This window comes from Coenobita brevimanus, chromosome 14 (assembly GCF_032717465.1).
Source record: "Coenobita brevimanus isolate Jiangsu-jjx chromosome 14, ASM3271746v2, whole genome shotgun sequence".
Classification (NCBI taxonomy): domain Eukaryota; kingdom Metazoa; phylum Arthropoda; class Malacostraca; order Decapoda; family Coenobitidae; genus Coenobita; species Coenobita brevimanus.
Genome location: NC_136967.1, coordinates 790,288 through 858,932, shown reverse-complemented (window position 1 = coordinate 858,932; position 68,645 = coordinate 790,288). Strand labels below are relative to the sequence as shown.

At 41.2% G+C, this 68,645-nt stretch overlaps 2 protein-coding genes across 2 annotated transcripts; both read right to left on the bottom strand.

Moving 5' to 3' along the window:
* Positions 1 to 9,452: 9,452 nt before the first annotated feature.
* SMC1 (structural maintenance of chromosomes 1) lies at positions 9,453 to 24,768 on the bottom strand. Its single transcript, XM_080265357.1, has 17 exons — positions 24,536 to 24,768; positions 22,652 to 22,872; positions 22,116 to 22,264; positions 21,143 to 21,311; positions 20,591 to 20,803; positions 19,542 to 19,764; positions 18,977 to 19,263; positions 18,505 to 18,716; positions 17,178 to 18,174; positions 16,709 to 16,908; positions 16,419 to 16,554; positions 15,376 to 15,528; positions 13,835 to 14,029; positions 13,274 to 13,452; positions 12,514 to 12,691; positions 12,192 to 12,281; positions 9,453 to 11,197 (listed from the first exon to the last, which is right to left on the bottom strand). Exons 1-17 carry the CDS (start codon positions 24,645 to 24,647, stop codon positions 11,192 to 11,194), a joined length of 3,720 nt encoding a protein of 1,239 aa, XP_080121483.1. The 5' UTR covers positions 24,648 to 24,768; the 3' UTR covers positions 9,453 to 11,191.
* Positions 24,769 to 28,223: 3,455 nt separating this feature from the next.
* LOC145418445 (putative serine hydrolase) lies at positions 28,224 to 32,766 on the bottom strand. Its single transcript, XM_080286865.1, has 4 exons — positions 32,736 to 32,766; positions 31,259 to 31,431; positions 29,938 to 30,557; positions 28,224 to 28,456 (listed from the first exon to the last, which is right to left on the bottom strand). The coding sequence occupies exons 2-4, from the start codon at positions 31,425 to 31,427 to the stop codon at positions 28,244 to 28,246; spliced, it is 1,002 nt and encodes a 333-aa protein (XP_080142991.1). The 5' UTR covers positions 31,428 to 31,431; positions 32,736 to 32,766; the 3' UTR covers positions 28,224 to 28,243.
* Between the last annotated feature and the right edge of the window lie 35,879 nt (positions 32,767 to 68,645).

Genomic DNA, 68,645 nt, shown 5'->3' with positions numbered 1-68,645 from the left:
TTGGTACTGATGACAAACCCGATAAATGTTGGTACTGGTGACGAACCTGATAAACTGAGACCTTGTGTCTTCCTAGTTAGGTAATACTGTACATAGAAGTCTAGTGTTTCCCTCCTATATCAGAAGTAATACTTGACAGTCCATTACTATTAAGGATACATGGAGTACATAGATTTTTATTTATTTATTTATTTATTTTTTCATCCAAAGGGAATCGGACTCATTTGTGTTACACATGCTGCAAAAGAAATTGACTCACAGTGGCCATTTACCAAGGTGAAAAGCTGAGTTTGAACATCTCTATTGCTGAGTGGATTGGGTGAACCGGGAATTTATTATACTGTATGACACTTTTAAGATGCTCTCATAGTGATCCAGTTTCAGGTCTTGGTGATGCGTTTTCATTGCTACCATTGGTTATCCAGTATTTTTGTTTTAACTATTATCTCTTTTAAGAAATACTTTTCTCAAAGTTGGGATATTTGTGTCTTCATCAGTGATGGGATGCAGGATTTTAACTGATTTTGGTGACAGATATAATTTCCCACCCTTCCCTCCTCTGCAGGCTCCTTCTTGACCCCAATCACATGCGTGCATACACACATGCAGTAAATTGCAATTTTTCAAAATTCCATGGTTTAAAATTAAGTGCCGTATAAAACATACATCATCATCATTTTGTCACTGTTAGTGAATATCCACGTACTGTATCTCCATGATATGATAAATATATTCTATACTGTTGATCAGTACTGAACTGCATGGTATGTATGATAGTACTATAATTTTGATATATGCTTTAATCCTTAGGAAGTGTTCTTTAGAGTGAGGGATATCTGTTTTACTCTTTCTAACACAAACTCCTGTGTAGAGTGCTTGAAGAGATGAATAGGATGCATCAAGATACTGTAGCAAGATTATTTAAGATTGTAGGATGTTTTGAGATTGAATACACAAGATGCTGTGTACAGAAAGTTCATTGTAGCCTGAGGACTGATTTAGTTATACAGATTATTGGAATGCAGTGTGTAGAATATTAGTGTTGAGCATGCCAACTTTTTGACTATTAAACTAGGATTTTCTGCAGTTGAATCAAGCTGTCTGAATATAATACCTAAGTGTGTCCATGGCAACAAATGATTTATTTGCAACATTGTTCAACCCACAGACAGGAAATCATTTTGTTGAATGTTAAAGTTTGGGATTAGTGTGAATGAAATACCAAAATACATTCATAGTAGCAAAAACAGTGTGTAAATTAAGTAAAATTCCATTCCATAACTGGCTTGATAAGAATGTTCTTTGATAAGTTGCCGTTCCTTTCTGCAAACAGTCAGGCAGTGCTTCCTCTTGGACATTGATTACAGACCTCTTGAATAGGAGTTACTGAATGTATTGATGGAGATTATTTTTATTGTTTTTGGAACAAGGTGAGATTTATAGTAATGTTTTCAATGTTTTTAAATTTTTTGTAGAGTAATTCCGCTAGCATTGCACAACATAACATCGTAAAATATAATTGGTTCAACACAGCTAATTTAAGTTCTCATTTCCATTAAGAGAGCATTTACTGAGAGCATTATGAAAGGTACACAGCACATTTTTTTCCAATGAGAATGCAGTTTAGAGTATCCTTGCTGTTGGTTTTGTTGCTACACATTTTTTTTTTCTTTTTTCATATAGGACATGTCATAAACATTGGTTTGTTTTCTTTGCTAAAGTTATTTCCTACCAATGTTTGATGTTTGAGACACAAACTCAGTAACCCACTCATTGTTATTTGTAACACAGTATCATATATTGCATCAGTATAATAATTTCAGACTTGATCATTATATACTTATGACAAATATTGTTTGTTCTGTAGTTATTCAGAATTGGAAATTCAGGATTATATTTGAATGGTACTTTAGTACAGAATTGTGCGAGTAATAATTAATTACTAATTCAGCATTATCAGCTACTGATGCTACAAACACTGAGAAACTGAAAACAATGCAAGAGTGTCTTGCAGTGAGGTGATGTTATTAGTTTTTAGCCAGATATTTTCACTATCAGTCTTAACTGTTGGTATTGATCACTTCAGCCTTTGGGTATATATTTGGATATTTTACCAGCTGGTGATTTTTATCCACCTTTGATAAGTTGTTTGAGGAAGTACAGTAAAACCTCACTATAATGGACTAATTGGGGCTTAAGCCATTCCAAAAAAAGCAAAATTCCGATAAAAGCAACATCCGGATTTTCCCCCTGCTAACCTGGACTTTTTCCAATACAGTATGTCAGACATTAGTCCGGATTGCACCAATGATTTTTAAACTGTTTTCACTACCATTACAATACTGTACTGTATTACACATTCACTACAATAATCAAATAGTATATATAATATAATACAGTAATAATACTGTACTTTATACTGATAAACATGTCTTTTATTTACCTTTTTGAGGTGAACATAGCTGAAGTGGTCAGGCAGTCCAGACTGCTTCTGGTTTTATTGGACTTTTTTTGACATACTGTATAAGAATTTAGTCCAGTAGCTCTTCAATTCCGATAAAGCAAATTCCGGTCAATTGAAGTCTGTTATATTTAGGTTTTACTGTAGTTTTAGATATCTTGGAGCTGTGTCGTGCAAGCATGATAAAATGGAGCGAGATGAGAGAGATCACGTGGGTAGTGGAGTAGATGGTGAGTTTGTCAGTGTTTTGAAGAGAAGGATGGTTAGTTTGGAGCATGTGAATGTGTATTGCTCCTGATGCTCTTTGGGGGTGAAATTTGGGTAGAGAGCTTTGTAGGCTTAAGACTTAAGGTGAGTTCCACACAGCAGGTGGAGGCATATGAAGGATGAATGGGCCAAGTAATAGGGAAATTATGAGAACTTTGGTTGACAAGAAATATGGCAGAAAGGGCTTTAGGAATAAAATGTGACACTGCTGAGTAGAGAGAAATAGGTATATAAAAGATATTACCATAAAGGATTTCATTCAGCTAGTTTTTTAATTACAGCAATGGGAACACTCTTTAACTGTATTGTATTTAAGTGTAATGTTTGGTTACCAATACTGTAGTGTATTATTTGTCATACAAGCATGTCCATCTTCCTGTAATTAAATAAAAAAAGTGTATTGTGGGCTGTAGATAGGATATATAATTGCTGTGACTCAGGTTGTTGTATGAAAATTGATTGAGTATGGTGTAGGCATTGACACAGGTATAGGGGCACTGCAGGGAAGATGGACTCGAGTCACTGTCCACAATCTGTGTTTTGGGTGAAGAGTTTGCAGGTTCAAATCTATCCATTGTTACCACAAACCTGCAAAACCTCTAAGGAAGGAGGTTTTACTGACCAGTGTTTGATCCTTCTTAGTTGCCCTTTCACAATCGCCTTGATCATCACCACCCAGACAAATTTTCAGTGCTCATAAAAGATGAGGAGATTGAGAACAAAGATGAGAGATCTCTTAGGGAACACGTTATCAGAGGAGGAAGGAAGCCCCAGGGAGAAGAGTTTGCCTTCTCTTCCACTGCATCTGCTTCACACTTAATGTGTTGCATTCCTTTCCGACACCTTTCAGAGAGCATCATCTATGGGCAGAGAAACCCACTAAGCTTCTCGCATCTTAGGAGTGTTAGCTAGCAATGGGAAATGAAAAGTGAAATATTTGGAAAACATTTGTCCCTGACTTTACTGTACTCTCCCACTATCCTCCTCCCCCTTTTTCCGTCGTGTAGGGGATACAAAGGTGACTGCAACATGTGTTGGATGGTGGCTAGTGTACAGTAGTTGCCAGATCCCCACACCAGTACAAAGGTAACACGCATCCTCTCCTGTCCCTTTTATTTGCCTTGTACGACACGCAGAACGTATGTGTATTGGTGTCTCAAGGAGATTAGCAGAATTGTTGTGCTAGGTTGCACAATATTATTGTAGTGTAAGACATGTTATGCCTTTAAAGTTTATTTACTGTTATGTAAGTTTGTGTTCTGTTGGCATTTTATGGAAAAAAAAAAAAAAAAAATCTCAGATTGAACATATTGCTGCCTTCCTATGTGCTTTGAAGCTCAAATAGCAGTGCATAAGCATAAGATAATATAGTTTCCCACTTGGATAGGCCAAAAAAGAGTTGTTTGCGCTCAAAATGTGGTGCTGATTGTTAACTGTTAGGCTTGATGTGTAATCTGCAGCTCCAACTGATTGTACACATATGTGACAGATCATTTAGAATTAAAAGGAAAAAAAAAAAAAAAGTGGCAGGTGTGAAATACCCTTGCATCCAGTACATCATCTGGATCTTATGTAATACTGTATAGCTGATCTCTAGTCTACACATCTATGTATCAAGATTGAAGATTTTGGTGAGTTTATGTTATTGTGGCCTTGTTGTGTTGGTCAAACATCCTATGTGAGTGTACAGTGGCATTGTGGTGTCTTTTAAGATATTAATAGTAAACCAAGAAGTATCTGTGATCAGTGTTAAATATACTGTATATATATCTGAAGTACTGTGTATAGTACCGTATACAATTTGGTTTGCGTTTGTAAACTCTCTTCTGGTCTCTTACTGTTATTTGAACACAAAATTGGGCAGAAACAATTATTTTTTATTTTTTGAACACTAAATGGCTAGAACCAATTAATTTTTATTTTATTTTTTTTAATACAAAATTGGCCAGAAAAAATTATTTTGTAATTTTTTTTTTTTTTTTTTGTACTGATCATCTTTCTCAGTCGGAATTGATTTCCCATTGAGAAACGTGAAAAAGGCACAACTGCAGTGTATACTGGATTTAATTGAAATTATGTTTAGAATCATGTAATAATATGTTCCTTACATGTCAGCAAATGGGTTGGTGGAGGGTTAGTGTCCCTTACTTACGTAACTGATACACGATTTTAAATAGAGAAGTAAAGAGGGAGATAAGAAAAGCAAAGAGAAGTTATGAAATTAAGGTTGCTAGTGAATCAAAAGAAAACCCCAAGGGTTTTTATCAAATGTACCGAACGAAAAATAAAGATAGGATAGGACCACTCAGAACAGAATCAGGTGACATTACCAGTGAAGATAAAGAAATGTGCTCCATCCTAAATTATTTCATATCAGTATTCACCAAGGAAAATCTAAGCCTGGTCCCTCAAGCAGCAAATATTTACCATGAGAATACAGAAAATATTCTTAGTAAAATAACCATTAGTAAGGAGGACGTATTGAAAGAAATTAATAAGTTAAAACCTCAAAAATCGCCAGGTCCGGACGATATATATGCAAAAATTATAAAAGAAACCAAAGAAGAATTATGTCAGCCACTTTTAACGTTATTTAATGACTCTTTTAAGTTCAGGAGAAGTTCCAGAGGCGTGGAAAACCGCAAACGTAGTGCCCATCTTTTAAAAAGGGTGATAAATCAGCTGTGTCGAATTATCGTCCGATAAGTCTAACATCAATAGTAGGAAAAATGTTAGAGTCAATTTTGGCAAATAAGATTAGAGAACACTTAGAAAGATTTAATCTTATAAATGAAAGTCAGCACGGATTCAGGCAAGGACGATCCTGCCTCACAAATTTGTTGTCATTCTACTCGGAGGTCTATGAGGCAGTAGATAGCGATAAAGCTTACGATGTTATATAGGACTTTAGTAAAACTTTTGATAGGGTCCCACACGAAAGGTTAGTTAGAAAGGTTCGAGCACACGGTATAGACGGCGATATCTTAAAATGGATAGAATCCTGGCTGAAAGGACGAAAACAGAGAGTATTAATAAATGGAACTAAGTCGGACTGGGGATTAGTAACTAGCAGTGTACCACAGGGTTCAGTACTCGGTCCCTTATTATTTATCATATATATAAATGATCTAGACTTAGGAGTCAATAGCAGCATCAGCAAATTTGCCGACGATACAAAAATAGGGCGTATCATTAACTCAACTGAAGATTGCCATAACTTACAAAATGACCTCGATACATTGTCCAAATGGTCTAAAACTTGGCAAATGGAATTTAACGTTGAAAAATGTAAAGTACTTAACGTAGGCAAGACCATTGGAGATACTAAATACAGCTTAGATAAAGAAATAAGCAAATCGGTATGCGAGAGAGATCTAGGAGTTATGATTAGTAACGACCTTAAACCAAGGCAACAGTGTATTAATGCGAGAAATAAAGCAAATAGGGTCCTAGGATTTATTTTGAGAAGCGTGAGCAATAGATCATCTAAAGTAATACTGAAACTTTATCTAGCATTAGTAAGGCCACATTTAGACTACACAGTACAATTTTGGTGTCCTTACTATAGAATGGATATTAATTCGTTAGAAAATGTACAGAGAAGAATGACTAAAATGATACATGACGTCCGGAACCTGTCATATGAAGACAGACTGAAAAGACTAAGTCTGCATTCGCTAGAGAGGCGTAGAGTAAGGGGAGACTTGAGGTGTTTAAGTGGATGAATGGTATAAATAAGGGAGATATTAACAAGGTACTTAAAGTGAGCATACAGGATAGAACTAGAAATAATGGTTTCAAACTAGAAAAATTCCGTTTCAGTAAGGAAATAGGTAGAAATTGGTTTGGTAATAGAGTAGTAGACGAATGGAATAAGCTACCTAGTAAAGTAGTTGCTGCCTCTTCCATTGAGAGTTTCAAGCATAGGCTAGATAAGCATATGACAAATAAGGGGTGGATATAGAATAAAGAAAATCTTATAACCAATAATAATTCAAAATATTTTTCTTTTCAGGTTACACTATGATAGTCTCTATTCTCCTTTCACACTTTCCTGTTAAATATCCACACCAGTTTTTCTATGCGGCGTGGTGTTCTTTCTGACTTTTTCCTGCCAGCTTCGGCTGGAGGGTTTGGAGGGTGGGGGAGAGCCTTCTTCTTTGCTATTCTTATCTCATTCTAGTAGTTCAGTTACTCTTCTAGGAGCTGCCTAGCATGGGCCAACCGGCCTACTGCAGTTATCCTCTTTTCTTATGTTCTTATGTTCAAAGGCAAGTGGCCACCCCCATAAAGGATTGTGATGTCCGGCTAAAGGTAGATAGATAGAATTTTAATATTCTTCTGGTGGTGACTCACACACTGAGCTAAATCTGCTCTCATGCCTCAGCAAGCCACACAACCAGCTGTTCCTTTTCATGAACCTCTTGGTCAGTCATGGTTCACAATTCTCAGTATTCTCATAAGTTAAGGAGGCACCTTAGTACTGTTTCCTTACCAATTTATTGCTGAATAGGGATACATAAGTACTATCTTGGATGTCATGATGTAAACTTTGTTGATATAAAAACAATGTACAAGAAAATGGCAAAGTATTTATGCATATTCTAAACTGATAAGAATACAACACTTTATCTCATTGTATTTTAAACTTGGCCTCCATACAAGGTTAACATGTGCCGGTCTCCAGATATTGTGTCTGCTTCTTAAAATGCAGAAGTATAATCAATTTTTGCAATTGTTTGGCTGCTGTATATGTGAATTAGTGATCTGAAGTGGGAAAATACAACAGCTGTCCTTTTTGCAGTACAGGTAACTGTACTCCAAAAAATCCTTAATTTCACTATGCTATCATTTCAGTCTGTACATTTGGAGAGGATTCTAAAGATTTTTTTTTGCACTTGTAGTTGGTCACTCTTTTAGTGGGCAAACTTCATTGGACTTTGAGAAGCTTTGTGTTTAGTAATTCGTGAGGGGTAAAAGTGAATTTTTACTGACTTGCTTGATGGCCAACATTATAATGCTTCTTTATATATTTTTACTACTTGTACCCTTATTTTTTGTTTTTTATGCATCATGGTATCTGTGCTCCTTTTTATGCATATTTTACTTTACATACGTTGTTAAATATGTACAGTATATTGTATGTAATGCATGCATATGCATATTTGAATAACCACAAAATAAGGGACTAGTGTAAAATGGGCTTTTGTGTATCCTCTCTTGTAGGGCAGAAAAAAGTTCGTGTTAATATCTGTCTACATGAACATTTTTTGTGGCTTTCATTGTTTTTCAGTGTATAAGTGGACCACATAAACCCATTTTGAATAATTTGCATATGCTTGAATGTTTTATATACAGTATTAAAGATATATACAGTAGAGAACACACACCTTGATATGACTCAGTTACATAGGTAAATCTGATATGTCTCAGTTACATAGGTAAATGTATTGTCTTATTTTACCTGAACACAGCCTTGCCCGAAAGAATTTGAGTTAAAGGTCCATTAAAAAATTTAAAATGAAGCTTCCAAGGAATAGCTTAGATATATAGCATCCAGGAAGGTAAAGGTTGAAAACTGATCATTACTGTATGTTTAGACTGAAATATATTTTAACACTGAAACCTGTGGTGTGGTGTGAGGGTGTGAGGTATTGCCTGTGGAACTAGAATGAACTGCTGGTGGATGAAGAAGATACAGTTATGTGAAATGAAGTCCAAAAAATTATGAACATTTTTTGAATATTGATTCAGAATGATCACTTGTATTATGCATCTAACTGGTATTGAATTAGATACCTAAACTAAATCAATATATCATTAACAGTAGGCAAATTATTGTAGTATTTGTGCTCCATTTCATTTATTAACCTTTTTTTTTTATAGCTTGGGAAACTGGTGATCTTGTGCATGTACAGTACTTGTAGATTATGAATTAATAACTTTATGTGTTAGAGTTCTGTATTGATAGTACAGTATTGTAGATGGTATGTACAACATATATTTACTGAAATAAATAACCTTTAGCCTTTGCTCCATATTGTTTAGTCATACAGCATGTGACTACACCGATATTGAATGTGTGCTTACATGAAGGCATCGGCAGTGCCAGGCATGTGGTGAGCCGCATTTTGAAACTCATGGGCATGAATTCATATCAGGACAGCTGATTATTCCAGTTTTGTTAATTATTATTATTAGTATTATTTTTTTATTAAATGTGTTGCTGCTTCCGTTACACTTGAGGGCTTTCCCTGTAATGACACAATTCTTTTAAACATTAGGGAGATCAGATGTGGGCTTATGTGATATGTGCTGATGTACATCATTAGCCCACTTGTCCTCCTACACTTTTTAGATGCCTGGTGGTGTAATAATTTAAGGTACTGCAACTGGATGTGGTCCGATAGGATCTATTTTCTTGGGGTGGTTGGGTATATTGTTCATGCAATGATGCTGAAGGGCAATCACCCAGTCACTCACCGTAAATGTCTCAACTGGGTAGCCTAGCCCTGGACCCCTACGCTCCTGTTGGGATAATACTGGAATAGGGGATGGATTAATGTAGCCTAGCCCCAGGCCCCTGTTGCTACTCTTGGGCTAATACTGGATTTGATGATGACTGATGGCTTCTTCCTATGACTTCTGTACTCCTTTGACCATCAGAAGGATGACAAAAAACTGTAAAACTAAAAGTGGGGCACTGAAAATAGGTCATGGGTAAGAGTGTTAGCTATATTTTGCATTCAAAAACAAAATTGCAAGAGATCATGTAATTATTGTATACAAATGCTACAGTACCTCTACTGAAAGCAATGCCTGGGTGTTGAAAGGATATAAAAAGGCATGAAGTAATTTTCTACATTAATATGAAAGAAAAACTAATTACAAATATATGCCATTTATGAACATGTTTACATCACAGAAAAAAAAAAACGGTTATGTAGATACCTATACAGTACAAAATACAGTATATTCTTTTAATGGGGATCGCTAATTACTATGGTTTTTGAGTGATGACATTCTTTCAACTCTTATAATCTGGTGACATTTTTTTTTCATTCAAGTTACCCTGAGACTTGGGGGAGACTTTAAACTGTGGGGGTTAGATACAGCCTCCAATAATCCCTTCAGTACAGGAGATCTTTCCTAAATTGAATACAGTCATCTAATGGTAACAAGAGTAAATTGAAAAAAAAAAAAGTCATCAGACTGACAATGTTAACAATGGGTTGTACTGTACAAAGAAATGAAGTTTTCAAGATACAGTGGGGACAGATCTTCAAGAACCAAAACACAATAATTGTACACTGCAGAGGACCTAAAAACTACAATGCATAAAGGAAGGAAGAAATTATCAGCAAGTCTTCATTACTCAAAAACTGAATTTCAGTAAATATAATGCCTTTCCTGTACATCTTCATACTCTGAATCCTTAATGTAAATAAAAAATACATAATTCAATATATAAAAATAAATGAAAGATTGCCTGCATATTCTCGTACTCTAAATTCATAATGCAGTTAAAAAATACACAATATATAAAATTTATAAATGAAAGATTGCCTGCATATGAGCTACACAAAAGTGGGGGTAGGGGGTATGACAAAGAGTCCTAACCAGTTAAAATAATTTCTGTATTTATACCTCTTAGCCTTTTCTCTGCCAAGTACTAGACTCAAAATACATAATTTTTTGCCTACTTATGAACTCCTTCAGACCAAGTAAGTCTTTTTCATTTTACTACAACTTATTACAGTGAAATAAAGGGACTGTTAGCCTGGTGTCCTTTTATTAATTCATGGAGAATGATGTCTTTTTATTAATTCCTGGAGACATACGAGACAGAAAGTTTTTGTTCTGCTGTAATAGCTACTGTTGAACATAAAAAACAAAGTAAAAATTGTAGATACCAAACACCCAGTGGTATGCCAGGCTATGGAACATTATTACTGACCTATTTTGCAATAACACCATGAGTTGGGCATGCCAGGCATTTTCTCACCTGGGTTCAGAATGTTTCAACTGTTGGTTTCGAAGGGAGATGGTGGAGGTTGTCTACTTAGTTTTATTGACCTTTTTTTTGAGCGAAATAAAACAATCTGGCATTAGTTGCAATAAAATTCACTTCAGGGCTAACAAGAGGACAGTGAACCAACACTATGAGGGGGTTGGCTGTATGTTAATTCTTATCACAATGAGATGCTATCATGCAGGGCTATGATACAAGGCTCATTCCTTTTCTCACTTTTTCCATCCATTCAACATGAATATAATCCTCCACATCCTTTTTACACCAAAACAAACCCACTGGGGTTGGAACATTTACCTCTGTTACATATACCACTCACCATACCATATAATAGTCTTCCAATATCGATGTGTACATGTTATGCTTCACACTGGGATAGGATGGCTCTGGGGTCCCTCCCTACTCCTCCAAACATATCTGTGAGTTCTGGTTTACCGCTGGGAGGGGGAAAAAAAAAAATTATCTGTGGTTACAACAAAATTGTCAAGGCAGTTTACTGCTTAAAAAAAAAAAAAAAAAAAAAAAAAAAAAAAATGTCCACCCCTCCTGAGATTAAGGTGTCTGAGTACAGAGACCGAGACAAATAAACCTATATAGATGCCATAACCATCATCTGGACCTCCTTTTCCATTCTAGGGCAAGATGATGAGTAGCAATGTCCACACTGCCAAAGTTTGCCCAAATCAATAGGCCATGCTTCCATTCACTCATCATTCAAGCCTTCAAAATCCTGGCTCCATCAGACAGGCCACAAAAAATTTCACCATGTTCTGTAGCTTCACATATAGCTGTCCGACAGCCAATCTGAACGCTGTCATGTTAAAAATGGGTGCCAAATCCCTGGTCATACACTTCTCCACACAAAATTCATCCAGCCAGCTCGATCTCTTGTCAGTCCCTTAGCCTCACCAACTTCCATACCTCTCTTCCTCAGACAGTTATCCACCATATCCTCCATCTTCTTGGCCTACCTCGCCTCCTCCCTCCTTCAAATTTGCTCAGACATGCCTTTTTCACCACTCTATTGTCATCCTTCTCTCCACATGACCATACCATCTCAGTACACTCTCTTCATTTCTAGTGTCCACAGAGTTCCTCATCTTTCACGAACCATATTATTCTGTATCCTATCCACCCTCTGTACTCCACATACATTCCTCAGAAGTCCCATCTCCATCGCTCTTACTCTTTTCATTTTCATGCCACACCATACTCACATCCGTATGTTAAAGCTGGCACTAACACTTTCATGTAAACCTTGCACTAAATGGTTTCCTGGGTAGAGGAAACCATTGGCTTGTCACTCAGTGTAGAGACCATAAGGCAGCACTACACAGAGGGAGTGGATGATGGGTGCCCCCACCTACCACATAATAGAAAAAATAGAAAATGCTGGGGGGGGGGGGGGGAATGAAAAACAGAAAGACCAACCTGGTTAAATGGGTTGGGTTCCTCTGTTCTCTGTAGAGGGTAGGGCTCCAGGTCCAGCGTCAATACCTTGCTCACCAGACACTCCCCAGGCTGACGGCATACACAGATCAGAGTTTGATATCACAATCCATAACACCTTACTTTAGCTACAAAGGTCAGGGATTATATTTATAAAAGGTTCCTTGCCAACTTTTACAATGAACAATTTCAACAGTTATTGCAACTACAGTATTAATATAATTTAGATTTGGTTTACATATTCTTTAGTTTTAAAAACTCACACTAATCAGTCATCAGTTTGGAAAAGGTTAATGTCACTTACATCTGGGCAAATCCCCACAAGAGCATCGGCGTTTTGATAGAACTCCTCCTTGAGGGAGATAACGATGGTCTGCAAGTGTTCCTTCTTCTCACAAATATAAGATGCCACCTTCCCGATGTTGGTGTTGTCCAGCGCAGCATCGATCTCATCAAGCACAAAGAAGGGTGCTGGTTGATAACTAGGGGAAAAAAATATATTATATATATATATATATATAAATGAACAAAAAAAAATACTAGAGTAAGAGAAAGGTTGGGGGACTGAATGATGAATGATTGTGAGGTCCATTTTCATTGTGCACGCTTTAGATAGTCTGTGAGTGGGAAAATGAGGCAGGATGATGATAATTATTTCAACCTGGCCTAGAGTTTCATCCTGATGCAGCTTATTTTGTACCGTATAATTCAGTGGCAGAAATAGATAATACTACAGATGTACATTCTTCCTACATCACTGCTTTGTGACTAAACATCATACTCTAGTATTAATCTCTTGTTACAGCAATTTTGGGTCATGTTAATGTGAAAAGAATATAATTTAAAGTCATCATAATCATCATCCAGACCTCCTTTCCACCCTAGGGCAGGGTGAGGAGTAGCAATGTCCAGACAGCTCAAATTTGCCTAATCCAATGGGCCATGCCCATAATTTAAAGTCAATAATACCAAATGTTAACTAACAATAGTTACAGTAAACTCAGTAATAATGAAAAGAGTACAATTTAAGGTCAATAACATCTTCAAACCCATCCAATCATCACCTGTGAATGCCAAAGAGCAGTGCCAGGGCAGCAATGGTCTTCTCACCACCAGACAGATTAGACATGGGCTGGAACCGTTTGCCAGGCGCCACACAGTTGTAGTTGATCCCGTCGAGGTAAGGCTCCTCAGGGTTCTCTGGCCCTAAGAATGCCTGTGCTGATGGGTTCTTTGCCAGGGCCTGAGGGACGAAAGTAAAATGTACAAACAGGACTATGATTAATGATTCCTTTCAGCTTTACTAAGCCTAATAAAAAGGTCTGGCAGTATCAGAAGAAAAATTTTCAGGGTATAGAGGAGTTTGAGATTTGTTTTATCCTCTTAAGTTGAATAAACTACTCTAGCAGTAAGGGGAAAGCATAAAACCAGTCACGGGTCGATATTTGTGTACATTATCAGCCCATGAACACTAAATGGTCCAGGATTAACAAAAAGCTTTAGTTTCCAATACTGTCATACAAAAAGGGTTTACACAGATAGTCCAGTCAATGACCATTATTGAGGTGGGTGAGTACCAGGAATAGGAAAACAAATTATGTCTACCTACCCATTAAATGGCATACCTTATAGATACCATCAATTTCGTTGGACACGTGCTCAAAGAAGGCCATAAAACGGTCATAGCGCTCCTTCTTTGTCCTCTCAAAGGTCTGTTTGGCCTTCCTAGCTCGCTTTCGTGCACTGTCAAACTCAGAGTTGGTCTCCTGCAGTTTCTCACGTGCCAGGTCCAGCTTCTGCATTGCCTTCATATTTGGAGCCTGGGGGGTGCAGAGATTATCAATCTATTTGTTCTATTAGATTACCTGGCAAATAATGAAAAACAGATGCACCATGATGAGTGAATTAGGTACAAGGATAATTACAAAGAAGCTGGGTACAGGATATCTTGCTTATTTGAACCAATTATATCACCAATTGGTATAATGGTTAATATTTCTGTAATTTCAGTACCTGTATCAATCCCCACATAATGAGTGAATCGAATTATTTTGTCAACAAAGTCATTTTCTTGAGGACCAAAATATAAGCCGGAGGGTTAACTCTCATAAACTGATTACGGTACTGTATCTGATATGGTGGGGGCGCTAGTGGCAGGTGGGGACACTCACTATCCACTCACTCAATGCAGTGCTGTTCTCAGGTGGCTGCCCTTTCCTCTCTTCCTTCCTTCCTCTTGTCCTTTCTTTTCTCTTCCTTCTGTCTAGGGGTGACTTAACACTGAGTGACATGCCAAATGGTTTCTTTTACACCAGGAAACCATTATACTACGATGGATGGCAACCATATAGCCAAACTATGGCGCCTAGTGGGTAATTAAGGCACTCCAACTGGATTGAGCCTGTGTCGGTTTATATCCAAGGGATGGTTGGGGTTTATTGCTCATGTAATACCACTCAGGGATGAGGGAGGTTGGTCACTCTTATCTTCAATGTCAATACCAACTTGACTAGCCCCAGGCTACTATGCTCCTCACAGAACAACACAGGATTAGATGATGTACTGGTATGTATGTATGTATGATGATTTACTGTGGCTACTGTTATTTATCACTGAGTCTTTCTAACAGTCTTGTCAAGATAAGTTATTTATACCATTAGGGTATTGTCATTAAATAATTCTGTATCCTAACTTCTCAAATTACACAACTCTCATATTACAGCACAACAGCTCCACTAATTGGTCAGTATTTGTTTACCAAATGGTCCATGATCATACATGTTCAAGGCTATTCCATGAATAATGTAGCTATGTGATTAAGCTGAAATTCAAATGCTCGAACCTTATCATATATATACAGGTTGTCTCGCAGGGAAGCAATGATGAAATACAATAATAGGATATGACATGGTGTTAACATGCCACAAAACTCCTGAAACATCCATCTATCTATCTATCTATTGCCAGACGCCTCAATCCCGTTTGGGGTGGCCACAAACAAATCGCCTCCAAGTCGCCCTGTCTCCCGCCATTTCACTGCCCTGCTCCCAACTTACACCCCCCTCTCTCATATACCTCTCCACCCCATCCCTCCATCTCATCCTCGGCCTCCCCCTCCTGAAACATACCCAGCATTATAAAGGACAGCAATAGGTCCTGCAGTTACCTGTATGCGCTGTATGGTGTTATTGAGATCGTTGATGTGCTTCTGCATGCGCTTCTCTGCTTTATGTACATCCTCAGCATCATCCAGCTCCTTGTGTGCTTCTGATAATCCTGTGTAGTCCAGCACAATCCTTGCCTCCTTCTCGTACATCACCTACAACAACAACATAATACTTGGAGGAAAGAAAGATCAGTATCATGCAGCTCCTGTGCCTCTGACAATCCTGTATAGTCTAGTACAATCCTTGCCTCCTCCTCCCATTACATCAACAAGAACATTATCATTCTTGTGGGAATTGTTTTCATTATGATATGTGGTAGGTGGGGATGCCCACCACCCACTCACTTGATGTAGTGCTGCTTTTGTGTGACTACACTCAGCTGAGTGACAAACCAAATGATTTCCTGTAAACCAGGAAACCATTTATTTCAATGGGTGGTAACCATATACCGGGTAACCAAATGACACCTGGTGATTTATGGCATTCTAACAAAAATGGGCCTGTACAGGTTTATATCCGAGGGGCAAATGGAGTTTATTGCTCACCAAGATTAATATCAGATATGTTTAAAAACAATAAAATATGATCATCCACTATACAGTACTAAAATTAGCTGCATTCTTTACATACAGAAAAAATTTCATAATAGCAAATATACAATGGCATCACTTAAGCATTCAAAACATCTGTAAGATTTATTACAGAGACAAAATAAATCTAACTCAACAACCATCAAATTCAGTGTCATAAGGAGTACCTCCAGATGGTTTGGTCATGTGAAGAGAATGGAGAATGAAAGAGATTAGGCAAGTGTCAGTAAGGCGGAGGGACAGGATGGAGTGGTTACATGAATGAGGGTGGTGAGAGCTGGAGGGATGGCAATTTGACACCACACAACAGGGTAACATATATAGAGGAAATCTGTTCATGATCATCCTCTCTGGGATTAAGAAGTCTGGTTCTACAGACAGACAGATATATACGCAGGCAGATCAATATAAAGGAAATGGCACTTTGAGCCCCAAACGACTACCCAACTAACCTGAGTGTTCATGCCTGAGGAGTACTCCAGTGTGGACTCTGAGGTATCTCGCCCTTCGTGTTCAATGTCCTCCATGTTCCCTCGTGTCATTGGAAGCATTATGTCATCCATCTTGCACTGCTTCAAGATGGAATGTCTGCAAAGTTGAAAAAACTGGCATTATTTTTCAGACTGTATAACCATCACTAATGCATGATAACATGTCTAAAAGGTGCAAGCTTCTTCCTGACCAGCAATATATGTACAGGGAACATGCTCTACCATACAAAATGTATAAGCTAAAGTCTTACCTTTCTCCCTTCTTTTGCTCCATCTTGTGTTCAATGGAGTTCATCTGTTTCTGGATACTCTGTATGTCTTTGGCAATCGCCCCCACTTCACGCCTACATTTGCCAATGTCTTCGTCCATTTTATCCTGCTCCGTCTTCTTTGCTAATTTCTCAGAGCGCTTCTTCTCGAGGTCACGCATTGACTTGTCTATTTCCGCCATCTTTTGATAAAGTGGGGAGTTGGGAGAAAAAAATACCGGTAAATAAAGAAAAAAAAAAAAAAAAAAAATGTAGTAGCTAATATATTTGTGATTATCTATATTTAATGTAATGTCTACTAAGTTACAGGTCTCTCTCTTTCACTTACAAGTTACTCATGCAACACATATAGTAGCTTCAGTCTGAAGTCTAAAATGAGTGTTGCCTGACACACCCAGGATGCTGACAATAAAACAAGGGCTTTCTGTACGGAACTGCAAACAGAACTAACCTGTTTCTGCTCTGCCTGTTTGGCCTGCTCCAGGGCGTCCTCGTCATCCTGCACTGCACGCTCCCACCGTGCAACATTGCTCTGAGTGTCACGAGATTTCTCAAACTCCAGCTGATTCAGGATGCGATTCTTCTGCTTCTCAAACTCCAAGCGCCGGTTAGCTCGATCAGTCTGAGCTTGAAGTTCCCTCTCCTCATACTGCCGGATATTTGTGACCCCAATGCTTTTGCAGAAATCGGCAAAGACATCATCCTCCACTGTATTCATCTTCTCCTTGACATCGCTCATTAAAGCTTCACGCTCAGACATGGTTTTCTCAATATCATGGAGTTGTGGCTCAAATGTGTCCAGCTCCTTTTTAAGTTTATCAAGTTCTGACTGCAGCTGTGCAATCTGTTTCTCTGTGGTTTCCTTGTCAGTCTTGGAATACTTTAGTCTGGTCTCAATGCCTCGCAGCTGAGACTCGACTGTGTTCAGCTCCGATTCCTTACGAGACTTTTTCATAGCTTCTCTCAACTCTTCCGTCAGCTTTTCCTTGGAGGCTTTCAGGTTGGATAAGTGTTTCTCATCCCACCTCTTAGCCTTCCTAGCCAAATCCAAGCTGCCACCAGAAATGATTCCAGACTTAGAAAAGAAAGTACCATCCAGTGCCACAGCGTCATACCGGTGACCATCCTCCATCTCATATGCAACTTTTGAAGCATCTTCTGGAGTTTCGCAAACCAGGGCATTGTTAGTGGCAAAAAGGACTGCTCTCTTAATCTCTGGAGGGTCATACTGCAGGACGTCATATAATAATTTGACATTTCTCGGCTCTTTGATGTTTCTCAGTCGTTCCTTGAGTGGCTTGGCCTGAATATAATCAAGGGGAAGGAAGGTCTCAGGGTCCAACATCTGATCTTTGAGGTACTGCACACACTGCCGAGCCGTCTTCTCTGTGTCCACAACAATGGCTTCCATGTACTTTCCAAGGACCTTTGTGATGGCAACATTGTACCTGTTACCAAGAGGGAAAGAATGAGTTGATGAGTAAGGGTATTTACACAATAAACTAAATACTACATGTCTGTACAGTTGGAAGTGCTTCTAATTTTTGAGGTCAGTTTTATAAATGATTTTTTTCTAACACTCATTTTTCTATTAAGTCCAAAGTAAACTGTAGATTTAACAAAATTTTTTATAAAAGCACCCTAAAATATCCCTTAAACTAGAGTACACAGTGACAGTTTACTCATCTGTGAATTAGTGAAACCACAAAAAATGCAGGATGACTAAAGTAACCATACATAAAAAGGAATCATAAGAAAAGAGTCATCATAATGTAAACCTTTTGTGTATTGGCTGACACATGTTAATCATGCGGTCATAAACACCAGTGTAGAGCTGCTTGAAGTTCTCCACGATCTCCTGCTTCTTTTTGCGGCGGGAGTCCTCGTGCTTGTCCACCCGAGCATCTCCTAGCTGTTCTGTCACGTTCTCCAGCTGCTTCTGGAGCTGTGTGATGCGCTCCTTGCTGTACCCAACATCAGACACAAGCTCCTGTGCCAGGGCAGAAAACTGTTAGGGTCTCTTACATATGCCACTTCTATACATATACATCCTACATCCTTCCTAATAATTCTCTTATTAATACTGTATCACCATCCCTACCCTAGTTCCTACCCCCAAGAATGGATGAAACAGAAATAAAGAATGAGGAAAGCCAAGGCACTAAAGCAGGGAAACTCTTTGGAAAAGCAGAAGATGAAGAAGAAAAAAACAAGGGGGTAAGAGTGAGGTCATCTTGTGTGGCACTGTACCTGTCGGAGTCTACGCTGATCTTGTAGTGAAGTCTCAGACTGGTCAATGTGCTCCAGCAGCTTTTTCACTCTCTTCTGAGCCTCTTCCAGTTCATGTCCCTTCTGCCTCAGACGGTTTTCTATCTCAGCTGTTCGGCGCTGGGCATTGTCAAGCCGATCCTGGTCAGATTTCTGTTCACGGTTGATGGAGTCTAGTTCTTGCAGGTACTGAGCTGACTTGCGGGCAGCTGCATTCTTTAATTTGTGGTATTCCTTCACTTGCACCTCCTCAAGTTGCACACTCTTTCCTGTAAGTCAACATATTTCACAGAGGTGCAATAAGACCTGTAACAGTGTCAGAGCCTCAGCTTGAACTCTGACATTCTCCTTTTATGCCTTTTCCCTATTACAAGGGATCAGCCACTCTAATACATCATCTCTAACACTTTGTCTAAGGTATTATCCTCTTATCAAAAGGAGCTCCCTCATATTAAACATGATGAAAAATGACTGTCACGGTTACTATGAAGAGACAGACAGACAGATAGACAAGTAGATATATATACGTATATATAGATAGATTTACCTTGACTTTCTGAATCCTGTGACACCTGATCTTCAAACTCAGCCCGCTTCTTCTCCACCTCCTGCAATTCGCTCTCCAGTTCCCTGATGTCATCCATGTGGGCGTTGTGAGCTTTTATGGCCTGGGCGAGGGACTTCCTGGCTGAGTCTGCCTTCTTCTGCATGTGGGTCACGCGCTCCTTGGCCTTGATGAATGTTGGCCGCTTCTTGTTTACTTCTGATTCCTGTAAAATTAAGTGGGGGGGAGGGGAGAAGGGAAACGGGTGATGATGAATTTTCTGCACAATTAGGTGGCATAAGTTATGCTGATGAAAATAATGCCATTGATGATGACGATAATTTTTACGCCTATCATTAAATGTACCAAGCCACTATATTTTAAATTCTTCTGATCAAATCTCCTCAGCTTTATCTAATTTAGTCAGTGACAAGAAGATTCTATTTAGAAAGTACTGCAATGCAACTTTTATATCAATTTTTCTCATTTTCATTTATAAGTTAAACAATTATGAAACATCTATCAACATTCTGCAATGTTTGTTGGGTTCTGAAGACTGTGTTACTGGGTTTCAAGTCTTCACTCACCATATTTTCATTAATCATTGGGAGTTTATCAGCACATTATGTCACTCTTGTTTTACAACTGACTGTTATGCGGTCTTTTGCTTAAACAGTTTAGTAAAATCTTAATATTATAGCACCCTATTTTTTTTTTTTTTTCCACATACAATCACCAGTTCTGCTTATGACTGTTATGGTCCCTATGTTCAATCATTATCTGATCAGTTTTCCTTGAACATAACCCGACTGTATAACATGGCTGACATGCACACCTCTTCACAATTGTACAATCATCATCATCATCATCAATATCTCTGATGTCCTGCTACCTCCTGGGAATCCACAAACAGCAGATGGCCATGACTGAAATGCCTAAACATACCTCCCTCACTCTCTCAAACAGTTGTCTTCCTCTTCATTCTCTTTCACCAATATACTGCTCCACTCTCTTCCTCTATATTACACAAGGTCTATCCAAACCAAACCTACCAGCTCTCTGATGTCCTGCTCCATCTTGGCCATCTCACGGGATACTCTGGTCTGTTCCTTCTTGTGCTCCTTCAGAACTTCCTCTGCCTTCTCTTTTTTCTTCTCCACCTTCTCCATTTCAGCGTGCTTGCGTTTAATGTCCTTCTCATACTCCCCAATATCCTTTTCGTTGTGGTACAACCGGAACAGTTGCACCTCCACCTGCTTTTCCACCTGTAATGGCAGTACACTATAGGCATAAGCTTTTGATTTTAACCTATAAGACAGAATACAAATACAGTATACAGTATTCTCAATTTGATGAACTACATACAAAACCGCAGTGCTGATTACTCCCATCACTCTGATGAAGTACTGTATTTTGTTTTATTCCTGTTACCTCCAGACAATTGCATTAAACTTAGAAGAGACAAATTTATAAATGGAGGGGTTGGTTAGGGCTTTCAATGACCCCATCATAGTTAGAATACACACACACACACACACACACACACACACACACACACACACACACACACATGGGGGGGGGTTGCAGAGTGAAAAATAACTTACATATTCATCCTTAAGCCTCTGGTACCTCTCTGCCTCCTCCTTCTCCTGCTTGGCCTCCTTGCGCTCGGCTGCAATGCCCTTCTTCTTCTGGTACGTGAACTGAGTGTCTTCCTCTGCCTTCAGCATCTCGGCCTTCAGGCGATCATACTCTTCCTTTAGTGCACCAGAGCTACAGACAAGGAGTGATACAACAGGGTTAGGATCCCACAAATGATGTGATACCATATAATGTATTATAGTTACAATGCAAGTACTGTATGCTTAATTCCCTGCAGGCGACTGGAGGTTTTGTGATCTAGTATCGCCATCAAGAGAAGTAAGCTGCTCATCTACTCTTACATACTGAAAATTGCGGCTATATACGCAGGTGACTCTACTCCTAAATTCTGAAAATTGTGGCTATATAAACTGGTGACTATTCTTAAATTCTGAAAATTGTGGCTATATAAGCTGGTGACGGAAAGCTTTTTGATTATGTAATGTCATCAATGGTAGCAAGTCAGTCATCTATTCATAAATGTATTGGACTACAGTAGCCAAGCCTCAAACTGGCTGTTACACCTTATTACAAACGCTCCTTATCTGGAAATCATTATCATCATCTCAGCCTTTTTTTCCCAACTATGGATGGGGTAAGGTAGAATGCAGGAAGCAAGGAAGGGGAAAAAAACAATGATACGGTGAACTACTGTATAAACAGCATGTGCAGAGAAATGGGCCACACAGACACTCATTCGCTCACCATTCTAGCACCAGAATCCTGGCTTTCCCTCATAGGCTTAATCACCTGTACATACTTTTCATTGTACTATATTGTATGTTTAATGTCATTATACTCTACTACTGATATTCAACTGAAACTGTTCACTGATTAAATTGCTCAAAAATTAGGCTACTGGTAACTTCTATTTTTCACACTCTGATCCACAACTGCTCAGTAAAGCTATCACTCGTAGAGCCATACCAAACTTACCCACTGATTTCTTCAAATAAAACTGTCCTCTCTTTGGGGTTCTTCATAGCAATGGACTCCACAGCCCCCTGGAAGACCAAGAAGTTCTTTCCCTTGGCATTGATGCCCAACTTCTCCAGCTCCTTCAGGTAATCAGTGCCAGTCACCACCTGACGTCATCATCAAAATCAGCCTCATCTATGTCATTGTGACACAATAATGTCTTCCCAAATTCATTAACAGTTTGTCAAAATTATCTTCCCTAACTAACACCACCTCAGTTGTTTTTTTTCCTGGAGATTAAAAAATATCAAGATTATGGTGTATTCAAGCTTTCACACAGCACAGGTTTGCCAGCCACCTTACAATTTACTGGTACCTAACAATATGTACCCTTGTCTCCTCTACAGTATAGTAGTATATAGCCTACCATATGCTACTATACTTATGTCTAAATTCGGAATTTAGCTGCTTAGGTGTCAAGCACTGAAGACTACTATACTTCCAAAATGTATGACAGTAAATTGTCATTGGTGTGAGTTGCAGCGTTATCTTACTTCTCCGTTGATCCTATGGTCTGATGAAGAGCCTTGCACCAGGCGTGTGAAACGCATCTCAGAGCCACCCTGGAGCTCAAAGACGGCGGTGACATGAGCTGAACGTGAGATGGGCTGGCCTATGGAAGCACCATGGATCAGGTCACTCAGACGCTTTACTCGCAGGCTTGACGTTTTCTCACCCATTACAAATGAGATGGCGTCCATGAAGTTGGATTTGCCTGAAAAGTTAATTTCATGATCTTGGATACCCTTTAGAAAGTTAAGTAAAACCCATACTGTACATACCTCAAGCACAAGGAGTTGCAGTACATAAACTGATGAATTTATGGTGTGATTTTTACCAGTTTAATACAGTACTGATTTCTATTGCCAATCATTTGTTATTAAGATAAATCATTTTCAACTAAGAAGAGTTGATTAAAAAAACAGATAAGTAAACACAACAAACTACACACAAAAGTCCGGCTCCTGAGCACAATTCATAAGCTTTCGTATAGTAAAACATCTCAAGCTAAGGATGGCTGATTTTCTGCAAGTAGGCTACTTGCAATATGGAGAGGATGGAGGACGAGACTAACGAACAGAGTGTATTTGAATGAGTGAAATGGAATGGGGGAGGCCAAGGATAAGATGGAGAGATGGAGTGGAGAGGTATATGAGGGAGGGAGGTGTGAGCTGGGAGCAGGGCAGTGAAATGGCAGGGGACCGGGTAACATGGAGGCGATTTGTTTGAGGTGACCCCTTACAGGATTAAGGCGTCTGGAAATAGACAGATAGAGACAGACTTGTAATATTATAACCCCCATTGCTGATATTCATTAACATCTGCAACCAAAGTAGCATCAGGTCACTACTGATATACACTTTACTGGCTCCTCTCTTTTGCCCGTTTTTTTCCTCCCTTTCCATCAGTTTCTTTATTTTTGAATGAGGGTTGATTCAGTTGTCAGAAATAAGTTTTCAGATACAGTACAGTATTAAACTACCCTCATCTAATCTACCCAGGATTAAACTACCCTCATCTAATCTAACCAGGATAAACTCGTCTAATCTAACCAGGATTGAACTAACCTCGTCTACTCTAACCAGGATTAAACTAACCTCGTCTAATCTACCCAGGATCAAACTAACCTCGTCTAATCTAACCAGGATTAAACTAACCTCGTCTAATCTAACCAGGATTAAACTAACCTCGTCTAATCTAACCAGGATTAAACTAAGTGTCTAATCTAACCAGGGATTATTACGTAAACAGATTGCAATACTTTGCCATGCACAACAACAGCGTTATAATATCATGCCCTTGACCAAAGCACCTTGTCCCTTTCATAACTGACAACCGTTATATCTTATGCAGTGAAAGACTATGCCAGTGTAATTTTAAAATTTTCTGACTACCAAAAACATCAAATCAACCCACTGGGAGAGAAAACAAAAAGGCCAGTTGAGAGAGAGAGAGAGAGAGAGAGAGAGAGAGAGAGAGAGACCATTTGGTAAATACTGGCATACATGATGCATTATGGAAACAACTGCACACATCATAATTACATGGTGTGTGGTGCTGTATAACCCTGGATAATTTTCTCATTTCAGCCCATACATGACTTTACAATTATTGTTCGAGCATTAGCTGAACAATACTTAAGTCGGTGCTGCAGGATAACTGGGCAGCTCCATTGCCTGATTATATGTATGTCCGTCAATTTCCTCCCTATCCCCTGAAAAGAAGCTAGTGCTGAAAGTTCCATCTGATGTAATCTGGCCCAGGTACGGTAATGGCCAAATGGGAATGGGAGTTTGTTAACGACTGCTACTCCTGTCACCATCTTTGCTTTTAACCAACACAGGGTACCTCAGTTTATTTTTTTATTCTGAACTTACCTGAACCATTGGGGCCAATGACGGCCGTGAAAGGTTTAAGTGGACCAACATGATAAAATCCCCGGTAGGACTTGAAGTTTTCCACCTCGATGTACTTCAAGATCGCCTTCATGATGAACCTTCAGTAATGGCCTTCCTATCTACACTCAATAAAACTTCACAAGATCATATCAACATTCACGGAAGCCAAGGTCAACCATCATAACGCCTATATTTACGAAAATGGGCGACTGTTGACAGGAATGGCGCGTAAACAAAACATCAGAATCAGAACACCAGATGGTTCTTATTTCCATATTTTACAAAAAATTAGTTATTCCTAAAAAATAAGATACACGAGAATTTAATTGGTAAATTTTATTCAAACGGTACTTTACTTATAAATATTGTGTTACTTACAGACTATTAGCACAATTCGTAATGCAAATTCACCTCCTCCACAGACCCTTAAAGTACAGGTCTGCAAAGTTTGTTCACTCAGTTTTTGAATGAAGGGAAGCTAACTATTATGTATGAATTATCGAGGCCGGATTGCACACGCCTGATATGGGAGAGCAGTTATATTGCCTACAATATGTTCAAGCAGTTTTATAGGTCATGGAAGGAACTTAATTCCCAGAGCCAAGCAAACTCACTTTGTCACTTGCCTCCCCCACAGCCTGCCGTTGCATTAGAGGGCGGGGGGAGGGAGGGTGAAACCTTAGTAGTAATTATTGCTTGCTTATCCAGGAGGCTTTTGTCCCATGTATATATCATACCATCCATCTGTTTATAGCCACAAATAAATTGCCTCCACATCACTCTGTCCCCAGCCATTTGTCTAGATTCCCTCCAACTCACACCACCCTGTTTCATATATCCCTCCATCTTATACCTGATCTTCCCATCCCTCTTACTGACATACATCCTTCTGGTCAGTCTCTTATTCTCCATTCTCTCCACATAGCCAAATCCTCTTAGAGTACAGTATTTCCCCTAATGCTCTCAGTCACATCCACATTAACATCACAATGCTCCTTCACTTCCTCATATGTTTGTCTCTCCATGTAATTTCACATGCTCCTCTCAAATAAAATTTCATAAGCAGTGTTAGGGAACAAGGAAGTGAGCATGGAAAAAGAAAAAAGTCACTGCATGCCAGTACTTCTTCCCACTCTAATGTATGGAAGTGAAGCTTGGACCCTTTTGGAAGGACACAAGTCAAGAGTGAGGGCAAATACATTAAGCACGTCTCACAATTTCTGTCAGGATATAATCAGACATCACTTCAGTACTAGGTTTATTATTAAGGAGTATGGTAACACAAACGAACAAAATGGATCTGCCAGGCACATGTGAAAGTTGAAATAATGTCAGAATGTTGAAAAGGATAAACCTAGGACGAATGGAGATGTGCAAAGAACGGCAATTGGTCCAGGCAGAGTGAGAAATTTTGTGCTGAGGTGGTGTCCAACTACACAGCTTATTCCTAAACTCAAGAGCAGGGTTTCAGTGTTCATATTTTGAAGGTCACTTCTTATGGGATTAAGGCATCTGGTAATAAACAGATATAGACTGATAGAAAGATATGTGGTAATGATGACCTAGTTTGTTCCATATGACTTGTGGAACTACAGTACACTAAAATAACTGTAAATTACACAAAGATTACAACTTTCATGTACACAACTAACCCACTGTATGTTGTTACCTGGCAGTCGTCTGTGCAACCTATAATACTGTGATACATGTACTGAGATAACATGATATGGCAGAGTACTGTAATAATCTCACCTACAGTCCCCTTCAGTGCACAGTGCTAAACAGTGGATAGTATGGACTGAGGTGTTACAAGTTTAAGCAACATTGAGTTTATGCATTATCTTGGGTGCTTAGCATACACTTTAGCCAATATTATCGTCAATTAAGGAGGCTCCCCAGCAAATCTATCTCAATGACTTCTTTCTTCATGTGATACGTTAATATTTTCTTTCTCCATGTCGATATTAAAAAGATATAAATAACACAGAAGATAATACTGAGGTGTAATGATCAAGAGAAATCAGTAAAGAAGAGGTGCCAGAAAGCCTCCTAAACTCACTAGAGTACTCTTTACTAGCAAAACTGTTTACTAGTACAGTACCATCTCTACTGCTTTAACTCTTTACTAGTGCAGTTCTTTACTAGCATAACTCTCTACTTGTGCAACTCTTTACTAGCTCCCAGAGTGCAGTGCACAGTTACAAGTAACAAATATCAGATATGAGATTATAATACTGTACAGTGATGCATTATGCAATATCTTCCTCAGGTTAAAGATGGTAAATTATTTTTTTTTCTGCAAGGAAGAAGGAACCAAAGGCCAGAAGCCCTCAAGGCTGCTCCCTCCAAGAAAAAAATGAAAACAAAATAACACAGAATCAAATTCAATATTTCACCTGATTCACATGTCCTTTCAATTGGCAGGGAAGCATTTGAATAAAGTTTCAAAAGCTTGGTATGGATACAAGCAATTTGACTGTCAATAATTTGGTCTGGAAACAAATTAACTATACAAGTAGAAAATATGGTACAAAAAGTCTCTTTTAGTACAAAAGCAAGTGAATTAACTGTCTAAAACATGGTATGGAAACAAGTGAATTATCTCTAAAACCTACAGTAGGTATGGAATCAAGGGAAAAGTTACCTGACTGTAACGTTACTGAACTGCTATACCTATGACTTTTAACTAGCAAGCATATAGTTAACATTACCAGAATATGGAATACTGTATCCAAATGGCAAGCATATAGTTAATACTGTATTACCAGAATATGGAATACCTGAATGAAAAGCATATGGTTAATACTATCTGAATATGAAATACATAAAGTGTCTGTTTGCATCAATATCAGTTCATATAAGATGCATTTCAGGACCAGACCTTCTCCTCAGAGGGAGAATGGTAGCTAGAATTAACTCCATGCTGGTGAAGTATGAATCAGAATGGATGTCTGTAAAGAAGAGTGATGTTTGTGCAAGTGCAAATGGTGTCCTGGCTACATCTGTGTGTGTCAGAGTCTGTACATGTCACTGATATAACTGACAGGATGAAAATATGCGGGCATATGAAAGGACATACTAACTGCACTCACTGAAAATGTCTCCCATGGCATGGACTCAATCTCTAGACTCAGGGATCATGGGATACATGAACAAATATAAATAAAATATAAATTATAAAAACTCTAACTTTAAACTACACAGTATAACACTACAACCAATGATTTCTTACGTAAAATTAAACTTACCCTTTATAAATAAATACAACAACAGATGAATTAATCAGCTCTCCCACAACCCTCATCACTGAGAGCTTTTTTGTAGTACTGGCAAGAAGATAATTTTTTAAGTTCTCAATAAAATCTGTTAGGTTACATGATAAAAAATAATATAAATGAAGGAAATTTAAACCGTCACAATACAAGAGATTCACTGTACCTGATAATGGTGAGTAAACACATTACCGGTATATTTTGTGACATTTGTTCTGTCTACAACTATCTAGCAGGTATTTGTGATGAACTACTGGTATTTAAAAAAAAAAAAAAAAAAATGGGGGGAACAAATGATGGGTGAACAAGTTTTTCTGTGTGATAAAAGCTATATATACTAAAAAAAAAAAAAAAAAAAAAAAAAAAAAAAAAGTGTGGAAGTTTTTTGCTTGGCATGGCACCATAATGATGTTTATTACGGACTACTACCATTAGCCGCCACCGTCCCTACATCTGTGCACTCCATCAGAAAGTCGCTCAAGCACTGTGCCACAGCACTGGGGTTGGTGAGGTGTATGTGGTGTTTCCCTTCCACCTCATGATAGCGGTAGTTCTTGCTGCTGTCTGCGAAAGCTTTCAACATGGTGTCGTGTCCTTCCTTGGTCTCATAACTGTGTCCTTCTGTTGCCTGGAGAAAAGACACTGAACATTAATCTTCTGAATCTGTGACTTGTATTTGTGTCAGCTTACAATGCTTTCTATCACCTCTTCCTTCATGATTTACTTTACTTATTTAACTTTCTTACTCCCCCATTTAAGGGATGGCAACTGTTTGCTAGTTTTTCTTTTATCAATTTTTTTTTCTTACCCTCTGGGCTGTACCTCACCCAATCCTCAGGTTCCTCAGGTAGGAAAAGAAGTCCAGATGATGATGATGATTCTCCTGTATGTTACTTATAAGTTATTATCTCCTGTATGTTACTTATAAGTTATTATCTCCTGTATGTTTCTTATAAGTTATTTACTGTATATTGATAATGACTACATGAAAAACATAAATGCGAATATATATGTGCCATTTACAAAAATATAATGATAAGGAAGAGATGCTGGAGATCATCCTTAGCTGACAAGAACACGAGCCCAGGTGACATCCTTTATAATTTAGCCTAGTCTTGTTCCTCCCCAAAGATTTTGCTCAACTTAGGAAAGACTTCTTGTTTTGATGGGGTCTGTTAAGGATATACAGTATATCTATCTATCCCCTCCACTTTGAAAATTCTATGCTATGCTGAAATAACTGTCAGGACATGGCTAGAGTAAAGGACATCCCTAGGCTCTAAGGGACAAAATTAAAATCTGGAATGTGCATCCGAAGTACAAATGGCTGCACAATAATGTTACATATGCTATGACTTCCACCTGAATTATATATAATTCTCACAAAACAAGTATAACCTATCCACTTTAACATGGCTTAAAAATGCCACCCATCCACCATTAATGCTGAACTGTAACATGAGATAACACAAGAAAATGATGTAATTAATGAAAAAGTACTCTGGAAAGGACACACAGCTGTAGTACTGTTTTATTCTGACACTGGGCTGCAGGAAATGAGGTGCAAAATGATGGCCATTTTTGCCAGGTTTAGGTGTACAAACTACAGCACAGTATGTTATTACCTCTCTCTTCTCCCTTGCACAGAGGGAGCACAGAGAAGAGAAATTCTTTGGAAGAAGCTAGTACCATACACTAAGAGTCAGCTATCCATTTACATGTAAAGAAACACGTGAAGTGCACTGCTTGCTCTATTGGGATGGGTATGTGGAGGTAGTGTTATGGGAGAGGAAGGGGGCTGCAATGGAGAAAAACAGGAAGAAAGGAATCCGTACATCACAGCCCTGAAAATTAGGATATGGCATAACTCGTACTAGTAAATGAGTTCACACACTACAGGTCAAATTGCTTAATATATGACTTTGGATTCCTTGAAAATGACTGCAATGGGGAACAGGGTTGTATATAACCATAAAAAAGAAAAAAAGGAATTCCTGAACCAAAACCGTTAAAAAAATCTGACACACACATATCTGAGAGTTCAAAACTGCAGTTATAGTGAGACATTAACAACTTCAGATTCCCATTAAAAAAAAGGCAATACAGTACCATCATGAGGAGAATAGGGCAAGTGATGGCACGAGCCTCTGCTGCCCAGACGTCCAAACTTTTGAATCCAATGAAGAAGGTCTTGGCTCGAATGTCTCGCTGTAAGATGAGTCCTTTCCCACATTCACTTGGCCTGGCACCTCTTTTCAGTAATATTTTGGCTCCCCTTTCATCGAGGGATTTGCTGCCATCAATAACTTTCTGCACCAGTTGTTCCTCAGTATATACAAGGGCCGGTTGAGCAGCCATTTTTTCATTGTCAAAATACTCCATAATATACTTGTTGAGGTGTACTGCTTGTTTGTGAGCTGAATATGACCAGGTCTTGATAATGTCTATGGATATGAGGGCATGGACATCCTCTGGGAAGACTGCAGCATACATAATAGCCACCACTGCACCCATGCTGTGTCCTAACAATGTAAACCCCTGCCACCCCATCTTCACTACAGCCTTCTTCACAGCTGTCATGTAGCCACGTGGATCATAGATAAAACCTGATGGGAAGTGGTCAGAGAGGCCATGGCCAGGGAGGTCCAAGGAAATGAACCTAACTGAATTTGGTATCATGTAGGCCACCAGGTCAAAGGTGTTAGCGTTGTCCAGCCATCCATGCAGCCCTGCAGGGGGAGTTTCTAATATTACCAAAAAGCAAGAAGAGCAATTCTGAAATGATGAAAGAACAATATACTGTATCATATTTACAGTTTAGATGCATATATTATGTCAATGTGTTTGAAAGAATTCTACAACTGTAACATGCTCTGTTAGCTATACTAGAGGAAGTACTGTATAAAAATACATATATATATATATATATATATATATATATATATATATACATAAACGAAAAACCTCAACGTAAATAACAAGAGACATAGTCTCTAACTTACAGACAGTGAAAAACCTTGCCAAAAAGTTGATAATCAAGTACCAAATTACTTTCAGTATAGGCAGTTCAGTTATTAAGGTCCAGTCCTGCATCTTAGTAGCAAAGTTTTCTTGAACTTAGTACTGATCTAGTTAGTATAGTTTCAGTATCAGTCCTCATCATACATCATCTTTTACTGATATTCTCCTTTGCTATAAAGTTCACTGTATGTTGAATTATAAAGGGCTGCATATCAGAGTCCCACTGTTACCAGCAGTACTAATTTGCCAGTTTCCATCTGTTTGCAGTGACAACGGTATGAAAAATATGCAGTACAGTATTACAGAACTCCTCCCTTACTTATCATAAGGAGTGCCTGTACACAACACTATGCAGTGTGACATTCTAATTCAGTGTGGTGCAGTATAGTAAGAGACAGAAGCATGATACCTAGCATGAGGTGAGGGCCACACCCTCTGGCCTTGCCACGCAGGGTACCCCAACCAATATCAACCTCCACCTCTTCCCAGTCCTCTGGTTCAGCCATGCTGGTAGACTCTTCACTTCCACTAACATTACCTGCTCCCGGTTCATGTTTCTTGTCTGGAGAGTCCGGCATACTACTGTGACAAAAAAGATACACATAATTAAAACAGTCACTCCAGTAACAACTGTTTGTTAATGCAATATCACTTTGTACAAAGGCAGGGTTAATACAGTACAGGAAAGTGTGAGTGAGGGTACCGCTGAAAGAGACAATTTATATCACTGGGAAGACATGTGTGACATACACTGGTGAGGGAGAAGAAAGAGGAATGACTTCAAGGGAAGCATACACAGTATCACACATTGATAAAGCAGTTTATCTATCTACCTATCTAACTATTTCCAGATGCCTAAATCCTGTAAGGGGTGGCCACAAACAAATGACAGTACCTCCGTATTACCCTGTCCTCTGCAATCTGACTGACCTCATTCCAGCTCACATTCCTCTCTCTCTCTCTCTCTCTCTCTCATATATCTCTCCATCCCATCCCCCCATCTCATTCTCGGTGTCCCCCAAGTTAGAACTGACTGGTCATTGTCACAGTAGAGCAGATGAAACAATGACAGAAGAACCTCTAACGACATTCTCCAGCACAGCAATTAGAAGCAACACAATGGAGCAGTCTTGGCCAGGCCAAAAGCTCATCATTTATGTTTTTTTGGAGTTTTTGAGGTACCAATACCATACTGTCACTGACTGATAACTGAGGAATATTTATTACAATTTGTTTTTCCCAACAGATGAACATGAAGTGCAGTGGGGCTCTTCTGTAGACAATGATTATGCACGAAAAGTGGGTGCCGTGGCCCTACCAGCTGAGAATATCTGGTGAAAATCATCAGAAGGCTAATGCTCAAGCTTATCTTTGATAAGCTAGACATTTTAAATTTACTGTAGTTGCCCATGAAACTGTAACACACCACCATTACAGCTGAAAAAAAAGCCACAAAGGACTGCCTGCTTCAGAAACCACTGGCTTATATCAACCCTGTCCATAAGACTTAAAACTACTGTAGTCAAAACCCATATGACTGATTACAGCATTACTGATTACCCTTTAACCTACTACTTCCACATCCACATTGATACCGGTGTATACAGTATATCATATACATAAGGTGGAAAGCAATACAACCTTCACACATACCACAGTGACAATTACTTACACAGGGTATTATTACCCTTACTAAGTAGGTAAGGTAAATAAAAATAAGTTGGAAGGCTTACCTTGAACTACCGGTACGGCACTATAATCACATAAAATATTTCTTTAGACTTTAGATCTACCTTCCAAAGTGAATAAAACACTTGTTAAACGCAACAGCTGGTAGTCTGAGCTTCTGACTCTTTGGACAACTCAGCCCAGATAAAAAAACTAACCTTGAACCTTGGAATCTTCTCTTATTAATAAGATGACAGGTGAGGCCGGTATTACTAAACGCCGTCCGGGTATCGAATCAATTAATCAATGTTTTCTTTGCCTCTTATATATCTTATAATACTAATAAACGTTGCATAAGTACTATAAAAGAATATGATATACGAATATAGCTACAGAAACAAACTGATAAGGAATCTATCTCCTGAAACACCTCTTTCTTACTCATTTATTTCGCTTATTTTCACTATTATTCTCTTCTGTGCCTCTTATATCACTTTAATCCTGTTATAGATCGCATAGAATACGCACAAAAATATAATTACGGATTAGAAATACATTGACGAGGGGACAGGCGTATGACTCAATCGTATTATCTCTCGCCTCACCCTTGATTGTCTGTTGTGGACGTGGATGGGTGGGTGGGGGTCCGGAGACAACGACTATTGGTGTGTGGCGGAGGCCTTTCTGTCCCTATCATCTCTCTTTGGGTCCCCGTCGCTGCTTCAAAATATCTTTTCGCAGTAAGTTGGCCTAGAAATGTCATGTGCGTCAGTGAAGGAAAAAGACAACACTACTGCTGTACATTCTTACCACAGCACTTTTTCGTGGCTAGCATCATATTTCAGTGTTAATCTACTACAACGCGGCACTCAAGTCAGCTTAGAGTGAAAGCAGCATTATTTTTCAAGGTATATTTCTTTTGCTGCAGCTTCTTCATTCCCGTTGCTTCTGTCCCCTCCTTTCCATCACTCCTTGATATCCTCCTTCCCGCCCCTGATTTTATGAAGGCTTTTACCGCGTCTCTTTATTAGTTCGTTCCTTTTGCCCTACTCAAATTCATCCTCCCCTCCTATTTTACTGTTTTTTTGTTTTTTTACGTTTGTCTGCTCACTCTTATACGATTCCCGTCTATACAGTTGGGTCCGGGACAGCTAGTGAAGTACCGTAGGGTGTTATTCTTTTTCCCTTCACTTCATTTCAGTACCATTTACCATCACAGTCGTTGATGATGTTGTTGTTGATGATGATGATGATGATGATGATGATGATGCCGTTGATGATTTTTTTTTTTTTCTTTTTCACGCTTCATGGACGTAGATCCTGGAAGGGATGGGGGAGTATAGAAAGGTAAATATTAGCCTTGCTGTGTGACCTTGACGTTTGACTTATTGTTTTGAAAAAATGATAGGTTTCCTCACTGGATAACCTTCAACCATTTCACCAAGTTTGGTTAAAATCGAATGGAAACTGTTCAAGTTATTTCACGGCTGGAATTACCTTGAGAATAGTTCCGTGTGTGAGATAGCAGTAACAATTTTTATCCGAATTTAACCAAACTTGGGGAAGGGTTGAGAGTCATCCGGTGAAGAAGCCCATTGCTATTAATCAGCAGGTCAAAGGTCAAGGTCTCAGGGCTAGGTAGAAAAAAAATTAATAGGGCTAGGTAGAAAAATATAATAGGGCTAGGCAGGAAAAAATAATAGGACTAAGTAGGAAAAAAAAAAAAAACAGTAGGTTTCGTCACGAGCTGCCCCTCAACCATGTCACCAAGTTTGCTTAAAAGGGAATAAAAGCTTTCTGTGTCATCTTACGCCCGGAACGATGCTCATGCGAGGAACGCCAGTGGGAAGCGTTCCGGGAAATGTGCACAGATTTTACAGATTCTTTTTTTCTGTTGCTCACTTACTGCTGGATCAAGTGTGTGTGTGTGTGTGTGTGTGTGTGTGTGTGTGTGTGTGTGTGTGTGTGTGTGTGTGTGTGCTGAAAAAAATCGCCTATTGTCAGCTAGAATAGAATGCTAGAGTTGGCGCTACGGTGAATGGGTTATTGGTGACAAATATATTAACATTCCTAACTCACTCAACTGAATCAAATCGCTTGTTGTCGGCTGGAACAGAACACTAGAATGGTTCCCACCATGAAAAGGTTAATAATATAATGCTAGAGTTGTTCTTATCATGTATAGGTTGACAAGAAGCAGTGGCGTAACTAGGATTTATAAAAAGGGTGGCCAGGCATATTTCAAGGGTGGCCAGGACGCTGATTTCCATTCTGTATACCTTTTTAAAATTTTCTCTTATCCGGGAAAGTCCAGGGCAGGTTAGATGTGTTTTCCTAGTGTCAGGTTGGTTAGTCTGTCAGCCAGTTAGGTTATTGTGTTAGATTTTGTTAGGTTAGGATATAAACAAAAGGAAAATCAGAGAGTAGGGGGAAAATGGTACACAGAAAGAAATTTGCAGCCAGAACCACCGTGGCCACCCCTCTAGATACGCCACTGACAAGAAGCGAATACTTCTCTCGTCAGCTGGAGTAGATTACTAGAACTGTCCTTATCATGAAGAGGTCAGTAAAAACGAACACTTCTCTCGTCAGATGGCAGAGACTACTAGAGCTGTCTCTATCATGAATAGGTTAACATGAGACAGCTGCTTTTTATCTGGCATTTCGAAACAATTTTCAGTCCAGGAAACTCATTTAAAAAAATTTCAATGCCTTTTCTACAGATCACTTCATTCTCGCTTGTTGGTGACGAGTCCTGAGATCCACAAGTATTCCGTATTTCTGAAAAGCCGTCATTGGATAAGCTACGTCATGGATCACATTAACATCCATGGGTCACAATAACAACAAACGAGGGGGCGACTTTTTATCCTGCATTTTGAAACAACTTTCAGTGTAAGAAAAAAGAAACACCGTTGCGTTTTCTAATCATCATTTCATCATTAAATTTTGCTGGTGACGAGTCCTCGGAACCATAATTATTCCGCGTTTCTGAAAAGTCGTCAAGGCCTGTCCAGTTTCTCGTAAAAATCTCATAAATTCTTCTTGGTATGTTGGCTGTCGCTTGATTACTGTAGTATCTCTCTCTCTCTCTCTACTTTTTGTCAATAATACGTAATAACTTCTCTCTCTCTCTCTCTCTCTCTCTCTCTCTCTCTCTCTTTATTTTTTGTCAGTAATGAGTAATAACTTCTCCCACAATGTCACCCTTCTTCATACACTCACCCACATTTTCTCGCATCATAGCAAAAACGAAGTGGATTACAGAAAACGAAAAATACAAAACGCGAAAGAAGAAATTCACACACACACACACACACACACACACACACACACACACACACACACACACACACACACACACACACACACACACACACACACACCTATCCTCGACCTTCACACCACACTGCACATTAGCGGTTTACCCCCACCGCATCGCTGAGTCACGCATTGTCCCTCTCCCCCACTCCCACGTTCTCTCAGGCGACTGTCACTCACACCTCTCCTCATAACCCTTTCAGGTGGATGGTGTGTGTGTGTGTGTGTGTGTGTGTGTGTGTGTGTGTGTGTGTGTGTGTGTGTGTGTGTGTGTGTGTGTGTGTGCTACCGCCGCCAAGGTAGTTTATTCAGCTTGTGCGAAAGAAAGTGTTAGTGTTAAATAAGATTAAGATGTTGACGACGACGATGATGATGATGATGATTAGCAAAATAAAGTGATGATGATGATGATAATGATGATGAGCTAAATGAAGTGATGATGATGATGATGATGATAATGATTGTACTTTTCTGGCAAGGGCTTAATAATTGTAACATACTACATCTTTGCGATCATATTCATCTCCTCGTCTCTTCCTTCCTATCATCCCCTGGTTATTTGTCCCAACATATCACTGTTTTGAAGCTCGTGAGTCGACCTTCAGTATTTTTTTTTATTAATCTCTCTCTCTCTCTCTCTCTCTCTCTCTCTCTCTCTCTCTCTCTCTCCTACCGGCGTATTTTTCCAAGATTTAAAAGCACAGTTGATTTTTTACTTTCACTTGTCAACCTTTTTTTTTTTTTTTACTAACAGAAAACCTGGCTGGTCCTGGAGAGGGACGCCTTCACGTGGTGGCACCGATACAGCTAGGTGACTCCACTGCCCGGCTATACAAGCGTCCCTCAGCTCCCTCCCTGTCCTCTGAAACGTGGCTGGTGGATTGCAGAAGGGAGATCTCAGCCTGCAGTCCACCAGGCTCACGTTCAAATGACAGGAAAATTAAATAAGACGGTGATATTGAAAAAATTGTTAATATTTTGGTTTGGCCTTTCAAAATATGCGATGGTTCATATATAACGCTGCTTTTCCACTCCTCCGGGCGATTTTCTGTGTGTTGCGGGTACGGTTCAGTCAAGAGTAACAGTATTTAACCTTTATCATTTATATATTTCCCGCTTCCACTGCTACACACTCGCCCACACCAGCAGACTAAGCCGTCCCCGGAACACAAAAGAAATCCAGAGGTAAGCTTCTAGCATATCGCTATTTACGGACCACCTTGGACCTGGAGGAGGGGGGGGGGGACCTAGGATATGCCCCCGGTTCTCAAGTTTAATGAAATTGTTCCGAACTCTTAATCAAAGTAGAATGTCAATATGTTTCGTTTCGTTCTAGTGATTCATTCTTTGTTTCCACCTTTCCCTGCTCATCCAGATAATTGGGGACCTGGGTGTAACTTTGACTGTTGTGATGGTGTTCCAGGAGAAGATTTGGACTTAGAAAAACTGACTCCCTGACTTAGTGACCCTCGTGCAGTTGAAAGGCATAAATTCTAGGCCTTCTTCTTCGGTTCACTTGGTGGTTCACTGCGTCGCATTCCTAACCCATCTTCCTAAGCGATTTACTTCACATAGTGCACCTTAACATTCCCCTTTGTGTCATGTATATAGCTAACATCAATCTAGTTTTCATCAGTAACACAGGCAAGGATAATGAAGTGTAATGAGCGGAGTAAATTGCCGAGGAACAGATGCTTCGAAATATCCAAAGCAACGGAGTTTAAGCATCACTGTTTCAAACGCCTGGGAGGAGTGTTGGGAGATGAGTCTGAGGGTGCTATCCAGACACTCATTTCTCTCTGTGTCCTGCGTTATCCCGTCATCTCCACACTTTCTTAGAAGACTGAAGGCCTCCGTGTGATCATTGATGGAGTTGTGGACTACAGGTGAGTTGAGATCTGTTTGTGTTAAAGACCTGCAATGTGTGTGCATGTATGTGTGTGTTTCTCCCCCCCCCTCTCTCTCACACACACACACACACACACACACACACACACACACACACACACACACACACCTGATGAAGATCCCTAACCCCTTTCAGCTCAGTTCATGGTCAGGTGAAGTCAGATTGAAGGGTTGATTTGACTAGCAATTAAGCAGACTCATTCCCACCCCATAACAAAGACTCAAACCATTACGTACAACCACGATTCAGTTATATTTTTGGCACACACACACACACACACACACACACACACACACACACACACACACACACACACACACACACACACACACACACACAGCCAGCAAACACTCCTCCTGCCACTCAGCACAGGACAAGGAGCTACTTAGTGATTGTGTAAGTGGTCAGAGGTTAGCCTGGCTCTGCGTTACAAGGCCAGTGTTAGGGAAGTCGAAGAAAAGAAGAAGAAAATGAAGGGAAGAAAGGACACAGACACAAGACATGGGATGATACGTACACTTCACATACACACACACACACACACACACACACACACACACACACACACACACACACACACACACACACACACACACACACACACACATTGCATGATAAAACGCACGCGCACACAACACGATTGCAGTGACGAGACCTGACATCTGAATACACGCACAGATCATACACACACACACACACACACACACACACACACACACTCTAACTCTCTCTCTCTCTCTCTCTCTCTCAGCCCTACCCGAAGCAAAGAAAAAAAAAAATCTATTATATTCAGCACCTAAATAATTAAATATTTCTCTTTATTTTTCGTTTATGTTTTGCGTTAATAATTGATAAGTGGATAATTATAAATGCTAATGATTTATGTTGAAATAATGAAGGAATAATTAACTCTTGCTTGTACAGAGGTATTCCAAATGGCTTTTAATATTGCCTAACACCTCTTCCTTAGCGATTTATTTTTTTCTGTGCCTTTATATCATCTTTTTATCTCGTGTGTGGATTTTTTGTTTTTGTTTTTCCTTCACCTGTTCTTCAAAAAAATAAAAAAAATGATGGGAATTTTGTTGTTTTTTCCTGTTTTTTCTTCGTTCTAGATCATAATTATAGTTTTTAATGTTGGTGGTGGTGGTGATGGTGGTGGTGGTGGTGATGGTGGTGATGGTGGTGGTGATGATAGTGGTGATGATGATGATGATGATGATGTTTGTAGTGATCATGATAAATATGATGATATAGATGATGATGGTGATGGTCATACTGATGTTACCGGAGATAGTGATGATTGTGATGATGATGATGATGGTGATGATGATGATGATGATGATGAACTTTGTTGGTGGTGTTTGTGTGATAAAAATTAACTTTATTTTAGCTGATGATTTTTGAATTTAGGATTTTTTGAACTGAGAGGTTTCGTAACTTGGCGACTGAGTGTTTGGCGAGGGGGAGGAGGGGTGAGGAAGACAGGGAGGAGGGAGGGAAGGAAGGAATATGAGAGGGAGTGAAGGAAGGAATATGAGAGGGAGCGAAGGAGGGAGTGAGTGAGGAGAGGAATGAGAGGAGGAGAGAATGTTGAAGGGAGAAAATGAGGGAGAAAGGAAGGAACTATGGAAGGAATGAGTGAATTCAGAAGAGAGAGAGAGAGGGGGGGGGGGGAAGATGGAAGGGAGGAAAGAGATATGAATGAAGGAAAGAGGCAGGAAAAAAAAAAGGTGCGAAGGAAGAATGGAAGGAGGGAGGGAAGGATATGGAAGAGAGAGAGAGAGAGAGAGAGAGAGAGAGGAGGGCGGGGAAGGAAAGGTAGGATTGAGGCAGCGTAGAGGCTTGCGTCACGGTGCCTGATGTGAAGGTCGCCTTGGTCATTTCGGCTTCGGTCCACACCTTCCCTTTCCTTCCTCCATTGTTCTTTTTTTATTATCCTTATTACTTTTATCTCATTTCCTTTTTATTATCTTTTATTTTTACCTTTCATTTTCCTCTTGTATTTTATTATTTTTGTATCTTGCATTTTCGTTTTTGGTTTCATTTTTTCTTTTATTTTCCTTTTTCGTTTCATTATCTTTATTTTTATCTTCAATTTTCTTTACACTTTCTTCATCTTTTCCTTCGTCTCTCGTATACTTTCCTTTCTGCTCCTTCCTTTCCTTCGCTCCTCGTCTCTTCGCTTCCCTTCTCGTCACTTCTCTTAATAATTATCTCTTCTGGTGGTTTTTCTTTTCCATTTATTCCCTTTCCCCCCCCTTCTCTCTCTCTCTCTCTCTCTCTCTCTCTCTCTCTCTCTCAGTCTTTCTGTCTGTCTGTCTGTCTATCTGTCTGTCTGTCTGTCTGTCTCTGTCTCTGTCTCTCTCTCTCTTTCTCTGTCTCTCGTATTAGTCATAATCTCTTTTTTACCTAATTTTCTCGTTTCACCAATATTTTTAAGTCAGTCACCCCTTCCACGTAATATAATCGAGAGAGAGAGAGAGAGAGAGAGAGAGAGAGAGAGAGAGAGAGAGAGAGAGAGAGAGAGAGAGAGAGAGAAGGGAATGGATTTGCAATGCAGATTATGGGTACAAAGGTAGAAGTCGAGAGGGTAGGTTAGGTAACGTTAGATTAGTTACCTTAGATTGTTAGGTTAGGCATTGTTAGGTCTGGTTAGGTTAGGTCGTTGTGTGAGTGTGTGTGTGTGTGTGTGTGTGTGTGTGTGTGTGTGTGTGTGTGTGTGTGCATGAACGTATCCAATCGCGTATATAATCATGTGTATGTATGAGTGAAAGTGTATGCAAAGACATATCCATTTGTATGTGTGTGTGTGTGTGTGTGTGTGTGTAGACAAATAACCCATTCATCCCTTTTACACCCACGAACACTAAAAACTGCTCATAGGTCCCCCCCCCCACCTTCCCCGAATACCCAGGGAAGAGGGGAGGGGGAGGGGGAGAAAGGAGCTCCACCCCACCCCCCCTCCCCCAACCCCCCACCCCTCCCCAACCCCCCCAACCTCTATTGTTAACTAGAAGGTATATGTACAGTCGGCCAAGGTTCCGGATGGTACACCTGACGAAGAGATTTAGCTAATGTGTGTGTGTGTGTGTGTGTGTGTGTGTGTGTGTGTGTGTGTGTACCTTCCTCCCTCATCCCCCACCTACTACTCAGCCATTTACACCACCACTTATTCTACCACTACCACATTACCACCACCACCACCACCAATACTACTGCTGCTACTACTACTACTACTGCTATTACTGCTACTGCTACTACTACCATTATGACTACTATTATTACTACTATTACTACTACTACTACTACCACTGCTACTACTGCTACTACTACCATCACCATACTCTCTGACATTTCTTTTAACAAAACTGTTTTTCTGATTTGTTAGTTTATAAGTTTAAAGCTTAGTTAAAAAAAAAAATGCTTTGTTGATCATGGTCTTTGATAAGCAGCTTTGAATTTACCTACCTACCTACCTTCCTACCTAACTACCGACCGATCTGCTTTCCTACCTACCTGCTACTTACCTATCAACCTACTACCTTCCTACCTACCTGCACGTGAATACGTAATTATATATACACCATCTGGGTAGGAGGTGATAAATTGGCAATGTATTCTTGACAAAATGTAGCTCATCCTCATTTTTTTTTTAGTAGACCTTCCATGCTAATACTAATAATTATCAGACCATGTATATATCGTATCGTATCGTTTGTATCGTTTATAAAGGCTTCAGCTTGCTTGCATGCGTCGGCCTTGGTCACCTACTGGCGACTTTCCATGCTGCTCGGTCTCTGGCAGTCTCCCAATTCAGTCCGTTATCCATGAGGTCACACTCTTAATACCTCGTCCCCGGTCTTTTTCGGTCTGCCTCTCGTAACTTTACCCCCGACATTCACACTTCATCCCCTATCCTTTCCACATGCCCAGACCATCTCAAACTATCCCTCTAACCCTCCTCATCACAGCACCAGTACACTCCAGTTCCATCCTTCCTCTCAACTCCTTAATCGCAATCATAGCCCCCCCCCCCCGCCAGGCCTCGCATTCAGGGACACACTACACAACCGTCTAATAATTGTCATGAAACAAAAAAGATAAATGACTAAAAAATCTGAACACTATCGAGACCTAAGCATTTTAATTTACCTGACAAGAAAGCTAGATAAGGTATTGTCAACGCCCACACAATAGAAAGTAAAATAGTCAATTAAGGTACTTGATAACAACACACACACACACACACACACACACACACACACACACACACACACACACACACACACACACACACACACACACAGAGGCGAGTGGCAGGAGAGACTAGCAGATAAACAGGCATAAGTCGTGAGGGGGACAGGTGAAGGAGTATATTGTGTGTGTCAGTGTGATTTAATGCAATGCCTTTATTTAGTGGACACGTACACCTTCACACAGACTGTTGATAAATGGATTGATAGATAGACAGGTACACGGATGGATGGATGGACGAGCAGATACTGTATATAGAGAGAGAGAGAGAGAGAGAGAGAGAGAGAGAGAGAGAGAGAGAGAGAGAGAGAGAGAGAGAGAGAGAGAGACAGGTAGGACAGCAGACAAATACGGTTAATGTGCACACCTTGGGCGGGAGTGATGCCATAACCTTGTGTCACTGCCAAAGGAACCACACTCAAACAGCGACTCACGGATTTAGGGAAGCAGGTGTTTGTATATGCCCTCACCTGAGCTGCTTGGCTGGGGGGGGGGGAGAGAGGTCAGGTGAGAAAGAAAGGAGGAAAGGAATGGACATGCACAGTTAAGGGCACTAGAAGTAATTTTTAGCACATAAAACTCAAATACAACATGGGTCAAAAGTTCAGCTTTTATGGAGTTTAGGAGGCTTGTTAGCACATGTTATTTAGCGATTTATCTTGCTTTTTACTCATTATTTTCGTGTTTGGTGTTTATATTTTTCCCTCCTCAAGGACTACGCCAATATCAAACACGACTATTAACATACCAGGTAAAGAAATGAAAAAGAATCTGTTAACAGGGCTTTGCTAGCAGCCCACCTGGCCGTGTCTTATGTGTTATGGGAATGGTTCAGTCTGCTGGTGTGGGCGTGGGTGTGGCGGAGGGTTTAGGAAATGAATAAATGATGGGAGACAGTCATTGATAACGCTGAGACGTAACACGGTGAGGGAGAAGAGGTGATATTGGCTAAGGGAATGCTAGGCCAGGTGTACGCAGCGCCCCACAACCACCTAATCAATCAATCAGTGAGCTAATCAGGCCTTGATCACACCTTGGCTTCTTTTGGCCTCCCTTCCACACACACACAGGTAAACAGTAAACACGTGAGTCACTGATGAAACCTAGAATTGATGTTAATACCCTCAGTCTTTCATCATCTCTATATTTCTAAAGTTTTCCTAGCTACTATTATCTCTTCTGTCACACGGCCCCAAAGACTTGTCTATTCTTTTCCCTAACTAAACAGACAATCTCTCACAATCCAAAGAAGTGAGTTTCTGAGACATTGACTCCAAAATTTTTCGCTTTCTTTAACAAAACACAAAAACAATGCGATTTCTTTGATCTCTAGAAATGACACTGTATACTGCCTTCCATAATAGGCTCGATATGCTAACAATAGGTAGATGAGACCTTGATAACGCTTATATTCCTACTCCCGTTGACACACACACACACACACACACACACACACACACACACACACACACACACACACACACACACACACACACACACACACACACACACACACACACACACACACACACACACACACACACACACACACACACACACACACCATTCCTAGACCTTTGACAGCTCCTAGATTCCCCTTTTCCTTCACCACTCATGAAAAAACAACACAACTCTCTCTCTTCTAGCACTCACATATCACCATTCTTTACAAACACGACAGGCAATAAGCGCATGAGTCCTTGATACCGTCAGGATGCGTGTGCTGTCCCTAGTGGAAGACAATGGTTTGGGGTCAGAGGTTACGGGGGTCACAGCATCTTACCTGCATCGCTGATTGGCCTCACCTGGAGCGGACAACACTGGGGAGGGAAAGTGGTGGGTGGAAGTGGACAGCGCGCCAAGAAATGATGCGGGAAGTAGGTTGTATACATGATCACCACCGACATGAGCGAAAGGCTGAAGGACTGTACAAATTATCCTTTTTGTAATGTTATTCTATTCCAGTTAACTTCACACGTTGTTTATAATGCTTAGCTGAGAGTGAGAGCGTGAATATTATAAGCGTCTGTAGGATAATAAGCCTGTACTCAGAAACGCCAGACGAAATTCAAAAAAATAACTCGATGTCACGTGCAAACTTCCCATATTCCAAGTTACGTGCACGTGACCACAGGCAAAGACGAGAGAGAGTACAGTTGGTCATAAATCGGGATTAAGTCGGGAATAATTCGGGACTGTCGGGAAAAATCGGGAATAAATCGAAAAAATAGGGAACAAATGGAAAAAATCGGATATAAATAGAAAAAAAATCGAGAATAAATTGGGAATAATCCGGAATACATCGGAAATAAACAGGGGATAAATGTATTCTTATTTTTTTTTTAATATTTCACAGCCAAATTGCATCGTTGCGAATGAACGTTATTTTAATTATCTATGTATGGCTACGGATGAGCCGAACTGTTTTCTGTCTTTCTTCCTTTCTTTCATTCTTTCTTGTTCATCATCATCATCATCATCATCATCATCATCTTTGACCATCTGTTATTACATTATACCGAGTGCTTCATAAGTTTCGTATCATGAAGAAGATAGTGAACATACTGAGTGCGTCCTCTGAATAATAACTTTCGCAATACATTTTTCTCGTATGATTTTAGACTTCTGGGACACCCTGTGCTGTATATACGTAGAGAGAGAGAGAGAGAGAGAGAGAGAGAAAAATCTTGCGTGTTCCATTAAACTCTATGCCACACTGCTTCAATAGCCAATAGGTATACACAGAAATACACATTCTCTCTCTCTCTCTCTCTCTCTCTCTCTCTCTCTCTCAGGAAGGCCACTGATTACCTTCTGGGACAAGCAGGCAGTAAATATTAGAGTTGGGTGGACCAAGGACAGTGTGTGTGTGTGTGTGTGTGTGTGTGTGTGTGTGTGTGTGAGAGAGAGAGAGAGAGAGAGAGAGAGAGAGGAGGGGGGGCTACTGCGCACATAGGTAACGAAGAATAGAAGATGCAAGTCGCCATCTAACTGTCCACGAGAAGATTAAGAAGATGAAAATGAAAAATAATGAAGATGAAGAATTTAAAAGATAACGATGAAGAAGAATTTATAAGATGAAGAAGAAGAAGAATTTATAAGATGAAGAAGAAGAAGAATTTATAAGATGATGATGAAGAAGAATTTATATGATGAAGAATTTATAAGATGATGAAGAAGAATTTATAAGATGAAGACGAAGAAGAATTTATAAGATGATGATGAAGAATTTATAAGATAATGGTGAAGAAGAATTTATAAGATGAAGACGAAGAAGAATTTATAAGATGATGATGATGAAGAATTTATAAAATGAAGAAGAATATGATGAAAAAGAATTTGTAAGATGATGATGATGAAGAATTTATAAGATGATGAAGAAATATTTATATGAAGTTAATGATGAAGAATTTGTAAGATGAAGAAGAAGAATTTATAAGATGATGATGAAGAAGAATTTATGAGATGAAGAGAAAGAGTTAATAAGAAGATGAATTTCTATGAAGATGATGAAGAAGAATTTATAAGATGATGATGAAGATGAATTGATAATAAGATGAAGGAGAAGAATTTATAAGAAAAAATATATGTATCTTGGTGTATAAGCATATATATAAAAAATGAGCACTGTACTGTAACCCGAATATGGAAATTGGAAGAAAAATGAATAACCCAGTGAGCTAAGTGTAATATGTAACGTATAACCGTACTGAAGAATAGAAAAAACTTCATATGAGAAAAGTGCCAAAGAAAATAATATAACCGAGCAAAGAATAATACTAAAATTCTTCCTCAAAGTCAATCTTAAATACGTAACTCAAAAATACTAATTAATACTTGAACGAAGTGTCTAAAGAAATAAAATAAATTACAATAAAAACAGCAAAAACAACAGGAAACAGCATTCAGAACAATGGATGAACAGTAAAATTGGAACAAACTATTTCTCAAGGCAGGTAGGTGGGGGCAGTCACCATTCACTCACCCGATGTAGTGCTGTCTTTGTGAAACTAATGAGTGAGAGGCCAAATGGTTGCTACGTTGGGTGGTAACCATGTGATGACGCCTGGTGGTTTAGTGGGTTACGGCACGTCAACCGAACTGAGTCTGTAATGGCTTGTGTTCGAGGGATGGTTGAAATAACTTCTCACATAATGCCACTCAGGGACGAGAGAGGCTGGTCACCCTCGCCTTAAATGTCGGGAATGAGTAGCTTAGCCCCGGGCCCCTACGCTCTTGATGGAGTAAAGAAAGAAAGAAAGAAAGGAAGGAATGGGTGATGGAGTGAATTTCCGAAAGCAGTAACAGCAGCACAACTAACTCTGAACATTAACCACAGGAAAAATAAATAAATAAATAAATAAATAAATAAATAAGTAAATGATAGAATAATAACAATAACAGAAGTAATAAAAAGGATGTTACTATCTCAAAGCAATAAAATTCTCCCAAAGCAACTGTCGAAGCAATAAACGCCAGATAAAAAGCAGGAGAAAAAATATGTCACTAACTCAGCACACCATAAAATCCCTACTTACACGCATTATCCACCTCAGCAACATATAACCTTTGGACCCGCGATCTCTTAAACGCCCCTACGGCCATCACACGCGACATCTACAACTTTCCAATGGTACTCGTAAATTTTGGCGGGAATTGCGTGTCCTTTCGTCACTTTGAGAGGACCTAAGATGAATGTGATCGTTTGGTGGTGGTAGTGGTGGTGGTTGTAGGGCTAGTAGTAGTGGTTGTGGTGGTACTACTACTACTGCTGCTGCTGCTGCTGCCATCACTACTACTACTATTAATGATAATAACAATAACAATTATTCTGCCCTAATAGAGAACCCAAATTCAGGTCTGCTCGAATGATGACCAAATATAGCTAGACTGAAGGACTGCCTTAACTAGTAACCAAGGTTCTTTCGGTTCGCTGCCAGAGGAGCCAACCACTCATAAATTGATGCATTTTTAAAGAGGACGTGAAAGCCAAAAGCCCTTCCATTTTCCGACAGAGGTGGTGGTGGTTAGGAGGTCCTGTTTGCAGCTGGAAGAACCCGAGGTCAATTCTTGGGCTGATCAGACTCTTGGACCATATTTGTATCCACCTTGCCCCTGTTCGTCCAGCAATATACAAGGAGAAGAAGAAGAGGAAGAAGGAGGAGGAGGAGGAGGAGGAGGAGGAGGAGGAGGACCTGGATGTAACTTCGATTTTTGCATGCCGTATTCTAATGGAAGATTTTGACTTGGAATTTTTTTATTTGCTTGAAGACTCCTGGTGTACACGTGTGGGCCACTTATGACGCAGGTGTGGACGACCTCAGTGCTGGTGCCAACATACCGGGGAAGGGGGTTGGTGTGGGGAGGGGTGTTGATGTGGGGAGAGGGGTGTTTGTGGGGGGTGTTGGTGTGGGGAGGGATGTTGATGTGGGAGGATGTTGGTGTGGAGAGGGATGTTGATGTGGGGAGGGATGTCGGTGTGGGGAGAGGGGTGTTGGTGTGTGTGTGGGGGGATGTTGGTGTGGAGGGGGGGGGGTGTTAATGTACAGGACTCATCAACAGCAAACCACAGGTGAGCTGACCTTCCATCCATCTCTTTCTCTCTCTCCTTCTTAGGGAATCAGATGGCGCCAACCTGCATCCACACACACTCTCACACGCACACATACGAGTACTAACTTACACACACACACGTGCACACACATGATGGGAGGTGATGGCCTAGTCGGTAGAGAGGTAGTTTTTGTCGTAATGGACGGGACTTCGATTCTCGGCTGGGGCAGGGAACATTTTAAGGATGTGAAATTAAAACAGACGTTACTGATCTACCAAAAGACTCTCCAACGTCTCTTTAAAAACACTACCACTAATACCAATACACCAGTCCTTGCGTGAGACAGCCCCAGCATGTTTCCAGTATGGACGGTGAGTGCTAGTGCTGAAGTGGTGACATGTGGAGGTGTGTGGTATATGAGAGGAGCGCTGGACCACAGGGAACGGACTATTATGACGTAGATATTTACCTCAGCATCCTCAGCATCCTTCCTCAGGGTCAGGGAAGATGCTGATTCTCACTCACTCAGAAGCAGACTGATATTTTAGCACCTGGGAGGAATAGCTAAGATATCTGAACATAAATAATTGATTGTTCGTTTATGGTAACAGATACACACACAAACACATCAGCACACACACACACACACACACACACACACACACACACACACACACACACACACACACACACACACACGCAGGAAAGGAGGTAGGAGCCATAAAGTTGTAAAGAAGCCTGGGGAGTCGAGTTGGGAATAACAATGAGGGATGCACGGACACACTCACTTTCGGCGACCCCTTTTGGTGAGGTTAGTGTGTGTGTGTGTGTGTGTGTGTGTGTGTGTGTGTGTGTGTGTGTGTGTGTGTGTGTGTGTGTGTGTGTGTGTGTGTGTGTGTGTGTGTGTGTGTGTGTGTGTGTGTGTGTGTGTGTGTGTGTGTGTGTGTGTGTGTGTGCGTGCGTGCGTGCGTGCGTGCGTGCGTGCGATATATCCATGAATTATTAACGGTGAAATAAGCTTATAATGATGAAAATGATGATGTCGGAGATGATGATGATGATGACAGTAAAAGCAAAAAGTTATCATCGCCATTCTAACGCTTTTGTAACTGATAAATAGCAAGCGTACTCATATTTATCCATTTATCTTCATTCTAATAGCTTTAATTAATTTTGCTGAGAGAGAGAGAGAGAGAGAGAGAGAGAGAGAGAGAGAGAGAGAGAGAGAGAGAGAGAGAAAAACTTAACTGATGACACACGAGTAAAAGCGACACAAAAACAGTGATGTGAGAAGGTCGCGAGAAAAATATTATATTGGCGAGAGTGAAGAGTTGCTGTTTCTCTCTCTCTCTCTCTCTCCGCACCCAACCACTGCCCCCTAACCTCTGTGACCTCGCATCCCCTCCCCCCTCATCTGTCTTCTTTGCTTTCTCTCTCTCTCTCTCTCTCTCTCTCTCTCTCTCTCTCTCTCTCTCTCTCTCTCTCTCTCTCTTTTGATCATAGTACCGACTGATTATATATTTATTTATTTATTTTTAATTTTCTTTACATCATCGCCTTAAGCCTCCATACTTTGTCAAAATGCATATATATTTATCTATCACCGAGAGAGAGAGAGAGAGAGAGAGAGAGAGAGAGAGAGAGAGAGAGAGAGAGAGAGAGAGAGAGAGAGAGAGAGAGAGAGAGAGAGAGAGAGGCAATAAATCCACTGAAATCCTAAGTCTCCCTCTCTCTCCTTTTACCCTCCATTAACCCTTCATTTATCTAAATCCGGAAGGTGCAATTACTACTCATTTATCTCTCTCTCTCCCCCCTCCTCTCTCTCTCTCTCTCTCAACAAAAACGAACATAAAACAACCATCTCGGCGCCAAACAATATTTCTGTCAATCAAAATAGACATAAATTACCGCTTCGGCGCCACGCAGGATTCGGCTCCAGCAAAACATCCACAAATATTCACTTCGGCGCCAAGTCAGCATTCGGCATATAATCTGAAAATCGAAAGTGAGAGTAGTTGTGGTATATTATAGTCTCTCTCTCTCTCTCTCTCTCTCTCCCTAATCGACCCAGTTAACCCCTTCACTCCAAGGACGTATTATTTCACTCCATTCCAGCCTCTTACAGAAAATCATATCAGCTGAGCAATAACCCTTAATAGTGATGAGGTAAAATAATAATAACAATAATAATAATAATAATAATAATAAATCGCCAATCTCCATTAACCCCTCCACTGTCTAATTTCCCTCCCTTAGCTGAATAAAATCGTCTGGAGGGAACGAAAAGAAAAATTCATGGATCTCAGAAGGAAAAAAAAAAATAGGTTCCAGAGTAAAGAGTTCAAATTAGTTTAGCAAAATTTTAAACATTTTTGAGGTTTCATGTGGTGCAGCTTTTTTCTTATTCTCCTCCGCCTCCTCCTCCTCCTCCTCCTCCTCCTCCTTCTCCTCCTCCTCCTCCTTCTCCTCCTCCTCCTCCTCCTCCTTTCTTTCTTATGGAGGATAAGGTAAAGAAGGCGTCACTGTGGGTATGGGCTTCCTTCCCACCTCGCTGGAACCTCAAGGTGTGTGTGCTCTGTGTATCTACGTAACAGAGAGCCGTAGTATAAGACGAAATAGGGGGCTCCGTAGTTAATTTTCCATTGCGATTCATTTTGCGTAACGCCTTAACATATTCCTGTGTGCTACTTATATCGTTTAAATAAAAAAAAAATATATATGTGGCGTCGATAACGGGGTACTGAGCTGTAATGACAAAATAAATCACTATGGAAGAGGTGCTGCGGGAGTGGATACGTAGGAATTAGCGTCGTAGTAAATAGTGGGTGATGCTTGTAGGAAAAATGCAAGGTAGGTGTTCGGCCTTGAGAGAGAGAGAGAGAGAGAGAGAGGGGGGGGGAAGAAGAGGGGGGAGGGAGGATGAGTCGTGTGACCTTGAACGTAAGCGACCTTGCTAACACACACACACACACACACACACACACACACACACACACATATACACATGTTCTTAGTATTCCAGTCGCTACCTACATCTTCCTCATACACACACACACACACACACACACAAAACTTTCGCTTTCTCTTTCTCATTTCTCATCCACATACTTTGTCCTCACACACACATTCTCTCTCTCTCTCTCTCTCTCTCTCTCTCTCTCTCTCTCTCTCTCTCAATCATCCATTTTCTTTATCTCTTTACGAATTTTTTGTATCCTAAGTACCGTTTTCTTTTCAAATTAAAATCGACAGTAACAGATCTCAAATTCATCAAAGTTTTTCATTTCTCACGCATTTTCTATTTTTTTTTTCATTACAAACTCAAAATCCCAAATCAATATATCTTTCGTGTCGACCTGGGATATTTTTGACTATCTATCTATTGCGGTACTATTTGTCTATCTCGTTATTACTATTTCTAAACTAGCTTATTCTCGCTACCCCTGACCTGACCAAGATCCCTAGCGACTTTCAGCTTAGTTATTGTACAGGTCTGGGCAGTTTGGAGGGTTGATTTGACTAGTAACCAGGGAGACTCATTCCTTTCTCCTAACCAAGGTTGGAGGACTGATTTGACTAGTAACCAAGGAGACTCATCCCTTTCGCATATCCAAGGCTTATAGAGTTTCATGCAATCACTCCTTAATATTCTCGTTGTGTCGGTGGCTCAGTTTCCTCTAATGAAAACGAATCGAATATACTTGGAAAGCTCCCTAACAGCTCTTTCTAAGCGATTTATTTTTGTTTATTGCTCCTTGGTCTCCTTTTCTATGTTAATTAAAACATTCCACTTCTTTTATACTCTTCGGAAATATCGTGAAAAATTATATTAGCCACCTCCATCCAAAAATAAATCGCTAAGGAATAGGTGTTAGGGAACCTCTTGAAGTGACGAGAAAACCGCTTGGATCTTCATTTCGCGTAATTCAGTGGCAGAGAAGACAATTCCACAGTTCTACAGCATTTCCTTACCACTTCATCGTGACTAGCATCATATCTTACTGTTCATCTCTTGTTACGACTCAGCATTCAAGATGGAGAGACGGCAGTTTTAGGCCAAGTTAGATTAAAAGGAGTATAGTACAGGTGATGATCAAGGAACCATGCTGAGTTGGGGGTTTAGAGGGGGTCAGGCAGAGGACCTTGATGTACTAGGCCCTGCAACAGTCCTGCAACTCTTCCCTGGTACCTGCCTGGCTCTGATGCCCCGTAATAAACCTCTTTTATGCCATTTCTTACGACGCCCAGTAAGGTCACGGACTGGGCAGAATGTGGTCCGTAGGGGGGGAGTCACGGCCGCCTTCCACCACCGTCTTTCCCATCGGTTTCCGCCAGCCAGGGATCTGTTATGCAAAAATTCTCCTGGCCTTAAAGCGTGCCTAAAATTTCCTGTTCATGCCCCTATTTTAACTTGTGTTGCTGTCAGACACTGTACAATTAAACTGGAGTGAACATTTGATTGGAAAGTTTCAGTGAAATCAAGTTATTTCTGAGGATATTAACCAACGTGAAAAATTGTTAATCCTGAGAATAGGTTAGGATCCTTTATGAATATTTTTCCGGGAGGCGTGTGTTGTGTGGCGGTCCGTGGCAGCTCCTCGAGGCCAGGGTTCATGCCCAGGTATATAACAGTTGGCAGAAGTCTGGCTGACCACACAACACGTCCATCACTCACTCTGTGGTGAGCCTCGCTGAGCTCCAGTCAACATGAAGCCTCTGGCATCACTTGTAAGTAGTTGATGCACCCATGTTTTGTGTGGAAATTCAGATTTGTGGCTGATAAGATCAGTCAGACAGGCAAAACATTTCATTCTCCAAATCACAGCTTCCACAGTCAAGAAGTAAATGCTACATGTCATGAGAGCATATTTTTTAATCTGTTAATGTGCAGGTGGTGGTGGCGGCGGTGGTCGTCCTGGCAGACCCTGGCCACGCTGGCGGTGGCGGCCAGTGCTGTGGCCAGGGTGGCGGTGGCGGCCACGGAGGCAGCGTGGGTGGACTTAGCCATGGGGGCAGTGCTCATGGTGGCGCAGACATCTCCTTAAACACCATCGGAGGCGGTAGTCACGCAGGTGGTATCGATCTGAGAGCCAGCGGCCACGGCGGACCCAGCATCATCAGAGCCAACCTTGTGGGCGTTCACTCCCAGACCACCGGCGGCGGTGGACACACGGGTGGCGCTGTGAGGCCCGCCAGCACAGGACCCAGCATTGTGCGAGCTAATCTGGTGGGTCTGCATTCAACAACAACTGGCGGCACTGGCACTACTGGGGGTGGGGTCAGGTCCGTTCCTACAGGTCCAAGCATTGTGAAAGCAGAACTGGTTGGCCTACATTCTACCACGACCGGTGGCACTGGAGCTACACGAGGTGGTACCTTCAGACCTGCTCGTACAGGTCCAAGTATCGTGAAAGCTGAATTGGTTGGCCTGCATTCTACCACGACTGGTGGAAGTAGCACTACACGAGGTGGTACCTTCAGACCTGCTCGTACAGGTCCAAGTATCGTTAAAGCTGAATTGGTTGGCCTGCACTCCACCACGACTGGCGGCAGCAGCACCACTGGTGGTGTGAATGTAAGGCACGCACGTACAGGTCCCAGCATTGTACGAGCTGAACTTGTAGGGCTGCACTCTACTACAACTGGTGGCAGCAGCACCACTAGTGGTGGGCCTGTGAGGTCGGCTCGTACAGGTCCAAGTATTGTGAAAGCTGAACTAGTCGGCTTGCATTCTACCACAACTGGTGGCAGCAGCGTCTCCCGTAGTGGTGCTCAGAGGGCAGTTTCTGCAGGTCCAAGTATCGTACGTGCTGATCTGGTGGGCCTGCACTCCACCACAACTGGCGGCAGCAGCGGCACTACCGGTGGTGTGGGTCTGACGTCCGCACATACGGGTCCCAGCATCGTCAGAGCTGATCTTGTGGGCCTGCATTCCCACACCACTGGAGGCGGCCACGCTGGCGGTGGTGTAGCTGGGACAGGCCACGCGGGACCAAGCATCACCAGAGCCAACCTTGTAGGCAGCCACACCAGTACCAGCGGTGGTGGGCACGGCTTTGCTGCATCTGGCCATGGTGGCGGCCATCACGGCTGAGGTAGTGGAGGATTACTGTGAAGAGAAACACTGCCGTATTCTAAGTGGCATAGGAGACTTGGCGGCACCTCTTCCATGTCGATTCATTCTGCATTTTATACCTGAACTTTCTCATGCATGCTTCCTACCAGCTCTTCCTTAGCAGTTTATTTTGTATGTTACACTTTGACGTACTCTCATATGCTGCATTACATCTTAGTATTCTCTTGTAATGTTATGACACTGGCCAGCATATATATAGCTTGTGGTAATATTAAACAAGATATTGAAACATAACGGGTAAAACAAATAGCTAAGTCTCCAAATCCACTTAAAATTCGGCCCTTAGACCAAAATGTAGCCTCTGCCGGTAAGTGTGGCGATTATATCTCCACACTGCCGGCTACGTAGTCTGTCACGCCGCACCCCGTTCACTGTCACCCCTGCTAACACATAAACCACATCACAGCCACATCACTGCACTAACACACCCAATAAAACCTTTGTCGACAGCGATTTGTTTTCTCACCCGCCTGGCACTTTTTTTTTTTTTTTTCACCTGATGAACTGAGGAAGGAAAACTCATTTAATTTAAAAAAAATCAATACACCATACTACAAGTGTCTTTCATTCATAAATACCCATGTGAGGTGCATCTCGTGACCTGTTTCTTCATGCTGTAATACAGTATATGTATACATGTATGTATGTAATGTATGTATGCATGTATATGTATGTATGTATGTATTATCTGACGGTACTGGGCCAATACCACAATTTGAACACTAAATCATGGTTGCATGAAATCTGATCCAGCTTAGTTATAAGATTGAAATGATTCTCCTTGATTACTAGTCCAATCAGCCCTCTAATCTGATTGCGTTTGACTAGTGCCCGAAGCAGAGCAGTGTATGGGGGGGGGGGCTGGAGCACCCATAGCTGTGGCGGCCCTGTATATTTAAAAGAGGGGCGGGGTGGAAGATGTCAGTGGAGCAAGATTTTACAACTGGAGGATGCTTTTGTCCTCTGTGAAAGAATGAAAAATCAATATGAGGTCAAATGCAGTGGTTAATGCAAACTAGAACATATTCCAAGGTTTAACACACAGCATTTCCGGTATCACATATAATTATTTATATTCAACGTGTATGATATCCAAATGTGTCACCCTTACACTCCCCTGAATCGCGACCTCTGGGAGAACATTGCGATTTGTACTAAAGTTCTTAGTGGCACAGCTCGGCGGACTGCTGTATGGTACCCTCATAGATCGTGTATGGATGTACCGTATGTGCTTGCCATCTTGCCATTACCTTTAACATTAAGCCGCACCACAGTATGAAGCAAAGTTGGCTCGAAATAATCATAACTTTTGCTACAATATTACGAACCAGTCAACTTATTCTTCCTGACAAAGTAATGAACATGGTAAATAGGCTGCAGATTAATTTCTGTCCCTCAGGTAAATATTTTTAGAGTGGAAATAATAAAGGTTTAGTTCTATTCGATTTCTGAACGCTAAAGTATGAAAAATATACAAAATACAGGATGCCCTAGCAATTAAGAAAATATGGGAGGGGAGGAGGATCTCAAAGCATGATATAAAGTAACGATCTTCATAACTGAACTGCTTTTAATGAAATGTACCGGTAACGAAGAGGAATGGAGACGGAATGGGATTTGCGGGCGAAACGGGATATGGTGACGAAAAGGGTTGATGGTGAGACAGGTTGGTCACGAAATAGGTTGGTGACGAAACGGGATGCGGTGACGAAACGAATTTTTGACTACGGATCGGGTTGGTGAAAGAAAGAACGTACCCTGACGGAATAACAAATACAACATCGACAGCAAGAACAATTGAAACAGGACTAATAATAATGATAATAATAATAATAATAATAATAATAATAATGAGTAATAAAAAGAAAATAGCACTGTAAATTCGTAATGTTTACCCTAAAAAATTTGTCATTCAGGACTGCCATGTAGCGGTTGTGTTTTGATGCCAGGAAGTTTCTCGGCTGGGATGGTGGTTTCTTTTCTTACCTATAGGGTGTCAGTGATCGCCAGACCGTGGGACAGGGTGATGCTGTGGGTCTGTGCTGCTTCTCAACGCCCTGGAAATACGGTAAGCAATATATTTGATTACTAGCACGCGTTTATGCGGTCAAAATAACTCCTATCATTTAGCGGATTTCGTGGATAAGATAATACGAGTAAGCCATGGTCGTGTGTATCAATGCTGACAGCACTTTGTAATATGGGATGCAGGCTGATGACACGTAAGGTAAAGCCGTATAATTAACATACAGGTAAATCGATGCTATACCCCGTTCACTTCAAATGGGCGTAAACTGGCCATCTCTCCATCTTGAATACTGAGCTATAGAGAGAGATTTAGCATTGGAATATGATGCTAGTCACGAAGAAGTGCTGTGGAAAGGATGTAGAGCCGTATTACTAACATAGACCTTTGCTACGCTGAATGAAATTGAAGAAAGCAAGAATAAAAACTAAAAAAGGTCGTCAGATTGAAAGGGCTATAGAAGGATGATCGTTAAGTGCTCCTACATACCTGGCAACTCGCGGCGCAGTTAAGTAATATATAGAAATAACCTGAGAGAGAGAGAGAGAGAGAGAGAGAGAGAGAGAGAGAGAGACACACACACACACACACACACACACACACACACACACACACACACACACACACACACACAGTAACCAAGGAGACTCCCTGCTGAATTTTCACGCAGCCACGGCTTAGCATTCAAGCTGGGTGGGGAGGTAATGGACTGACAGGACGCCAAGGCTGTTTCCATGGCGTGTGTATGTGTGAGTGAGTGTGTGTGTGTGAGTGAGTGTGTGTGTGTGTGTGTGTGTGTGTGTGTGTGTGTGTGTGGGTGTGTGGGTGTGGGTGTGGAGGGGGGGGGACGGTGTTGAAGAGGGGTAGGTAAACATAACACATTCCAAACACCCTCTGATCTACTTTATAATCGATGTTTTTTTATCAGTCTTAGTGTTTATGCTGTATATGATAACAAACACATTAACAGCTCCGTATGTGGTGTATGTCCTTGTGTGTTTGCTTGAGGGGGAGGGGTGGCAAGCAATTATGAATGTTTGGTTGATTGGGTTGGCTTGGATGACGATGATGATGATGATTATTATTACTAGTGTAGCATCATCATCATCATCATCATCATCATATCAGTTCGAGTAGTAGTAGTAGTACCAGACGTAGTAGTAATAATAGTTGTTGTTTATTGTTGCTGTTATTGTTCCTCTTATCATCATCATCATTATTATTATTATTATTATTATTATTTTTATTATTATTATTATTATTAATTATTATTATTATTATTTCGAGAGGTGCCTTCTATTTAACCCTTTCACCTCGAGTTTCTTTTACTAACCTGAATAGAATCGTCTCACGCTAACCACAAACACAAAATACGTCCTCGTGTTGAAGGGGTTAAATACGCCCCCAGGATATACGAGTATAAATCAATTTCACTTTAATATTTGCCTAGGGATATATGTTTGAATTAAGGGGATAAAATTCTACCAAATGATAAAAACTGGTTACGATCTTTATAAATGCTTCCCTTGCCTCCTTCCTCCGTCCATCTACTCTCACTGAAGGAAAGATTTTTTTTTTGTTATTAGGAAAGATGTATTTAGCGCCATTATGATAAACGAACATTATTATTTCACTCAGAGGGTCTAAAATACGTAAAAAATTTCAGGGTTATGTCTAGAGAGAGATGGAAATGGAGACACGCTACTCTGAATTCAAACCTCACCTCTGCTCACGTCATCTCGTTTCTACCTCTCTGCCGACGTCTAGTTTAAGGTGAGATGACTTCTGAAATTGTACCTGGATTTGTCTTATCTTTAGGAATTACCCAGTTTAATATTATCTAAGAGTTCTAAATATCTGATGTGAATTTTAGGAACTTTAAGACTGGAGTAAGGCGTGGCACTGCTGGGTTTTTATGCAGTGTTTGGTAAAGGTTTGAGCTGGTGGTGGGCTAACAAATTATGTGTTGTGTCATGTTGACCAGGAAGGAACACACACACACACACACACACACACACCAGTAAAACAGTTCCAGATATCAAGGCCATGGGTGAGACCTTACTGCTACTCCCAGTAAGGTCACAACAACTGATATCATACCTATACCGTTGCCTCAGAAGAATAGTGATGCATACCAGCCGGATGTCCTTTGTATTAGTGATGATGATGATGGTAGTGATGATGATGATGGCGACAGAGACAACACAGAGACAGAGACGGTGACAGTGATGATTGTGATGGTTATGATGATGAATTATGACTGAATTGTTTTTGGGATTTTCTTTAAGTAGATCCGTTTTTAATGTTTTCATCTGTATAAATCTGTTTCATCCATAATTTTCTTCTCACCCTCATCTCCCCTGCCTCACCCTCACCTCCCCTGCCTCACCCTCACTTCCCCTGCCTCACCCTCACTTCCCCTGCCTCACCCTCACTTCCCTGCCTCCCCTTCACTTCCCCTCGCCTCCCCTCTCACTGTCACCCATATATCACCTGCCTCACCTTCACTGCCTGCCTCACTAACACCTTCCCTGCCTCAACTACACCCCTGTCTTCCCTCTCACTATCACCCATCTTTCCCCTGCCATACCCTCACCTCCCTTACTTTTACCCACACCTGTCCTGCCTCGCTCAAATCTATCTCGCTCTTTCTCAAGGACGCACCAGTCAAAGGAGCAAGAGGTCGATGCCGCCAAATGTGAAGGAAATGAACCAAAGAACGAGACATCCAACACAGTGAGCCACGACGAGACAGTGGGGTGAGAGGACGAGTTTTGAGCGAGGAAGAAGACGAAAAACTAGTCCAAATTAAGGTAAAAAGTTGGATGGTGGTATCAAAGTCGAAAGAAGTCATGGGATTGAAAGGGGCCATTACAGAGAGCGAAATGTCTAAAAATGAATATAGGAAGACTGGCAGCCTGCTTATCATGTTCCAGCAGAATATGGCCAATAATACTGGGAAATCATGTATCTTATTTGGCTAAACAGTGCAAAAAACCAAGTCCATTGTCCGTCTAGGAAAATTTATACTCGGAAAATAAGTTACAGATGAAATATTTAACCCTTAATTTCTTGCAGGTCGTAGCACCTGGATAAAGAGGCCACGGGAGCTCCAGCACGCACGTCGTCTTGTGAGGCTGCCGAGGTTCAAATGAGAGTCCCAGGCTTTTCTTCCTAGCGTCATCGTCTTCGTCAGCTTTCGTTCCCAGCGCCGCCGTATCACCTACCACAACACCTTTCCTTCTTCTGCTTGTTTACGTCGAATTAAAGGTATTTTGTGCATTTATTTTGACTGATTTAGTGTTATGCGGACTTAATATACTTTAGAGAGTTATGATAGTGCTTGGAATGGTGAAAATCAAGGTATTAGGGGGATGACAGTGTTTCCTGAAATGTCTTGTGACCAGTTGATATGTAAATATCCATATTAACGCGTTTTTTGTAAAATCGTCTTGCTTTTACCAATATGAGAAAAAAAAAGTCTTGGAGCTTTTATTTATTTGTTTATCATCATTATTATTATTATTATTATTATTATTATTATTATTATCATTACTGTTAATCATTATCATCGTAACTACAACTGGTACTTCTACTACTTCCATTATTATTATTATTATTGTTATTATTATTATTATTATTATTATTATTGTTGTTGTTGTTGTTGTTGTTGTTTAATTGAAGATGATAGGCAGTGAAAAAGACAGACTAAGGAAGACAGTGCCGAAGTTGATAATTTGTGCGCATGAGACAAAAAATATAATGATCAGTTACTCCGCTAGAGAGCTGAAGAAAATTAGAGAGTGTGTAGCAAGACGGGTGCTGCGTGCCCTCTCCGTTATGGGTGAAGGATGCTGGTAAATTAGGAAGAGTAGCGGTTATTGAGAGAGAGAGAGAGAGAGAGAGAGAGAGAGAGAGAGAGAGATGGTATAAAACAAGACTTTTTACTTATGTTTTTATTGCTTATTTATTTATGTAGTTATTTCAGCTATCTATCTATCTGCCGATCTGTTTATATTGCTGGCTGCTCTGGACAAGAACACTAAGCCCGTTCCCGAGGACAGCCGGTCTGCCCACGCTCCGGCAACCTGATGGCGCCACGCAGCTTCACACCTGGGTATTTTATTTAGTCTGTTCATACTTTTGGCCCCGTCCACCACTCACTCACTAATGTTTTTCGGTTGCGATGCCCCATATGACGGCCCTAGAGTTATCCCAAAGCTTTTATTAATTTTATCTGAGAAAGCTTGGGATGGAGGAGTGGCTGGTTAGAGTGGTTATGGCTAGACAGTATATGTGGATGCTCGCACCCCGGTGAGAATGAATGGAGATTTGAGTGATGGGTTTCCCGTGAATGTTGGTGTGCATCAGGAGTCAGTCTTGAGCTCTTATTGTTTATCATGGTGCTTGAAGCCCTCTCACTTGACATCAAAGATGGATTCCTGTGGGAGATGTTGTATGCTAATGTGACTGCAGAGAATGAAAGGGAGGCGGAGGAAAGATTTAGGAAATGGAGAGATGGTATGGGGCACAAAGGCGTGAAAGTAAATGCAGATAAAACAAATGTGATGGTATCTAGGGTTGGTGGCGGTATTGTCAAAGAAGAGGGAGTGTGGCCATGTGCTGTTTGCCACAAGGGCGTGGGAAGTAATTCCATCTTGTGCAGTGTTTGTAAGAGGGTGCGTAAGATGTAGTGGTATTAGAGGTAGGCCGCGAGATATTGCAGATTTCATGTGTGTGGTGTGGCGGGGAGAGCAGGTGGAGATTGTCAGGTGTGAAAGGATTGATCTTGTTGGTGACTCTCTTGAGTGGAAGAGTTTTGTTATTTGTGAGACATGTTATGTGCCGGAGGTGGGGCTGGAGCTAGCTCTGGCTAGAGTAAGGAGTAGTTGGAAAAAGTTCAGGGAGCTGTTGCCTCTCCTGACATTAAGAGGACTCTCCCTCCATGCCAAGGGATCTTTGTATGCAGCATGTGTTAGGAATGTAATGCTGTATGGTAATGAGGCCTGGGCAGTAAATGAAGAGGATACATCTAAGGCTCAGACGTACAGAAATGACAATGATCAGATGGATGTGGAGTGCGTCCTTGAATGCGAGGCCTGGAGAGGCTAGGTTAACGATGGAAGTGTTGAGAGGAAGGACGGGACTGTAGTGTATTGGTGTTGTGATGAGGAGAGGTAGATTGACAAGGTTTGGGCATGTGGAGAGGATGGGAGATGACGATGCAGAGAGTGATAAGTGTGAAAGTTAGGGGTAGGTCTACGAGAGGCATACCGAAAAAGACCTGAGACGAGGTCATAGAGTGTGACTCGAGGGATAAGGGGCTGAATAGGGAAGCTGCCAGAGAAGCCGCCATCAGGTGATCAAGGCCGACTCATGCAAGCCTTTTGGATCCTTCATAAGGGAAACGAAACTATACTCTTTTTTATTTATATCTATATTTTTATTTATAATGGATTCATTTCGAGTAAACTCCCAAATTCTTTATGTACTGAGATTATTATTTTTTTACTTAGTCTGCGTTTTTTTTCGTTATTATTCCATATTTTAAACTAAGATAAATTTTATATTAACCTTCATTTATTGTAGTTAGTGGTTTATTTTCCATCTATATCATCAATTTTCAGTTGCGTTTTAATTTTTTTTCTCGCTACATTTCCAGTATTTTTTAAAATTTATTTCTTTATTATATTCTCATAGCACTTTTTCTTTATTTATGCCAACAGAATTTTGTAATTAGTGGCCATATATTATTTATTTATGCTTATTTACTTACGTCCACGTACTTATTTATCTGTGGCCACTTATTTCTTCATTCATACCCACTTATTTAAACACAATCGCCCACTTATTGCTTATTTCCTTCCACTTATTGCTTATCTATGCCCACTTATTATTTATCTGACCACTGACAGTCGGGCATCTTAACTCTTTCCTACCTGTGACGTATTTTTTTCGTATATTCCTGCCACACTAGACGATTTTATTGAGCTTGGGGGAGTGGCTGCCAGTGGAGGGGTTGGGGGGGCTTTATCTAACCCCTCCAGGTTGAAATCCCTCTTGTAAATTGAAAAAATCGCCTAGAAATTGAGAATGAGTGAGAGAAAACGTGATGGTGGCGGTAGTGGAAGGGCTATAACTAATTAATTCGTGCCGTTATTTCAGGCCTTTATGTCTGGTATTCATTTATTAGCTATCTATCTGCCTATCTCTTTTTCATTATTATTATTATTATTATTATTTGTTACTGAGTATATATTAAATGCTTTACTAATACCAGCTGTTTTACTGATACCCATAGATGAGGATAATTAAGCATTCTAAATTATTTCAAACGATAATAAAGGAAAACTGAAAGAAAAAATACAAGTACCAATGTTTATTTTTTCAGTATATATAAATAAACACATGCCACTTTTTCACTTGACACTGGACCAGATTTTCGTCCACTTGCAGCTCATTTCACGTAGCTCAGTGACGAAAAAACAGTGCTACGGCTCTATATCCCTCCCATAGCACTTCTTCGTGACTAGCATCATATCATAGTCGTAAATAAGTGGCTCTGGAGAATACGAAACACCTCCTAACACCTCTTCTTTAGCAATTCATTAAACAAAATATATATAATTCAGTTTCCCATTTTCTTTTTACCCGTACTCTTTCACGAAAATACAGTAGAAGTTCTAGCAGCAATTCTAGTGGGGGCGCGGTAGCAGAGTCGGCATAGTCCTGGCTTTGCATGCAGGTAGACTCGGGTTCAAGTCCCGGTGGGTCAATGGAATGTTTATATAGTGAACATTCCATACATTTACGCCCCTACATACACGCATGCTCACTCCCATACACGTACACCCAGACACAACATATACATTACACACATCTAAACCCCACATTACACACACACACATTCAGGCAGAACACGCACGTACATACATACCTACACCCCAACTTACACACCTACACCCCAACTTACACACAAGCAGGCAGAACATGCACGCGTGCACACACACGAAGGTAGGTACTCAGGCAGGTACACACACACAGGTGGGATATAGACAAACACAGGGGATGAAATGGTTGGGGGGTTTTATTAAAAATATTCAATTTTCCATTATGGTCGGTAAAAAAATTTGTACAGCCCCCTGCCTTTTTATTTGCTGTCTTTCTCAGGCTCCTATGACCCACTCAGCTGGACAAAACAGGTGGACAAAATCGTCTGGCGTCAGCTGGAACAGAACTAGAGTTATGCCGGTCATGAGGGGGTTGATGGTGACTGCCCTCAGGCTCCTGTGACCCACTCTCAGCGGAATAAAAGTCCCTCGTCAGCTGGAATGGAGTACTAGAGTTGTCCCGAGCATTAGAGGGTTTACAAGTGGCCTAAGTAACCCCTCTAATGCTCGGGTTTTTCTCTGGTACTTCATTCCAGCTGACGAGGGACTGATCCGGCTGAGAGGGAGTCCTAGGAGCCTGAGGGCGTTAATACCGTCACCATCAACCCCCTCACGCCCGGCATAACTCAAACATTAGGTTCCAACTGACACCAGACGATTTTGTCCACACAAGAGTGAGTCATAAGAGCCTGAGAGAAATATTACGAGCCTATACTACCTTCATTTTAACTAGGCGAAAAAAAAATCCCATCTCTCCTTCTTGATTTTTGACCTGTAGCAAGGGATTAACACAAGAATACGATGCTAGTCACGAAGAAGTGCTATGGAAGGGATGCAGAGACGTAGCATTGTCTCCCTCTGCCGCTGAACTAAGTTACGTAAGCTACAAAAGGACGAAAAACTGCCTAGTTACAATCTTCAGTTAAAACTCAGAGCTCAAGATGGAGAGATGGGAATTTTAGGCCAAGTAATAACAACACAAAATAAATAATATGAAAACAATTGATGTCGTCTGCTTGATCCCCCCTCTTGGCAGGAATGTAGCTGTGGCGCCATCTTGTGTGTGGAATGCGAGATGTCCCTGCCCCTTGGCCGGACGGGGCCCTGGAACGTCAGTCTGAAGTAAATAAATAAATATGTAAATAAATATGATACTACTACTGCTACTACTACTATTACTACTACTACTACGTACTACTACTAATTCAGTATCTTACTCACTCTGACAAGTGCAAAATTATAATGTACAATGTGTGTGTGTGTGTGTGTGTGTGTGTGTGTGTGTGTGTGTGTGTGTGTGTGTGTGTGTGTAATAATTAAAGTGATACCAGTAACTAACAAATGCTATTCATTTTAGCTTAGGGACACGAGGCTAGGCACCGTTAGTCCAGAACATTTAAGGGAAGGACACCAGCCTACAGTACGTGCTGATGACGTCTACAGGATATAAAAACATCTAGCCACTCCGGGACTCGATCTGTGGCGGGTAGGACAGCGCGCTCTGGCTGCTGACGTCATTTCTACTCTTTCCTAGCTTCAGACGATTTCCTGCAGCTTAAGAAAACCCTCTCAGGATGATGGGACAGAAACATTAACCCCTTCAAACAGAGAACGTCTTAGTAATTTCGGTTCTAGATAACGTCAGACGGTTTTCTTCAGCTGAGGAGATCCCCTGGTAGTGAAGGGGTTGATGATGGCTGTGTCTAACCCCTCCACCTCGAAAAACCCTCTCCAGAGCTAAGGAAAATCTTCTGAGGGTGGAGAGAAGAAAATGGAGAAAATAGTGTTGAAATGGTGAAGGGGCTAAATAAGGGTCGTTGGGGTAGGGTAGGGTAGGGTCGGCTATGGCACGGTAAGGCAGGGCAGGGCAGGGCAAGGCAGGGCAGGGCAGGGCAAGGCAGGGCAGGGCAGGGCATGAGAGGGCAGGGCAAGGCAGGACAGGACAGGGCAGGACAGGACAGGGCAGGACAGGACAGTGCAGGGCCGGGTAGAGCAGGGTTGGAGAGGAGAGGAGAGGACAGGGAAGGCAGGACGGCAGGACAGGACGGGACAAAAGGGCAGAATAGGGTAGGACAGGACAGGACAGGGCTGGGGCAGGGTAGGGTAGGGTAGGGTAGGGTAGGGTAGCAGAGGAGAGGAGAGGAGAGGAGAGGAGAGGACAGGGCAGGGCAGGGCAGGGCAGGGCAGGAGAGGCAAGGACAGGACCAGGCAGGAGAGGAGAGGACAGAATAGGACAGGAGAGGACAGGACACGACAGGGCAGGGCATGAGAGGGCAGGACAGGGCAGGGCAGGGTAGGAGAGAAGAGGACAGGACAGGACAGGGCAGGGCAGGGCAGGGTAGGAGAGAAGAGGACAGGACAGGACAGGACAGGACAGGGCAGGACAAGGCAGGGCAGAGTAGGAAAGGGCAGGACAAAGCAGGGCAGGGCAGGGCAGGGCAGGACAGGAGATGACAAGACAGGGCAGGGCAGGATAGGAGAGGACAGGACAAGGCAGGGTAGGACAGGGCAGGGCAGGGCAGGACAGGGCAGGGCAGGGCAGGGCAGGGCAGGACATGACAAGACAGGGCAGGGCAGGGTAGGACAGGACAGGACAGGGCAGGGCAGGGTAGGACAGGACAGGACAGGGCAGGGCAGGGTAGGACAGGACAGGACAGGGCAGGGCAGGGCAGGGCAGGGCAGGGCAGGGCAGGGCAGGGCAGGACATGACAAGACAGGACAGGGCAGGGTAGGAGAGGACAGGACAGGGCAGGGCAGGGCAGGGCAGGACAGGACATGACAAGACAGGGCAGGGCAGGAGAGGAGAGGACAGGACAAGGCAGGGTAGGGCAGGGCAGGGCAGGGCAGGGCAGGGCAGGGCAGGAAAGGGTAGGAGAGGACAGGGCAGGGTAGGGGAGGACAGGACAGGGCAGGGCAGGGCAGGGCAGGGCAGGAAAGGGTAGGAGAGGACAGGGCAGGGTAGGAGAGGACAGGACAGGGCAGGGCAGGGCAAGGCAGGGTAGGGGAGGACAGGACAGGACAGAACAGAACAGAACACAACAGGACAGGACAGGGCAGGCTAGGACAGGACAGGGCAGGGCAGGGCAGGGTAGCGTAGGGTAGGGTGGGGTAGGGATGAGTAGGGTTGAGAAAAGTAGGGTACAGCAGGGCAGGGCAGAACAGGACAGGGTAGGGCAGGGCAGGGCACGGTAGGGAAGGGTTGAGTAGGGTAGTATAGGGTAGGGTAGGGCTTGGCAGGGCAAGGCACAGCAGGGTATGGCAGGACAGGACAGGGCAGGGCAGGGCAGGGCAGGGCAGGGCAGGGCAGGGCAGGACAGGACAGGACAGGGCAGGGCAGGGCAGGGCAGGGCAGGGCAAGGTAAGGGAGGTCAAGACAGGACAAGACAGGACAGGACAGGGCAGGGGAGAGCAGTGCAGGGCAGGGTAGGGTAAAGTATGGAAGAGTAGGGTAGGGTAAGGTAGGGCACTGAAGGATAGGGTAGGGTAGGGTAGGGTAAGGCAGGATAGGGTATGGATGCGTAGTGAAACGGTAGGGTAGGGCAGGATAAGGTATGGATACCTAGTGAAGGGTAGGGTAGGGCAGGACAGGGCAGGTAAAATTAGGGTAAGGTAGGGTGGGATAGGGTAGGATAGGGTAGGGCAGGATAGGGTATGGATGGGTAGTGAAGGGTAGGGAAAGTAAGAGTATGGAAGAGTATAAGAGGAGGAATAAGGTTTGCCTATTGCAGGAAAATTATATCATAGTTACCCATTTAAAGACAATTTTCTATAAAGACATCAAGGTAGAAAATGTGGATTTCTTGGGTAACTAAAGTATCTTGATGCACGACCAAGGAAAACGGTTATCGACATCATAATGCGATTTGCGAAGCTTTACTTTATTATTGTAATTTATTGTTAACGTTAGAGAGATAGATTCAGCTTAGAGCAACACACCTGCACCAAAGAGGCTATGACTAAACGGCAAACGATTATATGTAGCCGAGGAGAAACCATCACAGTTCATGGGTTAAGTTTACACACACACACACACACACACACACAATTTCTACCATTACCTATACTTAGCATGCCTATCATACTGCCCCCAAAGCATGCACAAGACATCCTATATTTAGCACTTGGAAGCTATATGTAAAAATTGATCCATCACATTTATAATACTGTGAGATATGATAATGATGATGTTGATAATGACGATGATGATGATGACGATGATGATGATGATGATAATGACGATGATGATGATGATGATGGGGGAGAGAATGGGTGAGAGAGAAGGACGATTTTCAGACGATTTTATTCATCTTGGTAGTTACGAGAAATCTACCCTAAGCCCAACAAAATCGTCTGGTGTGAGAGAGAGAGAGAGAGAGAGAGAGAGAGAGAGAGAGAGAGAGAGAGAGAGAGAGAGAGAGAGAGAGGTCACCAGAATGAAAAGGTTGATGAAATGATGCGAAAAATGTTATGTTTCTTGTAATTACCTGCACTGCCAAAATTTCACCTCTTGAGCATTCTTCCTCGGTCTCCCTCTCCCCCTGCCTTCCACCTCCATTCTTCTAAGACTGTGTCCAGGCGTGGTCTTGATTTTGGCTTGCTTCTGTTTGACTCCCCTTTTAGTGCAAACTTGCTTGGGTGTTCAGCCTTTGGTTCCTTCTTTCTGAAAAAAAATATAATTAGTATTCGTATATGGTTTTCTTACTACTTATTATTAGATATGAGTAGGGGAGGAAGTACAAGTAAAAAAAATAAATAGATAAGTAAACAGATAGATAGATAGATAGAAATATAAATAGATAGAAAAATAAATAGATGAGTAAACAGACAGACAGTCAGACAGACAAATAGATAGATAGATAGATAGATAGATAGAAAACACAAATAGAAAGATAGAAAAATGAATTAATTAAACATGGGAGAACTGCCATAACGTAAACAGTAAAATGAGTCAAAATCTTGCTATCAATCATCCAAATTTTCACACATAAATATAATAGACAGTCTCCAATACTACATCTTAAAAAATATCTTAAGTTACGCTGTATTCTTAAAGCTACGAAGGTCAAGAAGTAGGTAAGATCGTAAGTTCTGGAGGTCACTTACGGAAGAATCGTCAGCAGCGGATTTACTGGGCTGTATGACACGATTTGGGCACGTTAGTAAATATCTTAGAAGTATAATCTATAAATGGGTATAACAGGAGCACGTCTGTCTATCTGTCTATCTATTTATCTACCTAACTGTCTAACTATCTGTGTGTGTGTGTGTGTGTGTGTGTGTGTGTGTGTGTGTGTGTGTGGCAGTGTGAGGAGTGGTAGTTTTAAATGCGACAGTGTGAGGTGAATTTATCCTAACTTCCTAAAGCGCTGTATAATATTATTTGCTTTACTAGAATTGTTAGATAACCGCTGATCCATAAAACCCCCCCACTTAACTAGCCAAAGAGAGCGACATAACCACGACTGAGGGAGGAAATGAAAAGGGGGAGACGAAAATACCCAGCCATTAACATCACCCTCGCCGCTATCACCACAGTCATCATCCAAACTCTACTCCCATTTAAATCATGAAATGCCAGGTAGGTAAAAGAATACAGAAATAAATGTAGAGACCTGTAACTCGCCTCTGACCAAATTCCGTATGCATGGCGTGTTGGAATGATGTTTGGGAGAGAGGATGGTAGCGCGCGGGAACTCGATTCTGGTCCACTCTCAATGGGTTTGATTCTTGAGGTCAGTCTTGGCTTGGCTTCCTTCCCTCGCACACACACGCACTCCTCTCGCTCTCTCCGCCTCCCTCACACGTGTTGTCTTGAGAAGGCTGCTAGAGAAGTGAAGTGTTAGTGCACGTATTCATGGTACCTGAGGAGAAAGATTAAAACACGTAGTAAATCATTTGGACTAATAGTATTCGTGAAAAGCAGGAATTTTTGACTTGTAAGTACAGAGTTGGAATTTTTCTATTTTCCTGTTACCTTTTTTCTGACATTTCTTACTCTCATTCTTTTTTATTTTTCCTCCTGTCTTTTTTTTCTT

Bases quoted from the DNA above. Each gene is read 5' to 3' on its own strand.
- LOC145418445 (XM_080286865.1), bottom strand. From the start codon at position 31,427: ATGCCGGACTCTCCAGACAAGAAACATGAACCGGGAGCAGGTAATGTT. The intron at 30,558-31,258 runs GTATCATGCTTC...CTCCCCCTGCAG, and splicing joins TGGCCCTCACCTCATGCTAG to GGCTGCATGGATGGCTGGAC. The intron at 28,457-29,937 runs GTACTGTATTGC...TCTTTTCTCCAG, and splicing joins GCCCTATTCTCCTCATGATG to GCAACAGAAGGACACAGTTA.
- SMC1 (XM_080265357.1), bottom strand. From the start codon at position 24,647: ATGAAGGCGATCTTGAAGTACATCGAGGTGGAAAACTTCAAGTCCTAC. The intron at 19,765-20,590 runs GTAGGTTTGGTT...TTAATTTTACAG, and splicing joins AGCAGGACATCAGAGAGCTG to GAATCAGAAGTAAACAAGAA. The intron at 19,264-19,541 runs GTAAATCTATCT...GTTGACTTACAG, and splicing joins ACAGGATTCAGAAAGTCAAG to GAAAGAGTGTGCAACTTGAG.